Raw genomic sequence first — 67,184 nt, 5'->3', positions numbered from 1 at the left:
GAAGGCCTACTCGTAAAATGGGACTAATACCCAGACTGGACAGACCAAAAAGACCTATCCCGATTGCGGGCCGGATACACGAAGACCATATACGTCCACACAATCTCTGTTGTACCATCCCCCATCCGCACCACATGCGGGAGCAGGACAACAGTGGAACACATCTCCAACTGCCTCGAGCTTCGGGACCTCCAGGCAAGAAACGACGCCCCGCCCTGAGGCTTGACCAACGACTCTGTTAGGGAAGAGATCATCTTGAACTTCCTAGGAAACGCCGGTCTCTTAGACAACATCTAAGTAGGCACCCACCACGACCGTACTAGCAATGGGACCTCTGCCACAACCCTCGCGAGTGCTGGAGAGTTCACCCATGGCCCAACACGACCACCAAATGTCATCGCTATGCCAGCTGTGAAGGTCGACTTGTTCCCGTTTATGACTAATTCAGCAACTTCCGCAAGATACAACTTACCATGGCGTCTACTTTGAGGTTCGTCAAAAACTGCCAGAAGAATTACTTGTACTCGATTGTACTCTCACGCTTCAATTGATCATCCGAGAATGGCAGCGGTTGACGGAGGTGCTAATTAGGGTCAACTTTGCTACCCAAAATTGAATGCCTTCAGTCTAACAAGATTGCAAGCAAATCGGAAAGTTTCGTTCTATACATCGCTCCGACCGACTCGTCCACTCGAATTTCCCATTTGTGTCAAAATATCCCACCATATTGCCCAACAAGCTTCGTCCTGACCAATCAACGCTCATCAACGCCATTTGAAGCTGTATAAGCCGCTCAAGGCTAACTCTACCCCAGTTAAACTCATTCCGGAACCGGTTCGGATTTCTGAATGGAGTCATTATGGATTCCAAATCAAATGCAACAATCGATTCCGACTCAGAATCGGTTGTTGCATTTGATTTGGAATCCATACTCTTCCGCAATCGCGAATCGTCCAATCTCCACTATTTGCGGTGATTGGTGTGGACTACGCAAGTCCCTTGTGGGTAGAACTGGGAACCTAGCGCCCAAAACTCGTCAAAGCGTATGCGGCAGTGAATATCTGCATGACCACCGAAGCCGTACACCTCGAAGCTGTTTCGGATATGACATTTCGCAACTACGAGGTGAACCAGGTGTACCATCTTTTCCAAATTCCACAGACACACGATCAAGCACAACAGTGCATGAGCACTTTTTATACGATACGTCTTTATACGCCACCAGTCGGTTCGAGCATCTCCGGAACGGTGATTGCTCTCCATCATATACAGTCCACCCGCAAGGGAAAGGAATCCCAGCTGAGGTCATCGAAGAAACCCAGAGAATTTTCAGTCGTGGCTCTGCTCTCCATGTTCCCCCAGTCGATACACTAGTCACTTATTGCCTTGGTAGTTGTGCTTTATAACCCGACTATTTATTTTAAGTTTAAGTGCTAGAAAGAGCATTCAATAAAACCTATAACTAAGTAACTTTCAACATGCCGAGAATGTTCCAACTCGTCCACAGATAGTTCAGCTGTAAATCAAATTTCGCAAAGTTTTAATCGAACTCAGTTTCTTAATGGCTTCCGCTTTCTCCATAGAGATGCCAACACAATATGAGAATGTCAACTCCTGCAAGCAATTACAACATATTAATCTCTTTCGATACATTTCACAGGGTTCAAATTCACTTACTCGCACCCTCGTACAGTTGGTCAAAACCAACTGGATCGTTTCGTTTGTCAACCCTCTCAGATTGACCAAATACAGCCGGCGTAGTCGAACCAGCTTTCTTGTAATAATATCCATGCAACTGTCATCGAATCCAATTTTGTTAAACTCCACGTGCAACGTTTCAATCAGTGGACAAGCCCGAACCAGAAACGATATCCCCTTGAACGTAACCCCCGGACAATGCGTTAGATAGAGCTCACGCAACTCGGGAAGATCCATCGTCAGGAGCGAAGCATCCGACATGTCACGACAGCTGTACTTCAACCCCTTCAAACCGGTAAGCGTATCGAAGCGTGCCACGCTTTCGTTCAATATTTCACGCTCTTTCAGCTGAAAAAATTGTTGTTTACAATTTGAAAGAAAATTTGTCCACTGTCCAACACTCACCACATAGTTCTCCAAATCCAAATACTCCACGTGGCGTGCATGTTTCAGCAACGTTTGCACCACAACAATATCCCGCATCAGTGTATCGTCATCGACATCTTCCAGGTAGAACCGTTTCATGTTAGGAAAGGAACAGAAGATAGCCGGCGAAATGAGCGGAAAGGTGACGGAAAGTGCAAAATCAACTACACTCGTCAGGGAAACCGTTTCGTCCCAAGCCCGTACGTCGTACAGTGACATGGTTAGCTTCCGCAGCCGCTTCAGTTCGACGAATGCCTTACAATCGTGGATACTTTCGGCGATGATATCAAGCTCTTCCAAATCGTACAGCATCTTTGGAATGGCGGCGACGGCTCGCAGCGACAGCTCGGATCCGATTTTCAACGTTCGTAGGTGTGGCTGTCGATCGAACAGCTGGATAAGAGAGTCGGTAAAGTCGTCATCGTTACCGACGCTTTTGATGTTTAGTCGTTCCAGTTTAAGCTGCGGCAGGGAGTTTAGGTACTGCAGGAATGGTTTCATTTCTTCTACTTTTACGGTGAGCTGACGTAGAGTGCTGGAGTGAGGTTCGAGAAGGGGTTTCAGCTGGTGAAGGTCCAGCTCGAAACGTTCCAGCGAGATAATGCGAAGAGAAGCGATCGAGACGAGCGAAGCGTTGCGGAGAATGAAGTAGTTTGGGTGGATTAGTTTGAGGGATTTTAGGTTTTTAAGGGTGGACAGATATTGCTGTGGGTTTTGCGGTTGGGAAGCATATGGTTGATCCGATTCTGTAGTCAGGGAAAGGGCTTCCAATTTTTGAAGGTATGGAAAAGCCTTGAGAATAGGCTCTGTTAGGTGAATTATTTGTAAACTTAGTGATTTTAGGTGCGGTCCGCAGTGTCTGAAAAACTCAATGAACTCGGGAGCATTCGCAAGTTCTTCGTTGGGTATTGTGAGTTTGTAATGTACTCTGGGAACAGGAATCATTGTTTGTGAAGAAAGGATGGAAGGTACCGGGTTTAGTTCATGCGTTACTGGATGTACTGGTTTGATGTGGGTTAGAACATGTTTCGGAATTATAACAGTGAGGATAATATTCTTCCAGGAGGGACACACTAGAGCCGCGCTTTCCAGGTCTTCCACCGGTAAAAAGAGAAAGATTTTCTCAAGGAGCTGGAAACAAGATAAATTTATTTAAAAATTCGGAAAATAAACTTTACTAATATATTTTACCTCGTTTGGAAAATTTTCTATTTGCGTCATGTTTTGTAGTGGTCTACTGTTAAGAAGACTCGCAAAACTGCGCTATTATTTGATCAATAACTGGAAAGAATATCTGAAACTGCAATAACATACTTTTGACTGCATATCAACAAGTGTTTTGTCAGTATAATGATAAAAAGCGAAGTTATTTTTTCCAATTGTTGATTTTATTCATGTTTGTAAAGAACAACATTGCGACCACAATTCTGGAGCATGCGCCGTTCTGTATCGATAACCATACAATTAGATTTGTTTTTTTTTTCATTAAGATAGGATACAGTGTTCGTATTCAACTCATCAGTATCTGACTTAGCCTTGATGTTTGACCAGTTCAGCGAAAAGGAGAACTTTTAAGAACAAGCACTTGAATCAGACTGGGTAATATAACATCTGACCATAGGTATCTATAAGACCATTTATCTGATATTGATAGAAATTACACTAATTTTTTTTAAAAAAGGAGCACTTTAGCATATGAAAATTACTTTGGATTCACGTAAGCTCGAAAACGATAAAATTGAAGCGCGTACACAATAACGATAGTCGCCAGTAAAATGCAAAACATCTACCTCGCCACTTGTTACTCCCGCTGCTAGAAATTATGTGCAGCAAAATGGTCCTCAAAGTCGGTAACCAGCGCCGACGATAAACCTTCCATCCCGTCATTCAGTATACCACCAAGCATCTCCGGTGTATTCTCGCCGACCGGCTGCGCCGATTCCTCTTCGCCGGCCGGTATCTCATCGACCATCGGCACCTCGTCGATGTCCTTCTGATGCACCGTCCTCATGTGGGTCCGGAATCGGGTCTTCTGCTTAAACTTCCGCACACAGTAGGTACAGTGATAGACCGCAGGTTCACCCGCTCGGTCGCAGCGAACGTACTTCTGGTGGGTGTTCAAAGTTGCTAACGTTGTGAAACCTTTGCCACACTTGGGGCAGTGATGATTCTTTTCGCTTTTGTGTGCTAGGATATGTGTCTTTAGGGAGCTCTTCTGGGTAAAACGTCCACCGCATTCGTCGCAAACGAATGGTTTCTCTGACAGATGGCAGTTTTTGTGGTTATTTAAATTCGATTGCGTTGCGTAAGTTCTCGGGCATATGTCACACCGGAACGGTCTGTTTTCGGTATGCTTTGAGAGCACGTGAGTTTTCAACGTCTGTGATTGAGCGAAGTTCTTTTCGCATAGGTTGCACTCGTACGGACGTTCGTTGTTGTGAATTCGTGCATGAACGTGCAAATTGCTGATGTTGGAAAAAGCTTTCAAGCAGACCTAGTAAAATTGCTTATTTTAGATAAATTATTTTTTATAGTGACAAGCTAATTACCTGGCAGATGTAAGGTTTCTCATTGTTATGAATACGTTCGTGTAATTTCTTTGATGAGTGCTGGTTAAAAGATTTTTCACAGTAACTACACTTGTAGGGTTTTTCCATAGTATGCGTCCGGAAATGTACTTTGAAGTTTCCGGAACTTGTGTATTCAGCTCCGCATATCTGTAAAAAAAATGGCTGAGTCCTACTATTGTTACGGAATAAACTTCCAACTAACCTCACAAGTAAAAGGACGAATCTTGGAATGCAATCTCTTGTGGGTATTCAAACTCGAGGCCTGAGTGAAACTTTTAAAACAAATATCACAGGCAAATGGCTTTTCCCCTGTATGAGTCCTCATGTGAACCCGAAGATATACTGCTTTCGTGAATTCCCTCTTGCAAATTTCGCAAATATGCGGTTGACCCTTTTCACGTTTCTTTCTCTTTTTCGTCTTTTTTGAGTTTTCATTCCCTGTGTCCGAATTCATCGTGGTTTCTTGCTCCATTACCACCTCCGATTTTGCAACTGCCCCAGTATCTACTGATAGTGAATCTTCAGCATTCTCATCAATTTCCAACGAACCGTTCGACTCCATTTGTTCCATCCTTTCCGATTCAGCTTCATCAATTCGAAGGCTCGTTCGCGTCTCGGTTGAACTTACACTGCTACTCGTTGTGCTATAGCTGGAACTACTATCATACGATCCGTCACTACAGCAATCACTAGAATCACTGCTACCACCATCAGCTCCGTCATCATCATCATCATCATCGTCTTCATCATCTTCCCCATCACTACTTTTATCTGCTGAACTATCATCCTCGGAACTACCCCGTCCTTCCTTCCCGGTGGTTCTATAGACAGCGGCGGCTCCGGTGATATTTAGCTGAAAACTGTTAGCTGTCACCATCTCGGTGGAGGAATCCTCCTGTCTCAGCTGAGCTGCGGTAGCCATTGTCAGCTGTGGTTCCGGTCGCTGCCTTTGAACCACTTCGTTCATCATCGATCCGGCAATCACGAGCTGGGTGGATGAAGTTACCGTTGTCGTCGTCGTGATGGGAAACATTTGATTCTGCGAAATCGGAAAGCCTCCGTTGGCTTTTCGCTTTCGCCGCATGACTTTGTTGTACTTATCGATACACTTCTGGCAGATTGGTTCTACCCGACCGTTGACGGGGATGATCTTTAGCTTGAACACCGACTCCAAGAGCCATACGTTGCTTCCATCGCACTCGATGTAATCCATGCTTTTGTGAAGCAATTGGCACAGTTTGCAAAAGTGAACCATTTTTTGGTTGTTTTCTTTCACCGGTTATTGGATTTTTGGTATCTTGCTGGTTCTACGTTATTGTAGATGAATTTAGCGAGGTATGCAATGAGGAATACACTGCGAGAATGCACATTTACACGATGCGGTTTGTTTACTTTAGTATGGTCGATGCCATACCTGCTAGTTTACCAATGATTACAATTGATTCACACTAAAATTACACAATCTGACTAGTGCTTCTGCGATTTTGATTCATTATTTTAATAGTTTTTGTTTCATTTATGTGATTCAAGTGAAATTAAAAAAGCTATGCAAATCAAGCGTATGTAAACAAGACGCCCGATGCTGTCAGTTTATTCGGAGCAAACTGACAGCATAGTGTTGAGATACCCCTCTAAGAAATCGATGTTCAATGCAGGGCCTTCGTTGGGCCAACGTTGGGTGACGTCCAACAAATCGTTCAACAGGCGTTTATTGTTGAACCAGTGTTGGACGATTTTGAAACATTTTTGCCTTTCTCATATAGAAAGGTTATGCAATCACTCTGAAAAACGTCAACCTAATCCCGGCCCGGAGGGCCGAGTGTCATATCCCATTCGACTCAGTTCGTCGAGATCGGAAAAAGTCTGTATGTGTGTGTGTATGTGTGTATGTATGTGTGTATGTGTGTGTGTATGTATGTGCGTATGTGTCAAATAATGTCACTCATTTTTCTCAGAGATGGCTGGACCGATTTGCCCAAACTTAGTCTCAAATGAAAGGTGCAACCTTCCCATCGGCTGCTATTGAATTTTGGATCGATCGGAATTCTGGTTCCGGAATTACGGGTTTCAGAGTGCGGCCACACAGAAATTTCTCATAAAAACTATAGGAAAAATTAAAAATAGAATTTTTATTTTTGATGCTAAATGTATTCAAGGTGCATAAAACGTCGAGATTTGATGCAAAAACGAAAAAAATTTGACGAAGATTCACTTTTTTGGATTTTGCACATTTTTGCCTTTCTCATATAGAAAGGTTATGCAATCACTCTGAAAAACGTCAACCTCATCCCGGCCAAATTTTTTTTTCGACTCGCATAAGGTTTCTGGATTTTAACAGGGGCGTAGTTGATGGTTTACGGAGAGGGGTTACACCCCCCCCTCTACTGTTCACTCCCCTCCTTTAAAAATCTCCTTAAATCACCCCTCAGACCACCACCCCATCCAGCCCTCATACCCCTCCCTTTCAACCCCATCATCTTTAAACCACCACTATATTACAAAGCATACCAATTTAAGCTGGGGAGTCGTTCGTTCATGGGACTTTTGGCCCTCCTCACATACCCACTGTAGCGGTCATGTCATATTCAGCAATATTTTTCAAATTTAGTAGAACCAGTCTGATTTGTTTGCGCCAAGAGTTAGACAACCTACCGTTGATCGACTCTTGGCGCAAACAAATCAGACTGGTTCTACTAAATTTGAAAAATATTGCTGAATATGACATGACCGCTACACCACCCCCGCATGACAAAATGAGTTAGCAAGCAGATAACATTGATCTAATGCTGATTAGGCTAATGGAGTATGATATTTTTTTGTTTCAGGTGTTTCACCGTCGACACGTAGCTCATCAAGTTCGTGGCTGGCATGCCATTGTGTATAAGTGCAAAGTGTACTAAGAATGTAATGGACATTTCCACAATTATGTTGAACATAAAAAGCCTCCGTGCCATAGTTTAGAGAAATGAGAAAGGCACAATTGCACCGCTAGGTGGATTAAAACAGGTTTTTAGGCTTCTCACTGGAATCTGACATTTCAAATACTCACACTGAGATATCGCCTTTTCATACTACCACCCTCCGCTTATAAGCATTTGTTTAACTTTAGGGCAGGATCCGCCAGCTGGCTTCTTTTTCCAAGTAAAATAAATTCTTATTTTGTTAACCCTGTAGAAAATAACATAGTACTGTTCAATATGTTAATACTGCACCTTACTTGTTTAGACTAACTTATTCTAAATTAACCAATTTTGTAGGAATTAACTTGAATACTCCAATTATATCAGATTAAGCTTGATAGAAGAGTCGAAACTATTTTTGATGTGTTTTTAAAAGCTCTGGAAACTTTTTTTTTCGTTAAAAAGCTTATTAATTTATCTAGTTCTTTTGTATCATTCTGATTGTATTTTTTGGTGCAATTAAAGACGATTTTTTGAAGAAACGAAAGTTTCTATTCAAATGCTCGCAATTTTGCTTATAATTTGATGATGGGTCAAGGAGTAGATCATTTGATATACCTTCAGACCCTTTCCGAATTTTTCATTTCCGATGAACATACAAGCACCAATCCATGGTACCGTATTTCATTTATGTTTTGCATCCGAAAATCCGAACGGAACCCGAGCAAACGAAAAGCCCATAATACCCCCATGCTCATCGGGTTTGACATGGGTGTTTGAAATGGGTTCATCCTATGAAAACACCATCACCATGGTCCGGTAGATCCCATATAAAATACCTTATGTTGGTGTATTTATGGGTTATTGAGACCATTTTATGGTGTCTTGATGGTTTTGAATTTTGGCACGGACCATGTTTAAGGTCTTTTCAAGGGTCTATGTGGTGTTTGAACCCATGAATATTTGCTCGGGAAGTCCATTTTGCCTTCCCGCTTTCGAGAACAAAAAATTGAAATACCAAATTGGCTGAAAGCAAATTAAGGACACATTGAATTAAATATTAAAGGCTGTTGCACTTAGAACACAGACAGACATAACACTCGAAAATAATGCTTCGCCCACTTTAACGATCATTTTAAATATATTCGTGGTTGGGACTGCGGCCAAAAAATTGTTCCCAAGCCTGAGGGGTAACCCACCAGCAAATGAGTGTTTGGGACCGTGAATAAAAGGTGGAGCTAGTGCGTAGTACCGTGACAATAAAGGGCATTTCGTCCGCAAAGATTCATCCAGCCAGTTGCCCAAAATTTCGCATTATCGAAAAGTATTGAGCAATCATCAAATTGAAGTTAATGAAAACTGGAAAACGACTCAGGATGCTGCACAAATAGTTCAATGCTGGAACGACATGCCGTTGGGGTTGACAGGCCAGTGTCGGGTTTTCGAAGTAAGTGCGCAGGATTAATTTCCTTTTTCTCGTCATCCATCTTGCACATTTTTTTAAGATGGCACGTATCGAGGCGAAACTGTCGCCACTGAGTGACGTGTATGTTCCGCACAAATCGCTGTCACAACTTTCTAAATCCTAGCACTAGATGCATTGCTACAGAACTAATAATGTGTCCGAATTCTAAGTGCAGCAGACTGTATTCATTTTTGAGTAAAAGAGCATCTGATTGCTGTGAGTCGCGAAGGATATGCTTGTAACTAACTTTATTGATTAAAAGCGCTGGATGAAATGGCCAGGGAGGACCACCGAAATTTTTATTTTACTTCAAGGATTTGTATTTAGTGCTAAAGAATCCTCGGCGGTCCTTCTCAGACAATTTAAACATACCTCGACAAACATATGATTATGGCTTATAAGCTACCCGCTAAAATATACTTTGAGCGAAAATTCCTGACAAACGGTTACTCGCCAATCGCAGATGTTGGCAGTAAACAAAAGATAAAAATTTTCTCTTTCAATAAGTGCTGTGAACTGTCTTCGGCCAACAGCGGTTTGTATGGAATTTTCCGTTCAAAAAGGATTTGGACAGTTGGCTTTTACGCCGTAATCATATGTTTGTCGGTGTATATCCATTCATCCGCTCAATTGAGGATTGCAGATTTCTCCAACTTCTTGAAACCTTCGCTGATTGTAGAGTAGCAAGAATCGCTAGTGTCTAAATCCAAAGAAGTGCTGGGCGAGCGAATACTCTTGAGACATTTTTGCAGAACTTTGGGGAGATTATCGCCAGACACGTTCGCGCGAGAAGTAACGGAGGAAGAGGCTCTCTTCGATTGTCCTAGGTTTTCACTCGCCTGATATGGTCATCCTAATTAAGGTAGTATTAATGGTATTAAGCGCTTTGAAGGTTTCCCTAATAGAAGAGACGTCCCTGTCGAAAATTTAAAGATAACAAGCGACCAGCGTTGCCAGATTCCTCCCAGTCACCCAAGAGACCGTTCTGCTAGATTTTCTGTCAGTCTTGGTTTGGCAGCCCTGTCAGATTTCTGTGCGCATCCTGTCGGGTTAGCTGAGCTAGGGCGTACTTGGTTTCGCTCGCGTTTTCTGGTAAATTTTGACAGGAGCCGAGCAAAACCCTGGCATAACACGGAAACAAAAACCGTGCAAAGATCCTGGCAATTCCTACATGGTAGAAGTTTAGCACGAATCGAGCAAAACATCTGACAATGTTGTAGCAGGAAGCGTACAGAAATTCTGGTCGTACATTCCTGGCTGGATTCTGGTTAAAGGCGAGCAGCATCGGTTAGTTTAACCGCTTCTGTCAGAAACGGTTATTGCATTTGAGCGAATTCTCTGCCAGAATTCTCGCACAAATCGCGTAAAAATTCTGCCAGAATTAATTTCGTTTTGCTCAACTTCTGCGAAATTTTTCCATTTTTTTGACCGGCCTTTTGCATGCTTTTCACAATTGCTGGAAATAATTGTACCTAGGTCTTTGAAACCAAGAATTCACAAATCTAGCTGGATTTTAAATTTAAATTATATTTTTATTTATGTTTATGCAATATACGCAGCAATATCATCATTCAAGGCTTGTATTTAATGTTCATGAAATGTTGATGTGTATAAAAATTGTCCAGAATAGATCTAGCAGCGCTGTTAGTTAACTTTTTCGAAAATTTTATGAACGTTCTTGATTGGCAAAATGGCCAATCATCAGGAACTGGTTCAATATTGAGGTTAGGACCAGCGATGCCATATCTGAAGATATGTCTTCATTTTGAAGACATTTGAAAGGTTGTGAAGACGGGTTTTTCGTTTTGAAGACAAATTTGTTTCGGTTGTCCAACCAATTTCTGGCAGGATTCTGGCTTAAAATCTAAAACCGATTCAGAATCCTGGTCGGTGAAGACAAATGAAGACTTTTTTTTCATGAAATGTGAAGACAATTGAAAAATATACCTGGTATCCCTGGTTAGGACTGAATAAAATTCAGGCTGCTGGTTACCAGTTATCCGAAACCCAATTTTCAGTGGTTTTCATTCAAGAGTGAAGAAATTTGGCGGTATATCTAGAGAAAATTTAGAATAGGACGTAAGTAACAATGAGAGATTCTCGTTGGGTCTTACGCAAGGTGCTTAGAGTTCTAAGGTGATTCGTCTTTGGAGTAACTAGGTGAGCAGCAGACTGCGGGGAAGAAAAATGACAGCGAACAACTTTGTTTACCCACTGAAATCCAAGCAAACATATGGAGTGAACTAGTAACTCGTATCACCTGAGAATAAAAACTCTTCTGTTCATTACTCGGTCGTTTCTATATGCCTCTCGTTTCCGCTGCTGTAAATTTTATGCATTGGATATATTCGGTTTATCCACTCATTAAATGCTTACTAGAAGTATATGCATAAAAATCACAGCAGAATAAAAGAAACGGGAATTGAAAGTATGCTAACTATGCATATTTTTGTTTCCCAGTGTACTCCACTATTTGCATAAGATTTAAGTGACAACCGTCGGCTTTCGATATGTAGGGGAACTCTGGGTAAGACGGACAGGTTGGGTAAGACGAACACATGGTTATTTTAGGCATATAACATATAAAGTTAAATTGAATTATATGAGTACTCTCTCTTCATGGATATCGTTGAATTATGAAGCACTCAGTTGGCCTTGAATATTGTTAAAAGCGAAAAATTTAAGTAAACATTGATAATCAGTAGTGCATCTTCGTGCGGATGTAATTTTTACGTCTCTGAATTTAAGATTTATCGAGGAAAAAATCAATTTTTTAGCGGATTTTTTCTTTTATTTCGATAATGTAACTCTTAAATGACATCTTCGTGGAAAATAACAGGTAAGTTCTTATACGAGTAAATAAGTGCAAGCGTTTAAAAAATATGTGTTCTGGTGGGGCAAGACGGCCAGTCTTGATTAATTCTATTGATTCATCCTTATATGAATGTCTCGCGTGTAGAAACGAAATTCTAGCAGTCAAACGTGGAGAACCATTCAGTTAGCTGAAGTCTCACATGTAATAGACCGCAAGATGTAAGTTAATGTGACCGAGGCTGAATACGGAATTCCTAGGACCTGGAAAAGGTAGAAGACTTTGTGCAGATCTCATATTCTGGCTATGTGTAATCGAGGAACTGATGTTACCAATTGCGTATTTAATATGTAACTTTCCAGTTTTGTATAAATGATTTGTCTGATCATTGGAAGTGATTGTATAGCTCTCTTTATGACAACGGAAAAAAACGATATTAAAAAAATACATCATTTGCTTCAACTTTAAATTGAACCCCAAAACGTTATTATTTCACCTCGAATCAACATATATATTAAGAAGAACCACAAACTATCCAAAACATCCGTTAGAAGCAGTAAATTTTAATATTTTGTATTGTGATCATCCTTTCGGCGACATGTCCGTCTTACCCCCACCATATGTCCGTTTCACCCGCAGTCTGGAAAAAGTTCAGATATTTCTTTGTTTTCTATTTCTTTCAAAAAAGATACTTGTTGATTTTTGTAACATAATCCCTCTGGGCACTCGAAAGCCAACATATGGAGCTACAACATAGAGTATTTCATGTTGACAAAAACATGCTTTTACTATCTCGACAAACATATGATTACGGCCTAAAAACCAACTGTCAAAATCCACTTTGAATGGAAATTCCGGTCAAACCGTTACGCGCCTATCGCAGATGTTGGTAGTAAATGAAAGAGAAAAGTTTTCTCTTTCATAAACTGTTGTGAACTGTGTTGGACTAGTAATGGTTTGTCTGGAATTTCCATTCAAAGTGGATTTTGACAGCTGGCTTTTAGGCCGTAATCATATGTTTGTCGAGCTATGTTTTATTTGAGTATAACCTTAACATGTCCGTCTTACCCCCAGTTCCCCTACTGGAAAATTAGTGCAAAGTGTTATAGTTACGTTGTAATAATCGGAAGAGAAAGTAAACAATCAGAGGCTCTCAACGTTACTTGCGTCCTATTCTAAATTTTCTCCAGAAATATTTCAAGCAATTTTCGTTGCTAAATGAACTCAATTTTTTTACGGTGCACTTCTCATGCTTCCAGTACTTCAGTCGATGCTGTCAGTTTTTCGAAAACATCGGAGAGAATAGCCGTGCGAGAGAGGGTCTCTCTGATAAACATCTGACAATTTTTTATGCACTTGTGTTATATACACAATGCATATGTCACAAAACACCATAATGTCAGCAAAACATTAGGGAGTTTCATTGAATGCGTCGGTTCAGCGAGTTTTGCTGGTGTTAAATAAAAAAAATTCCAACGGAGTGGAGGGTTTCACCCTCGCAATGAGTTTTTTCTTTGTGTTGAATCAAATAGAAGATAGATAATAATTATTGTTACATCTCGAACATCTCATCATGCCCTGTACCGTTCCTACCTGTTTAACCACGGATGGAACGTTTAAGCTTTTTCCGCGGTACGACCTGCTTTCGGAACGGTGGCTCAAGGCAATCCTGGTCGGCACTGGACTGCCGGTAGCAGTTTGTGATAAGCGGGAACTGTCCCAGTACGAGATCTGCGAGCAACATTTTACGACCGTACAGGACACGCAACCGGAGGAGTGTTGGTACCAGGAACCGACTCTGTTCTATCATTGGTATGTAGATTGAAATTAATTTTACGAGTGAGTGATTGTTCCTTTTAATCGATTATAGCAACGGTGATTTACTGGAAGTTGGTAGCTGCCGGTTGTGCTTAAACTTTCATCCCAGTACCAATATGATTGCCATACGCAATATGCTGGAGGGAAAGATTGTCCCTCCCATTGTGTTTCAAATATTGAACATTCACTTTAAGGACGATGATCTCCTGCAGATGATATGCGGCGAATGTATCGCTCGTGCCGAAATATTACATTCAATCTGGGCGGCGTTTCTTGCAGCTGAGAAAGATTTTACGAAGTTGGTAGCGACAGCACAAACCTCGGCACTGGAGATTCACAGTAAAATTGTTTTAGAACATCCGTCCGTAGATGCGTTCATTGAGGAAACAGAACTATGTAGTATCGTAGAAGCTGAGAACGAACAGCCGTTGCAATTAACACCACCTCCAGATGAACCATTGCTTAGGTCACCTTTCACAACAACCAGATGCAGAAACTCGTACAAGCAAAAGACGAAATCGGTTGCATTGAAAGCCGTCGTTGGTAGAAAGTGCTACATCTGCGTAACCGTTTTCGAAGACGCAAACGAGCTACTCCAACATTTGTCGGAAGTACATGCCACAAACGTGGGATACCGTTGCGAAGAATGTTTTTTGAAGTTCCGTCAGGTTATCGCATATAACCGTCATTTGGGTCGACATGAAACAAAAGAACGACCGAACAAGTGTAGCGTCTGTCAGCTTGGATTTTCTTCCCCAAATCAGGTGAAGGTCCATGAAAACAAAGCTCATGGAATTAAAAATAATGCCAAAATTCGTTTACCAGTGACGGCATTGAAAAGCTGTAATATTTGCGGAAAAACATTCAGGTGTAACTCTAAACTGAACTTTCACATACGAAGGGTACACAACAGCCAGGGGGTTCCTACCTGTAACATATGCGACAAGACCTTCACAGCTAAGTCAAGTTTGGAACGACACATGCTTTTACACACGCAAGAAAAACCTTTCGTTTGCGACTTGTGTGACACCAGCTTTAGTCGTTCGCTTGATCTTAAGAATCATGTAAGAATGGTGCACGAAGGTTTAAATCCTCACGTTTGTGGCGAATGTAGTGAACAATTCAAAAACTATCACGCTCTTTGCAAGCATCGTAAGATTGTTCATTTAAACAGACCTCCGCCAGCGGTACCGTTTAAGCCGTATCACTTGATCTGTAAGCTCTGTAAGCGACCTCACAGAAAATCTAGTGAACTGATCGAACATATTCAACTGGACCACTCTAATGAAACGTATCCATACGTACAGTGTCCGGATTGTCCAAAAACGTTTTTGTCTACTCAACATCTGAGTTGCCATAAAGAGATTCATACGGACAAGTACACCTGTATTTACTGTGGCGTGCGCAATGCGACAATTTACCGGCTGCAAACTCACGTCGAAAATCATCACAATGAAGAGCGTAGGTATGACTGTCCAATCTGCAACAGTAAATCGTACAAATCGGCATCCGCCCTGCGAACGCACGTGCTCACCCATAGCCGCGGGAAGCAATATCGGTGCGATATATGTCGGAAAGATTTTATGCGAAAGGATCAGTTGAATATACATCGCCGGTGAGAAAGAGTCTATAGTAGTTGGTTTGTTAATGAAAAGGAATTGTTTTTTTTTGGTTACAGAATCCATACAGGGGAGAAACCTTTTAAGTGTGAAATCTGTCAGAAAAGATTCAGCGATGGTGCATCGTACTGCAAGCACAAGAAGCGCTGCTTGCGATTGTCTTTGAACAGTGATGAGTCTGTTTGAGGGGCGCTGAAAGCAGCTCATGATCACGAAGGATTCACAAAGGCTGTACTATTGATACGTTTAAGTTATATTGCCTATAAGCTATACCAAATTGTAGTATGTACAGTCTAAAAGAATTTACATCACCACAGGATATTTCAATCAATATAATGCAAAATACAGCTAATAATCTCTTATTGAATAGTTTATTTGCGAGCCACACAAACCCATTTATATGGGACCTCATCGTATTCTATTCTGATAGCTTTCACATCCCATCCTTGGCATCCAGGATGGCTTTGCTTTGCCACCCTTAATTCTCCTCGTTCGCACTATCGTCCATATGCTCGCTCTTAGCTTTAAACGCTTTGCACCGCTTTTTGTGGTTGCAAAATGTCCCATCGTCGCCGAAACGCTTCAGACAGCCAACGCACTCGAATGGTTTTTCCCCGGTGTGTATACTGAAAAAAAAAAAAACAATCGGAATATTGAACATCGACAGGCTATCATATCAAATCAAACTTACCGTCTGTGAATGTTCAGCTGACACTTTCGCCGAAAAACTTTCGGACAGAACTCACACTGTAGATTCTTCTCCTTGTTATGTATAGCGACGTGTACTGCTAGACGACGCGAGGTAGTGTATGTATTTCCACAGGTCGGACAATCGAATGTACGACCATCCGGATGCTTCGCTTCCATGTGGAACTGTAACCGTTGACTGTTGGTATGACGGGCACCGCACACCGCACAGGCAAATTTGTCCGTATGGATAGATTTGTGCTGCGATAGCCGATTCGTGTTGTAAAAGGTTTTAGGACAAACAGCGCACTTGATCATAGGGTACTCTTCATTTTCGTGAGTCTGCTCAATGTGTTTGATTAATTCGCTGCACGTTGCTACCTGCTTTTGGCAGAGTTTGCAAATTTCTATCAGTTCAATGTGTGGTTTCGGAACGTAATTCTTCGTGAGTTTTAAGTGAACGCGCTGCCGGTGAAAATATAACGCTTGGTAGCTTTTGAATTCTTCATTACATTCCGTGCAAACGTGAGGATTTCTACGTTCGTGGACGATACTCTTATGATGTCGCATATCAAGTAAACGTCGAAAACTTACACCGCACTGATCGCAAGTGTAGGGGTTTTCGCTAGTGTGCAGAAGCATGTGTCGCTCAAGGCTGAATTTGGCGGTAAAAGTTCGCTCGCAAATACTACACTTGGGAATTCCGACTTTCAGATGAACCTTCTGAATGTGATCGTTTAGTCTGCCTCGGTGTGAAAACTTCTTGCCGCAAACTTCACAAACTATTTCAATCTCTGAATTTTTGGCTATCTTTACATTGTGCTTTCCTCCATGGACCCTATTTTCATGCTTCTTACAGTGGTTTGCGGAGGCAAATCTCAGCGGACAATCATTGCATTTGTGCGGTCGTTCCGTTTCGCTGTGTCGGCTCAAGTGACGATTGTACATTACCAAGACGGGAATATCCAGCGAGCATTCCTCGCATCGATATGTCGTTTTGGTAGTATGCTTTTCCGTTAAGTGCAGTAGCAACTCGTTGGCATCCGCGAAAACTGTGACACAAATGTAACATGTTTTCTTCACTTGATCCTTAATTTTGATCGGTGAAATAGCATTTTCCTTAGGGAGGTCAGTTTTAACACGTCTCGAGCCCCGACGTGGTATGTTTTCAGTGTCTCCTAGCGACAACTCGGACTCGTTCGGTTTCCATTCATCAATACTATCCTCTTCGTCATACATCTCCGTGTAGTCCAATGTCATTTCTTCTTTTACATCCACTTCGACCTTCACAAGTTGATGTTCTTTGGCCTGTCCAATTCGAACTAACTGTTCATACGCAAGTTCCGTTTCTGCGCTTTTCCGTTTAATTGTATTTATTATTTCAATTCGGGTGAAACATTCCTGGCAAATCAGTTTCAGCATCCCGTTACTTTGGAGGATAATATTTAGTGACTCATAAACATGGGCAGCGATTGGTTTGCCTTCTAAATAGGCTTCTGGTGATATCATTTCGCTGCTGTCGTAGAATGCCATACATAGGCGACAGCTGCTCACTTCGACATGGTGTCCAAAACTAAAACATAATAATTAAATTTTAGATAATATGCAATCTAAATATGTAAGAAAATCATTCCACCAATTCATGAATCTGCTTGGCTCTCGATAACTGCTACCACATTCGAATAGCGCAGGCGGGAAGTGCGAATCGCAAATCTCGAGCCCTGCCGGATCTATTTCAATTTGCATCCCTAGTCCGGTTCCGAGCTGAATAGCTTCGAACCATCGTTCTGCTAGCGTGTCATGGCTGGGGAACTGTATCATAGTTCCCTCGTGTTGGTTACAGGTTGGTATGATACAGGGCATTTTTACTCCGCACAAATACGCTGCTGGATTCAAACGTTTCGCTTCGAGATGTCCCGTGGCAGTTCTACAATGGTAACCTGTACGTACACCTCACGAAACCTGATGCGGTGATACACACAGTGGATGAGTTTTGAGAACCCGCGGAAGATGTTGATCAGTTTCGTGTTGAAGGCGAGCTTTCGCTTTGCGCAATGTTCCGGAATGGAGGGACGGGCACGATTGTTGTTGTTGGATTTCGAAGGTTTTTTCTTTGAACTGGTATGAGGTATACAAATGCAACTAACGGGGTTTCGTGAGCTAATAAATTTCAATTACTGTTTCAATATAATATTAATTCTCTCAATGAAAAACACAACGATAAGCAATGTTTACACAAAATTTGTCCATTTTGACGGTTTGCTCTAAAACAACTAGTACGTTTACTGCCACAATCTAGTACCGCAAACTAAGGAGCTCGAATGCTTGGTCGAATGTAGTCGCGATCGAATGCGATATGTAGTCACGTAGTGCTCTACAGACACTTTATATAACAGACTAGCAGAGAGAAAAACAGTAAAACTAGCAACTATGAATGTAAACTGGCATCACGGAAGCTCCCATAAGCTTTGCATGGGTTTCCTCTTACACTTCCCCTCTCAAAACCATCATGCTCGTCTGGCTGCACTTTTTGACAGTCCGTTTGGCTGAAATTTTTGACACTTCGCTAGTCTGTGTATAAAGTGTCTGTTGTGCTCCAACCGCTTCAGCTTAATCCCTAATAAAAGAATTGTACACGAACTTTAATTTCTAATATTGCTCACCATTCCATTTTTTTAGATGACCCACCTTCTTAAGGTTAGTTTACGGTTCGGGAAACGTGTCACGGGATTTTGCCACCCTGTGTTTTTAAATGGAACCTGGAATTTTAAATTTCTTTGTGGGAAATGAGTACATAAAAATAACAGGTTCCATGAAGTGTAAAGGCTACTGTACATTTAAAGATCGCCGGATTTTGCTCCCGATGTATTTCAAATGGGGGATGGATTTCCATTTTCCGAGACAGAAAAAAGTCGTTTCCGTGATTAAAATTCGACACAAAATCCCGGTCCTCATTCCATGATCAAATTTCCGAGCTGTACAGCTACCTGAAACCAAACAACGGAAAACGTCACGGATTTTAAAAATTCTACAACATAAAAAATCCGGCCGAATGAATTGTTTCCGACAGGAAAAGTGTTTTTTTTTCCTTGTCCTGATACTAGGTGTAAACCAACAGAATACCGTATGCAATAAAATTACAATTTTATAAAGTTTAAAATTCGGTGCTATTTTGATGCTGTTGGTATATTTTTAAAGCACCATAATTTTTGGTTGCACAGCTTGAAGAGATATCCAACTTAAAATTTTCCGTGATCAAAATTTGGTACAAATAGTTTTCCACCACGAGAGATTACTTTAATCTTACTTCACTTCCGTGTATGCCCATCTTTCTCTCTCAAAAATCCAAATACCTTTGTTTCACAGGCCTGTTTGAATTATTGGTTCGCTTTGTGTATTCTGGTAAAGCGTTGAACTAGTTATCCTCATAGTCAGAGATGTGCGGAGGAAAAAACAGACAAATTAGAAACCTTTCATTCCGTTGTTATAAGCTAGCATGCTACCCAGAGATGCCAGATTTGCAGACAAGTCTGCAAATTCGCAGACTTTTAATTTAAGCTGCAGATTTTTTCGATGACGCAGATATTTGCAGATTTTCTAGTTTGGTTGCAGATATTTGCAGATTTTTTAGTTTTGTTGCAGATATTTGCAGATTTTTGAATATAAAGGCTTTTAGTTACACTAGCTTTCCTGACATTTTTTGTTCTTCCCAGACTTTTAAAATTATTACTGCAGACATTTGAAAAAAGTACCTGGCATCTCTGATGCTACCAAATAATGGCTGGTTTGTATCGGCTGACTCAAAAATTTGAAAGCTTCGCTGCCTCAATATGGCGTCTTCGCTTATCTCTCCCTAAAGGATGACGTTGAACAAATTGTAAATTTAAAATAAGTAGTTCTGCGTACAAGATTTCTTAGCACTCAACGATCTCCAACTGTCTGATTTCATACCGGTACACATCTCTTTCATACACAACAGTGCCAAAGATAAACTCAAGATTGCTACGTCCCGAACAAGAAATTGAAAACTTATGGTTCAGCAACCGTGCACCGGTGAACTCCATAATAGTATGCTCAAATACAAATTATTACATATAATAATACATATTTGTATTTTGTATGCTTTTGTTCTCGTTGACAGGCGTCAATCGCGCCAACAAAATTCCATGGATACACATCAAACAAACTGTGAAAAACATGATGTAAACATGTAAGTTAAGTCCGTTTTAATTAGAACTTATAATGTATAACAAAAATTCGTTTACAGCCAAGAGGACGACTAGAAATAGTGAAGGTGGGTTCTTTTTTCACATGTATTAGCTCGGTTATATTCCTCAGAAGAAATTACGCAAATCGAGTGTTTACAATATGAAAGAAGAAGATTGATTCCCTAAATTTAGCACGATCCATATTTAAGCACGTCGGTCGAGATTAAAACAATTTTCACTGCAAGAAACCTTCCGGTTAACTCAGCTACGTCTTTGTAGGTGGAAAAAATCATTAGGACGCTGGTTACAATAATCATTGTAATAATAAAAACGACGCGTATAGACTTAACCAGCTGCGTTGGTATTGTTCCGTTTTGACGTTTGACGTTTGGGAAGAAAACTAATCGTTTACACGGCGATTTGGGAGGAAAACAAACCGCTTCTGGACTTCAGGGGAGGGCGGTAATATAAATGTGTGTATTTTAAACGTCAGATATGTCAATATCGACGCCGTTTGATGTTTGAAAAACTTCTCAACCGTCAATATGACGGTGAACTGTTTTCGTCGAGGGGTCGCATTGAATTGGTGCATGGAAAATCCCGGACCACTCTACCTTGAGTTTATCTCTGACAGTGCTAGAATGGTACTGTGGTGCCGTAAAGGGGTGTAAGGAGGAGGGGGGGGGGCGATGGACCGCGACCATCGTGGTGGATTCTATATATGAACATTTCAACTATAACTATGAATTTGAAATAAAAATGTTTAAAAAGGAATTCGAAACGGGCTTCAATGGAAAACACATGATAGCTACAAAATTTCTAAATGAAAAAATTGGTTAGTTGTGTGAAGTTCCGTCAACGTTGGCTCCTTGGTACTAAAGCTTTGCGGAAGCATCCATTTTATTAAATCGGCGAGAAAAGGTTTTACGCCGAATATTGGATTATTGCAGTTTTTGGAAGCAGTGCTAATTCAAAAATCAATCATTCAATTTTGGTTGTAAACCCATATACTATTTTTAGTCTTTTTCGATGCAGCTGACATTAGCTTTACGATAGTCGATTTTTTCACTTTTTTGTATGTAAAATGAGAAATAAAAAATATTTTACGAAATTGAATTATTAGGTTAATTCTATTTAATAAAGAAAGACCGATAATGACAAAAGGACGCATGTTTACATTTTCGTAGGAAATGGATTAACAATCGTTCTGAGGTTGGACTGCACTTTGAAAGCTAAGTTCTATCAATCTATTCACGCAAAAATAAAACAACCCACAGAATAAGTTATTTTAACTTAAATTTAGGTACTTTTGAGTTGTGCGTCGCTTTCGCACTTATTAGTGTTGCCAAAAACAAAACGAGAGATTCGACTCAGTCGAGGTCTTCCGTGCAGTAAGGTACTTTTGAGTTGTTTGTGGTATACTCAAAATTAGGTAAATTCAACATAAATTTAAGTCAATTAAACTTAAGGTTGAGTTATGATTTTTGCCGTAGTTAAATGGAAACTACCTTAAACACGGTTTATCTAATTTTACCTTCCTGAAGATACCACGAGATTGAGTCGAAAGTATTCAATTTTAGGTAGTTTCTCGTTGGCGTGTATGTAATGATTTTTTTTATTCATTAAATGAATAAAACATTTTTTTTAATGTTCCAAAAGCCCTAAAAGCCAATGTGCTATTATTTCTTATCTTCCTCTATATAAGCTTAGGTGGACCCCTCTTCGCGTTGACATTTAAATTTTTAAATGCTGTCAGTAAATAATTTAGCGTCAACGGTGTGCTGAAATTCTCTGTTCAGTAATTAGATATTATTGTGTTTATTTCCAACGATAGTCAGTATATAAAATATACTTTAAAAATCTGGTTAAAGTAATTTAGTAAACACTACGTGCATTCTTTCGCTGCGATCAAAAAGTACCCATTCGGTATGCCCTGCCTTGTACCGACCTGTGACAGCAATGGGGTAACATTGAAGCCGTTCCCCAATGTCGCTATGCTTGCGGAACGCTGGCTCGAAGCAATTCATCTAGGATGTGGACTCGTGATAGAAGTTGTAAACGATCAGGATCATCTCGAAATTTGTGATGCACACTTTCCGCCTTTGGGGAACTCAAAATTGGACGGTTGCCGCTACCGTGAACCCAGCAGATTTGCGAACTGGTGAGTAGTTTTCAGCTCCGTAGCTTGCCGAACTTTAACGTTGAACATTTTACCGCAGTGATGGAAGCTACGTGGACGTAAGCAGTTGTCGCCTTTGTCTTGGATTCTATCACAAAACCGCCATGGTCATGCCAAAATCGACCTCTAGCGAGAAACGTCTTGTATCCAATATTTACGAATTATTCAATATAGATCTCCAACACGATGATCTGCTGACATTAATTTGCCAAGAATGTTTGGTCCGAATTGAGATACTAAGTACGATCAAACAAAAAATCACGGAAACGGATCGCGCATATCAACAACTGGTGCGGATTGGACAGGAACATATCTTAGCACACACTGTTAAGATCGAACCAGATCCCTTTCCAGATGAAATTATTAAGGAAGAAGCGCTTTCGGAAGATTTGTTCGATCCGGAACCGTATGTGGAAGATAACAGCAGTGACGAGTGGAAACCGGATGAGTCCGAAATATCCTCAAAGGTACAAAAAAGCCAACCGAAGCGAGGTGTTAAACGCACTAAACGTGAACAAAAGAAAGAACCACGAGTTAAGCACGAAAAAAAGAAGGAAAGTGTTGTGGAGAATGTTAAGCGAAAGTGCTATATATGTAAAACATTTCTCGCCGATGCCAATGAATTGGTATCTCATCTCATAGAAAACCATACCAGTGAAAAGGTTTATCGATGCGAGGAATGTTCACTGGATATCCCCGTTTTGACAATGTACAATCGTCACTTGAGCAGACACGATGAAACGGAAAGGCCAATCAAATGCAGCGATTGTCCTTTGCGATTTGTGTCACCTCTGCAGTGTAAGAATCATGAAAATATAATTCATGGAGCAAAGCACAACATAAAGTTAGGCAAACATAGGGAAAGGGAAATAATCTGTGAAATGTGTGGTGAAAAATTTCCACAAAAAGGTAGACTTAAAGATCACATTCAGAAGGTGCATCTGAAAATCGGAATTCCCAAGTGCGACAAATGCGATAAAACTTTCACGACCACACATAGCCTCGAGCGACATATGCTGCTGCATACCAACGTGAAACCTTACTCTTGCGATCAGTGTGATATGACCTTTCGGCGTTTACTCGATATGCGGCGCCATAAGAGTGTGGTTCACGATGGCATTAATCCGTACGTCTGTGCTGATTGTGGTAAAGAATTCAGAGGCTATCAAGCCCTGTATTGGCACCGTCAGAAAACTCATCTAGGGAAAGCAGATGCCCGTAGCGCTGCCAAACGAACAAGTTATCTATATGACATTTGTAAACTTTGCGATGCACGCTTCGGCAAAATGACCGAATTGGTTGAACACATTAAACAAGATCATAGTGACATAGATTATCCTCTTATAAAATGTGCGGAGTGTCCCCAAACCTTCTTCACCCCTCAGCATCTATCGAAGCATAAATCCATCCACACTGACAAGTATGCCTGTGCACTATGCGGCACTCGCCACTGCAACACGTACCAACTGCAGTGTCACATAGATTCCAAACATCCCGATGGACGTACGTTCGAATGCCCGACCTGCGGAAAGCAATACAAAACAACACGTGCTCTAACGATACATATTGCGCTTCATACCAAACCGAGACGGTTTCAGTGCGAGTATTGCCAAAAGGCATTCGCCCGGAATTGCGAGCTGATCATTCACACACGGTACGAAATGATTACTCTCGATTCGAGTGTGAACTTGAAGTTTTCGTTTTTTTTCTTTCAGTATTCACACCGGAGAGAAACCGTTCGAATGCGTTGGTTGTCTCAAGCGTTTCAGCGATGACGGGACATTTCATAAGCATAAAAAGAAATGTCAAGTGCTCAAAACAGTAAGCGAACAGACGGCCAGTACGGACGAAGAGGATTGAGTTTGATACGGAAATTGTAGAATATTGTTCTTTGTTTATAAACTATGAATTTTCTGCATGAATAAAAAATTATTTTTCTTTGAATAAACCGCATACACTTGGTCGATCGATAGGTGTGCGAATTGGTCTTGTGCCGATAACTGTCGACCGACATGGTCGATTCTTCATTGTCGATTGGTCTGACTGATTATGCCCGGTCAAACCATTCGGAATTTGATTCGGAATCCTGAATGGAGTCAGTATGGATTCCAAATCAAATGCAACAACCGATTCTGAGTCGGAATCGGTTGTTGCATTTGATCTGGAATCCATAATGACTCCATTCAGAAATCCGAACCGGAATGAGTTTAACTGGTTTAACTGGGTGATGGCTGGATCACAGTAAACATGCTTTGTTTGGTGACGCTCAGTTCATTTATGGCAGAAATTTTTTTTTGAGAGATCGCAGTAAGCTACGGAAGAAAACGAACGAAAAAAATATCAGTTGGCAGTTTGTCGTCTCGGCGTTCAAAATATGTTCGCGTATTTTTGTCGATTTGTCCATCCAGTTGAGTTACTTTTCCCTGGTTTAACAGCCACGAAAAAATTTAATCCGTCATAATCTTCCATAAAATTAAAAATTGCACGAATAATTAATAACTGTGATTTTTAGGCAATACGAAAGGAAAAGTGTACCAATTGTCGTTTACTATTTCAGAATAGCTAAAACAACATTCCAAAATGCTGGAATGTAACACGTATTATCCAGTTCCATAGCGTTCGGTTGGCCCGCACCAAGGGCGCCAAACCTTATGAGGAAGGATAATCATGAAACAATTTAGAAAATAATTGGAATAAATCAAATTCAGTGTGCCACTACCAGATACATACTAAATTCAAGCATGATTTTTGAAAACAGCGAAACTCGCACTTGACCCAAACAGAGAAAACGGCGATGACATTTTCGAAGTTTTGTTTTAAATGCTATTTAAAAACCATACCGATTTTTACACCAAATATTCATCCAAAATGCTCACCAAAGACGCCTTTCCATTGAATGGAACGAACATTCGCGATCAAGACATTTAAAAGAGCGGATTGAAGAAAAAATAAAGTTACGATGTTATTAGTACCACGCTCACAGTTTCGTCGTTTTACTTTCGTTGGTTTGGTATCTTTGTTGCACTTACGTTATTTCAGTTTCGTCAATTGTGGTGACTAATCTTATCATTTTTTAATCAATTCTATGACTGAACTGTTCCGCCGAGGCAGTATGCCAATGAGGACAACCAACATTTGTAGTTTGTCACTTCTGAGCAGTGTGTTGAAGACAAATAAAGGTTACGTTATTCTGAGCATCACTCTTACACTTTCGACATTTTTCAATTAGTCGATTTTAGTGTCTCATTTTTGCTCGCATTGTCACAAGTATTTAGATTTGATCTACTGTAGGATAGATTTAGATAATCAAAAATAAAAATGTGCTGAAAGTGCATTAGTGGTGCTTAGAATAACATTACTTGCATTCTTTTTCTCTAAAATATTTGCTAGAATTAAGGAACTGCGTGCTCTTGTTCCCCTTATAGAAACATTACCTATATTGAGCATTTTAGTAGAAAAAATGTAGTATATTTTAATGATTTAGTTACAAAAACCGATTAAATTAAAATAACGTATGTGTTACAGCAGTACCAAACCTAACGTAACTAACATAACGAAACTGTATTTATGCACTGTTGACGTGTCAGTTGTTTGTTCGTCATTATTTCGATTGCGCATTTTTCAGCTGCATTACCGAATAATGAAACGAATGTTTGTCAGCATGTACATTAAGATGCGTAGAATGCGGGGGAGTGATAATCTCAGTTTGTTTACATTTGTTAGTTACGGTGTTTTCAAAAATCATGCTTGAATTATTGTTCGTAAGTAGAACTGAGAACGGAGGCCAATGTCAACAACAAAGGGACACAAAACAGATTTCACGACAGGCTCAAGAGGGCTCGCTACGGCGCTTTCTCAAGCTGTTATATTTGGTGCCCCAAAAGACTAACTTTAGCCTTTTCAAGAAATCTCATCTGCCCAGTTTTTAGGTGCAGTAACAAGGCGAGATGTTAGAGTCCCACTCTTCCAAAGCTAAGAGATCACAATATTTTACAATGAACGATGTAGCTCTTCAGTTTTTCTGCAAAAGAGAGCATTGCTATTTTGTATGATCGACTGTTTTTAATCAGCATTCAAAAGCTATTTAAAATAAGGCAGTAATGTCCTGCCTTATATTTTTCCAAAGCGACTTTAAAAAGCATTTAAAACTAGTCGCGCCGTCGATCTCTACTTTGTATGCGGAAATGTAGACACGGTAGTGCTTTATAAAATAGTTGTCATTATCATTTGCTTTGTTTAGATAGGCAATAACAATTCTAAGCATATTTGAACGAACTTTCGCGATATCAGTCGCGACTGAAATTTTTCTGTGTCAGCTCTTTAGAGTAGGTCTTTTTCAGGTTAGTCCACAGCACGGTCTGAGAGCACGACGCAAATCTGATTCCTCGGTCAGTCTTCTGTAAATCAAAGTGTCAGTTTTTTTCAAGTTTCCAATAACGGAAATATTTTTTTTTTGTGAACGAACAGATATTCAAAAAAATTTATTCGAATATTTCTGGGTTGAATTTTCCAATAAATCGTCTGCTCAGTTAACCGATATGCATGTACAGCCTTCTAGAAAAAGCCGTCGCCAATGCTACTCCCGCACGATTAAATCAATCATTTTTTTAATAAATCAGCCAGGATTATTTTTTGGACAATGTTCAGAAATTTGTGGAACGTTTTTGTACCAATTGTTGTTCAAAGAATTCCAGCAGATTATCACAGTCTCGATTGAAAACCGCTGGACAACGTGGAAACAATCGTTGGAACTATTTCAAAATGTCAACGGCATAGCAATTGCTTCCAGCAAGAGATCGTTTTTGCTACACTATGATGATCCGGAAGTGTAGAGTATCTTTTTTAATATCGATGCAGTCCCACCAGTGGCGAGGCGATACATTTTCTAGATCCGTTGTCAAGCGTACCGTATAAGAGAGTTTTATTTCGGAGAATGGCCCAGCAAGGAAACGTAAATGCCGAGAAGCTTAGTCACCCTCCGTTACGTTAATAAGTATTAAAGGCGAGATTAAAGGTAAATTTGGTGCAATATGAGGTATTTAAAGAGAACATGCAGGTACGCAGCCACTAAAATCATGACATGAAGGCAAATGCACACTCCGCGCAAAAGTCAATGGTTGGCAACAATGACTGGAAAACGTCAACAAAAGAGAGGGAAAAAAGCGAAAAAGAACAGCGTCGACCGCGTGTTCGGTTGAAGGTATCTTTTTTTTTCCTGGCGGTGTAAGAGTGTGGACATGTCCGCAACACGATTTTTGTGAAAAGAAAAAGGTGGCCGGAGTGAAACTGCGTGGTGATGTCGACCAGCTGGTTGAAATCAGGTCCCGGTGTGGAGTTGCGTGACGTGAACTCGAAATTTTCCTGACTGTGCGAGAAGGCGGACGTATCCGTAACACGATCCGTGAATATTAAGATATTGGCAGTGAAACCGCATGGTAGTGACGACAAAAAGTAGTTAAGCTTGCCAACAGGTACAATCCGGTCGCGGCGTGAAAGTGCGCTACGTGAACTTTACGATTCCGGGCTGTGCGAAAGCGCAAACACTTAAATAACCTAAAACGCAAAGTGACGAAAAGGGAGAAGAAAATGTTAGCAAAATCGGAGTAGAGAGAAGGGAAGCAGTCAGATTGGCGGCGACTGCGACAATTAAGGTACCGTCACCGTCAGAGAATGTCAGAAAGTATGTGATTGATGGCCAGTCAGCGGGAAGCAATTGTATGCAACAACAAAAAAACCCGCCACCCAGAGTTGATTAACGCGAGGCCCTGGGTAAAATGACTTAATTGTGCCGAGCAAAGGGAAGACCCTCAATCGATTCTCGAGATCGTATGATGACCGCAAGCATGACGTCGTCATTAAGATGAATGCACCTCTTTTTACCTTCCATTTAGAACCATATATGATTTAGGGTAATAGATTTGGGAAGAGCCAAATTTTTTTCCGCAAATTTATGGAACACTAGCTCTCGAAAAAGGGGATTCTACCGACTAACAACAAGGTAAGCGCCGTACAAAGCTTCTGGGGACCCCACGGAAATGCACAGCTTTCTGAGATTGGTAAAGAAAATAAGCAATAGACGTCAAGTTATGCTAACAATATCGAACCCAAAACATGTGATGTTCTATAACCCCACACATATAACGACTTTGGTCACAGATGCAAGCGATAATGGTTTAGGATTCTGCCACAAACGGTGAGATCAACGACGCGCGCCGTAGGCTAAGCTAGCAACATTATTTAAAAAAATAACTCTAGATAAAGAAGTACTAGCAATCGTGTGGGCTACAGAACGCTTCGAGATGAACCTGCAAGGATTGAATAATATCATTCCAACCGATCCTAAGCCAGCACAATTTATTTTAGGTGAATCATCTACTTCAGACCAGCACCAAGTGCGATCGGTTCCAATGATGCGAAAACTATCGACAGAGCTCCTGAAGAGGTACTCTGTTCTACTGTGGAGGTGAACAAGCCAAAGGCTACAACCATGAGCGAGGTCATCCAGGGCTGTAAGGAAGATGAAGAAATCGGAAAGGTCAAAAAGGCGCTGCACAACGACTGTTTGGACACCATCAAGGCAAGGGGCACACGCCATCCAAAGGAGTAGTGTTTCACCAAAGAAAAAAGAAAATAGTGATCCCGGAAAACCTTCGCCAAACTGTGCTTCAACTCGCTTATGTTGGGCACCCTGAGACAGAGAAAATGAAACGGTTAATCAGTACAGCAACTTGGTGTTTCAGTGTGGATGCAGCAGTCGAGAGAAATTCTGCACCTATTCCATGGATTGTTAGATAGTGGGACAAAGGAGCACGCCAAAGACGTTGCACATAAGTGAATTGCTGTTAGTCCGCTTCCAAACTGTAAATACGGTTTTGATCTGATAGACCTCAGCAGACCATAGCAGATTCGCAGTGGCCAAGAAAATGATTCACACAACATCCGCAGATGTCCTTTGAATCTTGAGGCAAATTTTCACATGGATAGGTTTACAAATTGTACTGCAAGGTGACAATTTCTCTAGCCAGAAGCTCAACTAGCAATTTAGTATAGGAAAATCTATACTAAATAATCAGAAAGGGTTATGAGGCTGTGTCTAGAGAAGTTTCTGTCTATGAAAAACAAAATAAAAAATGTGCCCCGGTTTTGTCAGTCTAAAATACACCAAGGAGCTGATAAAAATTGTCTAGCTAAAAGCTATGCCCTTTGCCAAACTTTAATTAATTACTTGCCGCTTGGATAGTGCTGAGTATTTGCCTGCACTCATAAGCAAACAAATGTCAAGTTTCCCATCCCGACCGTCAGAGGCGACTGCAATAGAAATTACACCTTGCGAAAGCCGACTCAGCAACAATTGTATCGTTCTATCACTACCACCCCTACAGGATCTTTCTCTATAACGCAATAACAAAGCCCCACCGATAAATCTCCCGTACCGGCGCATCTGTATTCCTACCACACATAGTTGAACCCACAATCAATTACCTTTCTCAATTTTCATCCACGCGTTCGATCTTCGCAATGAACGGTTGACAGCGCTTCTTATGCTTGCAGAATGTCCCGTCGTCGCCGAAACGTTGCAGACAGCCAACGCATTGAAAAGGTTTCTCTCCCGTATGGGTGCTGAAAGCAGTTCCGACCGTTAACTACACTCAATAAGAAAACCTATCAGAAAAAAAAACTATACTACCGTCGGTGAATGATCAGCTGACATTTTCGCCCGAACACTTTCGGACAGAACTCGCACTGGAACAGTTTCTCCTTGGTGTGTAGAGCAACATGTGTCGCAAGATGACGCTCGGTTTTGAACGTTTTCCCGCAGGTCGGACAATCGAATGTACGACCATCCGAATGTTTGGACTCCATATGAAACTGTAGCCGCTGATTATCGCAATGACGAGCACCGCACAGCTTGCAAGCATACTTATCGGTGTGAACCGATTTGTGCTGCGATAATCGACTCGAAGTGAGAAAAGTCTTAGGACACTCTGCACACTTAATGAGCGGGTAATCCAGGCCAGCGTGCTCCCGCTGAATGTGTTCGACCAATTCGCTAACTTTAGCTAAACGTATTTGGCAAAGTTTGCAAACCTCGAACTGACATGCTTGCTTTTTCGTAGCGGGACCTTTCGCACGATGCAGATGTTCGCTCTGCCGGTGCCAATACAAAGCTTGATAGCCTTTGAACTCCTTGTTACACTCGGTACAAACGTGAGGATTTTTCCCTTCGTGAACCATGCTCTTATGATGACGCATATTCAGCAAACGACGGAAACTCATACCACACTGATCGCAGGTGTACGGTTTTTCGTTAGTATGCAGCAACATGTGTCGTTCAAGGCTGTTCTTGGCCGTAAAAACTTTATCGCAAATGCTACACTTGGGAATTCCAACTTTCAAATGTACTTTCTGAATATGATCCTTGAGCCTACCTTTATGCGTGAACTCCTTACCGCATACCTCACAGATCCGCACCTTTTCAGAATGTTTAGCCTCTTTAATATCGTGATTCGCTCCGTGGATTTTATTTTCGTGACTCTTACACTGTAACAGCGACGCAAATCGCAGTGGACAAACATTGCATTTGTGGGGCCGCTCCGTTTCATCATGCCGGCTCAAATGACGATTATATTTGGCTAACCCTGGAATATCCAGGGAACATTCGATGCATCGATATCCATCTTTGGAGGTGTGTTTTTCCGTCAGATGCAGAACTAAATCGTTAGCATCAGCACATACGGTGACACAGATGTAGCATTTTCTTTCCGCGTGGTCTACTAAATTGATTGGTGGCTTGGGCTTCTTAACCTCTTTTCTAGACTGTTTCAGGTTTCGTTTCCGTCGACCTTTGCGTGTTTTTGGCGGTGTTTCAGACTCTTCCGTTTTACAGCCATCGTCGCTACTATCCTCTTCAACTAAAGTCTCCGGTTCGAGAAAATCATCGAAGCGTACATCTTCCATTATAATATCCATCGGAAAGTGCTCTTGTTCAATTTTGATGTCTAAATTCTGCAACTGTTCTTGCCCCATCTTAACCAATTGCTGGTATGCAATTGACGTTTCCGCGAATTTTAGCTTGATCGTACTAAGGATGTCAATTTGAACGAGACACTCCTGACAAATTAGCGTCAGCACGTCCTTTTTCCGAAGACTAATGTTAAAGTTTTCCTGAACGAGGGATGCAATCAGTTTCTCCCCAATAGTGGATTTTGGATCAATCATGTCAGTACTGTGGTGGAACGCCAAACATAACCGGCAACTGCTCACTTCCACGTAGCTTCCTTCACTATAATGAAATATTTGAGACGAAGATACTATTAGTAATTCATTTCTTACCAATTCGTGAATCTACTCGGTTCTCGATAGCTGCATTCATCTGAAGATGAATTTTCAGAATACATGAAGTGCAAATCACAAATCTCGAGATTATCCAAATTTTTCGCAGTTTGTATCCCGACACCGCAACCCAGCTGAATCGCCTCAAGCCAACGTTCCGTTAGTGCATTGTTGTTAGGGAATCGTTTTAAGGTTCCCTGGCAGCTGCTGTCACAGGTTGGTACAATGCAGGGCATGGTTCCGCATCCGCCGTTGCAACTAATTCACGTAGAATCCGACAACTTTCACTTAGATACTATACGGATCTTCGACTGATCATAATTTCGACTGCATCAAAACATCAAAATAATCAGAGATGCCAGGTACTTTTTTCAAATGTCTGCAATAATAATTTTAAAAGTCTGGGAAGAACAAAAAATGTCAGGAAAGCTAGTGTAACCAAAAGCCTTTATATTCAAAAATCTGCAAATATCTGCAGCCAAACTAAAAAATCTGCAAATATCTGCAACCAAACGGAAAAATCTGCAAATATCTGCGTTATCGAAAAAATCTGCAGCTTAAATTAAAAGTCTGCGAATTTGCAGACTTGTCTGCAAATCTGGCATCTCTGAAAATAATGTTCTTTCAACGCTCAATGCAGAGATGCCAGGTACTTTTTTCAAATGTCTGCAACAATAATTTTAAATGTCTGGGAAGAACAAAAAATGTCAGGAAAGCTAGTGTAACCAAAAGCCTTTATATTCAAAAATCTGCAAATATCTGCAACAAAACTAAAAAATCTGCAAATATCTGCAACCAAACTAGAAAATCTGCAAATATCTGCATCATCGAAAAAATCTGCAGCTTATATTAAAAGTCTGCGAATTTGCAGACTTGTCTGCAAACCTGGCATCTCTGGCTCAATGCTGGCTTTTTTGACAGTTGACAGCATCAGCAACTAATGTCGTTTTCGCTTGAAGCAGAAACTCAGTTTCGGACCTAACTGCTGTCAAACCGTTTGTTTGAAGCAAGTTTCCAACCTAGGTTATGCTCCACTGAACTGAAAACCGGGTTGGGTTCCAACCTGAAATATATTTCGGGTTCGCTCACACCACCGCTGTTTGGCGAGAACCCAACTCAGTTTCATTAAAAACGTTCGTTTGAAGCAACTAACCTGGGTTAGTTTCTAGGTTCTCAATCGAAAACGACATAAGGGGTCCAATCGAGGGATTGCCCTTCCTATGATCATTCTCAGGGATAGACCGAATTATGGTCTTGTAAAATTTTGGTCTTGTCAAACTGCAAATGACGTGAAAACCCAAGATGGTACCAGATAAGGTAAAGGTATACGTAAAGCGAGAGTTTTGGTTTTACGATTGGCAAGATCGACATTGCGTAAATACTGATTCACTTCCCAAAAAAGAGGTCAATAAAAACGAAATTAATTAAAACAATGTTTTGAATATAGAAACTAGTGCTTTCAGCCTCTCAAAGCGTTTGCCACCAAAAATATTATTGTACACACATGCATACACCTTATGCAGATTATCTTGAATCTGTTTTGCGTTTGTCAAATCTGCCACTCTTCTTATTCTTATCTGGACACGCTCTTTTTCCCTTTGGGGCAGACCCTCGGGTCCAATAATAAGCGTGGAGGGAATAATCGTAAGCGCTAAAATATTAAACGGTTGTTTACAAGACACGCACCTTCGGGTTTGTAAATTATTAACTTGAAGAACATTTCTCGACAAACATATGATTACGGCCTAAAAGCCAACTGTCAAAATCCACTTTGAATGGAAATTCCGGACAAACCGTTACAAATTTTGCTAATATTATGATGGTAAAGGTATTTACATCAGAATTAACAAGCGCAAAGTTAACACAGGTTGAATTGGGTCATTAAATGATAAAAAAAATCTTTTTTTATTACATACATCGATAAAGCTGATTTTCGTGATCAGAACAATGTTTTTTTCCAACTCAGGAAACGTGAAAATAAAATTTAAACTTAAAATAAAGAAATATGTTGACAGTCTTGATTTGACACTATCAGAAGCATTTGACATAACGAATTTCCGACAAATGATGCGCTGTCAGAAAAATTGAATACATGTTTTCCCGCAGGGTTATTTTTATTTGACATTAACGCCATCCAATGCATATAGTTTTTTTCATTTTGCATGTTGTCTTGATAGGCCAGATGTAAACAACCGCAGTTTTTCTATGTATGGTTGTCTATGTTTACGTAAGATTTATTTTAAAAAAACAAAAAAAATCGTTTTTACGCATTACAACAATTTTTTTTAAATTACAATAGCATTTATCCTACAAACAATCATAAAACAATAAATATTATAGTTTTCACTGTTTCAACATTGTTCGACGCAGAGTTCTCACAGTAGATTTGCAATAAAATTTCATGTAACAATCAATTTTACTGTTCAGCAAAAAACTGATACAGTAAATTCACATTGAATTTTACTGTTTTCGAGAAAAAAATGTATGCAAAAAAATCGATTTTTTCAATGTTAAGATACATAACCACCCCCCTTTTTTACTGTAAAAGTCAATTTTACATTGGAATTTACTGTCGATACGTTAATGTTTATTGTTTTTGTATTGTAGCATAAGACTAGAATTTACTGTAAATTATTGTAAAATTACTGTACTGTCACAGTGAGAATTATGGTTTTGTTACTGTACATTTCTATTCGGGTAGCCTGCACGACTCATAGGCACGGTATAGACCAGCAATACGCCATCTCGCTTTTGTTCCGCCATCGTTGCTTGGAATTGCGAGAAAAATCCTTCCAAAACACACAGACAAACGCTCCCCTTTCGTGGCTAATATCAAATGCAAAAGATATAACAGCTATTCTACCAGCAGCAGTGGTGATAACCCATCTCGTTCTGTCAACAGAGTAGGTATGACAATGAAGGAATTCGATCAGAAATCCTTTTATATCAAGCGATGAAATGTGTAGGACGCTTATGAGTGTCGAGATGAGGTCTGTGTCAGGAAAAGTCTTGTGCAAATTTGTGAAAACTGTATGTTTTCTCTATTTCATGCAGATTTACGGATTAGTGTGCTAAAAAAATACGGATAAATCTGATAACATTTTGTAACTGGAAATTTCCTGAATCGGCTCCGTTCGAATAATGAAAATAGATGAACAATTAACAAAACGTAAGCGAAAAAATTTTCAAAATTAAATTTAAGTTACATTGTAAAGAGCTAATTCGTGGAAACTAGTAAAATTATGGCACGGGAAATCATTCAACGAGGTTTGAAACTGTTTTCGTGTTTTAACAAACGATTGTTAATCAGTTCCACCTCCCCGTTCCAGAAACTTTTTCAACTATTTCCAAACTATTCATATAATACTCACCACATTCCGAATAAAACTGATATAGTCCATCATTATAATTCAACTATTACTAGCTTCAGTGAACCTTTTCAATATCTTCCGTGCATCCTATATTGAAGAATTGTATACTACATTTTACTTCTGTGTCGGAGGTTAATACTGCTCTGGTTGCCTTTGTTATTCGTATATCTGTTTACTCTTCGACATAATAAGATATGCTATACTGACGTCAAATTATAACAATAGCGAAAATTATTGCAAATTTTATCGCTCTTTTTCTCTATTTCACATAGTAAAGCAGCCACCTCCTTAAGGATGTAGCGAAGATCGTGGAGTAAGGCCATGTCATAGTGTCCTCGGTGTCGGTAGGAGTTCTGCGATACCACAAAGTTGCCGATGCCCATATTAGACTCAATCACTCCGTACTAAGTTGAATCTCTAATTGAAATGTCAGGTGAGATTTTTGGTGTTCCAGGAAGCGCTAAAACTCTGCTTAATCTCAATTTCCAAGGAATCTTTTCCGTCTATAATTTTTAGGAGCAGTAAAAATGTTCCCACCTAAGGTTCGGCAGAGTAAGCCTCTTTCTAACTCATCAGATCATAACCAATTATTTATAATGATGAGTTACGTAGCTTTTTTTTAGTATTTTAGTAGTAGTATAGGAAAAGAGTGCTCAGAGCGTACACATTCAATTCAGTTTGGTAACCTTAATTTAACTAGTCAGTAAAATTCAACTGATAGCTCAGCAAAGTGGCTTTAATTTACTGATTTTCAGCGATGTATTTTTCGAGTTTCAGCAAAAAAAAAAACGTCACGTTTACTGAGATCTCGGTAAAAACTTGGTTAGCTGAGTGATAAAATTATGTATGTATATCAGAGCTTAAACAAATTGACATCGCTGCATGAACTTGAAAGAAAACGAAATTCAATTCATACCCGCTACGGTGAATGAAATTTTGCGTTCGTTTCCATCGTCATTCGTTCTCCCGACGCAGCGCTTTCAGGTACGGACATATTCGGTATCAGAACCAGTGTTGGGAAATTATCAAAAAATCAAAAATCGGTAACGCATAAAATTACTACTGATTCTCTTACTCGATATTTATTATCAGCAAAATCACGGATGAGTTTAGCAATACAATGAAAATGTGAAATCCATTACGCCTTCTTCGATCTCATCATCGTGATAAGTTTTTCTTTCACACGTACTCATAAAATCATCTAAAGAGAAAATCAATCTCACCAATTATCAATGATGTGTGATATTGATGATTTTATTATGCGCATAAACTGCTATATCAGTTTCGTCTGCCATTTTGCAGTAGCTGCGATTGAACAACTAGAGCTGAATATAACGGGAGATGCGTGAAGTTAATTAGGGCCCAACACATTTGTTTAGGGGGAAAATGTTCACGTATGCAGCGAACCAAAATATTAATTTAACGTTATAGTACATATAGTACTTGTCCTTATACTATTAAACATGTTTGAGAATTTTAGTTGACCTGTTGGGTTTACATCGTGATCACCAAAGCCGCCAAAACACTAGAAACCCGGAAACTTCACACGGTTTCTCTGCTGTTAGGGAGTTTGTGTGAGTGTAAAACCGACTACACCAGTGTAATGCATTGTCAAAAACGAAAATGCCATTAGCTGTGTGTTCTACTAATAGAGCCTACAAAATATGATGAGAGTGTTTAGCCAGAGACAGATCATCAAACGCTGAGAAAAATTGTTCACGATTTTTTAATAAAATTTCTTCTGCTCAAATGTGTAGCAATCACGTGATGATTTTATTTTGGTTACCGTTGCGTGAACAGTAATGGGTGACAACGGGCACATAAAATTGAAAACGAGAATACTAGATCAACACCACTCTCGGTATATCAAGTTATAAGGTTTGTGATGTCAGGTGGTAATAATGAAAACGATTATCATCGATGATTTTTTTCGACGGTGATCATTGATTTTTAATTTTTTGATTATGATTATGACAACACTGATCAGAACCAAAGTGAATTTTATTTCTATGCTAGCTCTGAGAGGGATTATTGATCAAAAGTGCACCAGATATAGATTACGCAGTTCACTTATGCTCTAAAATGTAGAAGATGCTAACTTCTGCCTTCAAACTGTCGACATAATAACAAATGAATGCTTTGGTTGGTGAATGAATTTATATTTCCTTTGAACTCAAGCATTCGATTCTGCATGAAATTTCAGTCAGTTGGAAAGTGAATGAATGAGGGAGGCGTTGAATCTGAATGTCGGTTTCTGTAAATACAAGCTGAAATAGGTAACTGATTTTGAAATTGCGTAGCACTGGTGTATATTAAGGGAACACTTCAGATTCTTCACCGTTTGTATGCGTGACATAGTAACAGATCACGTGGACTCTCTCCACAATAAGCGCACTTTTCAGCTTTCCCGTAAAAATGAATTTAACATGAAAACGCTCATGACAGTCCCTAATAAAAAAAATATGCGCGAACTTTAACCCATATAATCCAACGATTCCACATATCGTTTGGATTATACCCTGAACAGGTCGTTATCCGAACAGAAAGTAATATCGAAATTGATCGTAGAAACGTTGAATTTACAACAGTTTTATTTGTTAACAACAACTTTTGTTGTAACATCAATATACTTACGATGCAGTCCTTCGTGCCTCCAAAATCTCCAACGGAAAAATAATGTAAATCGATGTTTTTGATTTCAGAATGAATGGGAAAAGATCAATTTTTTCATTGTTACATCCCTGAACAACCCCTACTTTTTCCATGTAAAAATTGGGTTTACAATGAAATTGGTTGTAAAAACAACAAATGTGATTATATTTCCATTGTAAATTTTCCAGAATAACATTGTTTTTCGTTGTAATGTAGCAATAAAAAATGCTGTAATACTGTTGTGCATTTCTATTCGGGTAGTCTCTTGGATCATAAGATGTTTATTAGGGGTGGTTTCACTTATGATTTTATCATATGGATTATTATTAGTGTAGTGTATACTCTTGTTGAGTTGGTTTCGCGCATGCATGAGCCCCTTTCCGTGTTGATATCACGAAATGCTGTCAGTACATCAGTGTTTGTTTTGTTTTGCCAGCATAATTCAAAAGGGAAAAATTCGGGAAAAACTGGTCAAAATTACTGATTTATTTACAATATAAACACCGATTGAACCGAAACCACAATTGGACATGCCCTGCATTGTACCAACCTGCGACACCCATGAGGGGACATTGAAGCGGTTCCCCAGAATTGCTATGCTCTCGAGACGCTGGCTCGAAGCAGTTCAGCTAGGTTGTGGCATCGTGATAGAAACGACAGACGACTTGAAGCATCTCGAGATTTGCGATGCGCACTTCTCACATTCGGAAAACCCAACGCTGGACGATTGTAGCTACCGAGAACCTAGCAGATTTCTTAATTGGTGAGTAATTGTTACGTTTCCGGTAGTCTAATCTTAATGTTGAACATTATTTACCGTATAGTGATGGAAACTCCGTCTACGTAAGTGGTTGCCGTCTTTGTCTAACGTTCTTTAACAATAATAACATGGTCACGCCGCAATCTTTCCTCGGGGAAACAAATCTTGCATCCCATATTTATGTGTTATTCAATATAAGCCTCCAGAATGACGATCTGCTTACACTAATTTGCCAGGAGTGCTTCGTCCGAATTGAGATACTATGTACGATTAAACAAAAAATCGCAAACACGGAACAAGCATTCCAACAATTGGTCCGGATTGGACAGAAACAAGTTCTAGAGTATGATGTGAAACCTGAATTAGATACTTTTCCAGAGAATATTAGTAAGGAGGAAGTTGATTTGGAGGATTTTCTCGATTCGGAGTCATGTCTCGACGATAACAGCAATACTGTTCGGAATTCGGGTTCATCTGAGCTTATGCCTAAAATACATGAATCCCAACAGAGTAAGAGTGTAAAGCGTGTTAAAAGCGACAAAATTAATGAACCATCAATTGGTTTGGTGGAGTATCTTAAGAGAAAGTGCTACATCTGTGTCACAGTTTTCGCAGATTCCAATCAGTTGTTATCGCACCTAGTGGAGAAACATACTGCTAAAACGGTTTATCGTTGCGAGGAATGTTCAATAGATATTCCCATCTTGACAATATACAATCGTCACTTGAGTCGGCACGATGAAACGGAAAGGCCTTATAAATGCAATAGTTGTCCGCTGCGATTTGCGTCGCTCTCACAGTGTAAAAAACACGAAAATACGCTGCACGAGGCAACACACAACATAAAGATGATTAAGTATGCGGATAGGGAAATAATTTGTGAAATTTGTGGCAAAAAGTTTCCGCGGGAAGGAAGACTCCAACTTCATATCCAGACGGTGCATCTGAAAGTCGGAATCCCCAAGTGTGACAAATGCGATAGATCTTTTTATAGCAAAACTAGTCTCGAGCGACACATGTTGGTGCACACCAACGAGAAACCTTACTCTTGCGATCAGTGCGATATGAAATTTCGGCGTTTGCTTAATATGCGGAATCATAAGAGTCTGGTTCACGAAGGTATAAATCCGTACGTTTGTACTGAATGTAATGAAGAATTTAAAGGTTACATAGCCCTGTATTGGCACCGTCAGAAAGTTCATCTAAGAAAATGTTCTGGCTACCCTTCCGAACACCAAAGTAGTCCCTTTGCAATTTGTAAACTCTGTGACACACATTTCACAAAGGTTCGTGAACTAGTCGAGCACATTAAGCAGGAACACGGCAACGAAGAGTATCCTTTTATCAAATGCGCAAAGTGCCCCCTAACCTTCGTCAACGTTAATCGTCTATCGCAGCACAAATCCATTCATACGGACAAATATGCCTGCACGGTATGCGGTACCCGGCATACCAACGGTCAACAGCTACAGCATCACATGGATTCCACACATCCGGACGGACGGAAGTTCGAATGTCCGACCTGCGGGAAATCGTACGATTCCACGCGTGCTCTAAAGATACACGTCGCGCTTCATACGCGACAGAAGCGGTTCCACTGTGAGTTTTGTCAAAAGGCTTTCGGTCGGAATTGTCAGCTGGTCGTTCACCGACGGTGCGGTATGTTTGGTTTTGATTAGAATTGAATTTAAAGATTTCGTTTTCTTTTAGTATCCACACCGGAGAGAAACCGTTTCAGTGCGCTGGTTGTCTCAAGTGTTTTGGCGATGCCGGGACATTGTGGAAGCACAAAAAAATATGTCGAGATTTGAATGCAAAAAGTGAGCAGATCGACGGTTCCAGTGGGGAGGATTAGAGCATTTCATATATTTAAAAGTGTTTTCTTTTGCAAAAGTGCTTCATTTGGAAAAAGTTTTTAAAACCCAACAATTTTTTTTCTGATCTTTTAACTCAAACAAAAGTTCTTCCAATTGAATAGCCGTCATGCTGACATATACGGCTACACATGTCTTTCTGTGTCGAAACAGCAAACAAAAAAAACGCTGTTGAAGATAAAAATTTTACTTATTTGAAAGAACTGGAAACTATTGCTAAATTCACTGTTGCTACGCGAAATTAGATAATATTTCCATTATAAATTGTTGAAAATGAATGTGTACATAGAAATACAGCTGAAGAGTTACTACAGCTGTATCTGTAATAAATACGTCTTGCTGCCGCACCATCTAATCAGATTGTTCTAATAGTTACGCTTCACGGCTGTACTTGACATGTGTTCGTAGATTTCCTGAGAATAAAAACAATCTCTCCAGATCATAGGGAAGCACTTGATTTTTATTAATGAGAGTGTATTTCCACTTTTGCCGCAGACATGTTTCAACAAAACACCGTCTGCCTCCTGTTTCGTAATCACATAGAAAATGAGGAAAATGCACTTTGTTACAAATCGCCTAAATGATACACAAATCTAGTACTTTAACTCTTCTCCAGTTACTTAATGTGGCCGCCATCGCGCAGCTTGCTCAGCAAGGTGTCCACGTCGGGCAGAATGGAACCGGCCTGACGAACCGGTGGATCCTCAACTGAGACAACCTCGATACGTGGTGCTGTATCCACGCCAAGATCCTTCGGGGTTAGCTTCTTAATTGGTTTCTTCTTTGCCTTCATGATATTCGGTAGCGTAGCATAGCGGGGAGTGTTAAGACGCAAATCAGCACTAATCACAGCCGGAACTTTGGTCTTGATCGTTTCCAGACCGCCGTCGACCTCCCGCACCACCGTCAAACCGTCGGCCGTTTTCTCCACCTTGGAAGCAAATGTGGCCTGCGGCCAATCGAGCAAAGCAGCGGTCATCTGAGCGGTCTGATTACAATCATCATCAATGGCCTGCTTTCCAAGGATTACCAAGTCCGCTTTTTCGTCCTGAGCCAGCTTGGCCAGAATTTTCGACACATGGATCGGTTGAAGCAGATCGTAATCCTTTCCGGACACCTCGATATGAATACCGCGATCTGCTCCCATGGCAAGTGCTGTTCGCAGAACCTCCTGAGATTGGGTAGGACCAACCGAGACTGCCACCACTTCCGAGGCGATTTTCTTTTCCTTCATCTTGACCGCTTCCTCGACGGCAATTTCGTCGAAGGGGTTCATAGAGTGCTTGACACCCTCAGTCACCACTCCGGTCTTGTCCGGTTTGACTCGGATCTGGAAATATAGTTGAACATAGATGTAGACTCATTTTTGCTTCCGAACCCTCTTGTGTAATGCAAGGTTAGCCTGTTCATGTATGACCTAACACATTGGTTTTCAATGGCTACGCTTATCAGCACAGGGAAATCACTTATCTGTACGGCTGAGATAGGCGATAGAGATCTACGTTTTCTCCAGGAAGCTGAAATCTTACCTTTACGGCATAGTCAATTACTCTCTTAACACCAACCAGAACACGAGACATGATTGTGGAGCCTTAATGGTCAATCAACTAGGAAATTGATTAGGTCTACAATACCAACAACCGGATTTCTAGATCGTATGGTCAAACCAGTACTATCTGTTGAATAATAAATTGTGACCAAGTAAAATATAGGTGTTATGCCGACTGTGGAGTAAATGAGAAGCGCAGAAACAGTTATAGATTAGTACTAATGGGGAAAAAGGATGGGAGGTGCAAAGGTTGATTGGCAGTGAACATTAGGTACAGGGATGCCAACTTGAAGGATATTTTATATTCGAAGCACGCGAGTATTTAATTTCAAGTCAGTGAAATTCCAGCTATTAACGTTTGACGAATCCAATTTTGCTACGTATTTACTGCGTATCTACACTCAAAAACATATAAGCGTTATGCCTATTGATTTCACACATAGATTTTTGCAATTAGCGGAGGCGAACAAACACTATTTGCTGGCACATAAACCTAATGTGTGTATTTTCAAGACATATTAATCTTACATTCACAATTCATAACTATAAGGCACATAAAACCCGATTCAATAACAATACGCACATATAACTTATGTGCGCGCATACGTAGTTTATACATTTGACACATAGAAGATATGTGTGCGCGTGATAACATTAGCATTTCTTCTTCATGTAGATTTTAAGTGGTTTGAAGCAAATAGAATTCTAGAGCGTTTTTTTATTACATCATATCTAACAGAAACGTCAAACGCGTTTACTCATTGCAGGATCGTATTCAGCTTTTTGTTGGTGGCTGCGTTCCTAAATGCGCCCCCCACTTTGACAAGTCGTCCGTCCAAGTCAATTTTGACAAATCGTCAGTCTTGTCAATTTTGACAAGCCGTCCTTCAGTCAGAATTTTCAAGCGGTAGGCGTTAATTTCTGTTTACAGCTCAAACGTTAAACGTCAAATTGAAACGTTGTAAGTTGTTCCGTCGAAAATAAATACCGCTTTCTGTACGGATCTACAGTCAACTGGATTTATTCGATTGCAGCCAAATTCAACAGCAGCACTAAATTAGAAATGAAGATATAGAACATACACTTTTCAAAATTTGGAATACGCAATCCACCTACAAAAATCGATCGACTAACCACGCGCAATTTTTTCTTATTTTTTGTTTATTTATTTCTTACAATTGAGTTGTCCTATTGAAATACTGAGGAAAACCAAACATCAGCGACAATCGATTTCTTCGGTTAATGGTCCAGCTGGCGTTTGTCAACTTTCTATGCGGATATTTTTTACTCTCGAAATTCAAGTGAGAACCGAGGTTCAAGGTTCAATCTGCAGAGAATATGCTTATAAATCTATTGATCAGCTTTTAGATACGCGAAGCAAATTGATATCAACGAAAAAGTCGATTACAAAAAAGTTTCAAATTTGACGTTTAACGGTAGAGAGAACAAAAATGAGCAGGAAGATGAGAGCTGCGAAACTTGAGGCTGAAGGGATGGCTTGTCAAAATTGACACTACTTATTATTTGTCGCAATTGACACTGGACGAACGACTTGTCAAAGTGGGGTGAGCATTTAGGAACGCAGCCATCGACAAAGAACTGAATAAGCATATTACATGTTTTTCGCGAAGATAATAGGGAGATAATTGATACCTATTCTATTCTATTCTAACCCTTACACAGCCAGTATTGAAAAGCATCCTGGAAAGCACTGCAGTTATTCTTTAGTGTTTTTCTTGTCAACATTAATATTTGAAGCATATCATAATATGACGCAAATATTAAAACGGCCAGGCCTACTGTGCAGAGTTGGGTTTAAAGATGTTTCAATATTATACGGCAATTGAATTATTCATTTAATGAACAAATTCAACCAACGAATCGTTTTGAAACTTGAATGAGGAAGAAACGAGGACAACCGTACCGACCGTTTCTGTTTATAGGGGGTTAGGATAAAACGTTGGGAGTGACTTTGCTAAGAAGGTTAATGTCACTCCATTGGTCCTTTGGTATGGGACAGAGGTACTTACACCTTGCCCTGGCTCATTAAGCCTAGGTTAAAGCGCCTTTACTCGCTGTAATAGGGAGATAATTGATAACTATTATTTTATTACATTTTGCCGATCACTTTTGCTATTATGCTCGTTTACATATCTCGCGTTTTTTTTTTTGAAACGGGCCAATAAGCACACTGTCAAAATTCACTTTGAGAGGAAATTCTGGGCAAATCATTAATCGCCGATTAAAAATCACAACAGCAGACGAAAGAGAAAACTTTTCTTTTTCATTAATTGTTAACATCCGTTCTCGGCGAGCTACGGTTTGTCCGGAATTTTCTCTCAAAGTGAATTTTGACAGCATGCTTATTGGCCGTTTACAAAAAACTCGCGAGATATGTGGTCTTGGCAACACCGTTTGTAGATGGCACATTTTACTGTGACGTTTAGAGAGATGGGCTTGTAGTTGTGATATATTTCATGTGCTGTATTGCAACCGAGAGTGTAGATATGAGGTTTGGCATTGGAAAAACATGCTAACTACAGTCGACTTGGAGAAACATCACAACGCAAAACATCACATCTACAAAATATTAGCAAAGCTTTGGTATACTACATGTGACATTTTGACTTAAGAGTAAATTAACACATAAAGAGTTATCATTTTTATCTATTATTTGTGGACGATAAAGAGTCATGTTTAGTTTTGTTTGGCATAATAAACTCAGTTTGTTTACATTTGTTAGATAATACGTTTGGAATAAACGGTGTAGATTGACGTTTGGATTTTTTTTTGCGTAGGGTATTTTGAAGCTATTAGGTAGGATGGCGCATTATTTAATTAAAACGGTCTACAATCGATGGATTGTGTATAAATTTCTTGGTTGCTGTTCCTTTATAAGAATCAGTAAAATAAACAAATTTGAATCAATGCGTTGAACGAAGATGGCAGACACTACTCAAACCAACGGCTTCAACATTCAATGAGTGGATAGACCGAATATGTCCAATGCACAAAATTTACATCAAATTAAACGAGAGGCAGATAGAAAAGTATTCTATTCATGACAAAATAAAGTTCTACGTGTAGGGTGAAAATACGAAACAGGGCGAAAATTGGTAATGAGCCAATTAAAATTGTTATTGTTAAATTGAAGATTTAAAGTCACTAATTCAAGAGAACCGCTCCATTTATAATGTCTAAAACCAAGTGTTCTTCATGATTTTGAAAAGTTTTGTTCGATCGAAAACTACCTACAGTAAATCTGGCAACACTATGCTGCACGACACTCAAAAACTCCCAGTAAAGTATTGCCGTGTCATTCTTTCAAATGGAGAAGCTTGAATGATTAAAGCGAGACACACAATCATTAAATTCCTTTTATTCCGCATACCATCATTCTCGTCATCGGATGGTACGCAAACAACCGTTGTTCCATGACAACTGCCCCATCAACATGCATCACTTTCTGACAGGCCATCTACTGCTGGTGTCATCAGCTGCGCTCTGCGCATAACAATCTTCAGTTCCTGTTTGTTTTATGCATCTGATCTGATTGCAAACAATATTTCTAGGAATCGATGATAAAAATTCTTGGTTTGGAATCGTAAAACCAGCAAACAGATTCCAAGTGATGGCCAGTGCAATCGGTGCCGCACCGTTGGTGATGCGGATAGTGGCTAGCTCGATTCAAATTGCGGCGCGAGCAGGTCGGATAATCCGCGATGTAATGGCCAAGGGGGATCTAGGCATTGTCGAGAAAGGTAAGGACGATCTTCAAACCGAGGCGGATCGATCTGCCCAACGATGTATAGTGGCATCGCTGACTAAGTTGTTTCCCAATGTAACCATTATCGGGGAGGAAGGCGCTAGTGATTTAAAGGTAGGTCGTGGTTAAATTTAGACTCGTTTCATGTTCTTATTTCATAAAACTTTTAGGTTCCAGACGATTGGATTATTCCAGACGTCAACACAGAATTTCTGGAACGTAACTCTTGCCCGGAAGCATTGAAGCAGGTGAAGGAAACTGATCTAGTTATTTGGGTGGATCCACTGGACGGAACGGGCGAGTATACGCAGGGTTTTCTGGAACGAGTTACGGTGCTCATTGGCATAGCGATCAATGATCGAGCCGTGGGAGGTGTAATTCATCAGCCCTATTTTAAGGCCGATACGGGTGAGCTGGGTCGGACAATTTGGGGAGTACAAGGAATTGGTACCGGTGGATTTACACCCAAACGCCCTCCAACCGATCGGTTCATAGTGACCACAACTAGATCCCATTCCAATGCAGTAGTTCAAGCTGCTTTAGACGCTTTATCGCCGGACGATATTCTCAAGGTGGGTGGAGCTGGGTATAAAGTGCTACAGCTCCTGGAAGGAAATGCTCATGCATATGTTTTCGCGAGTGCTGGTTGCAAAAAGTGGGATACCTGCGCTCCGGAAGCAGTACTCGAGGCTCAAGGTGGAACGTTGACAGACATTCTGGGAAGGCATTATCGCTATGGGAAGGATGTACCATTTCCGAATGCTTGTGGCGTACTAGGATCTGCCAGTGGCATTTCTCACAAAGACATACTAGCCAAGCTGCCGGACAGTGTGAAACAAGCGATGAACAAAACAGAATAGATGACTTGCTCTAATAAAGGTTCTAGTACAATTAACCGTTCTAAAACACCTACATTTATTGACACCATTAAAAAGATACCAGTTCCGGAATCCCATAACAAATTGGCAATTATTTACAGTTTAGATTTAGGTTTCTGAAGCAGCGCCCTAAGGTCTTTCCTTAGAATTTTACCACTCAAATTTTTCGGAATTTCCTCTATGAATCGAACACCTCCATGCAGTCTCTTAGCCGGTGAGGTTCTATCCGCAACGTATTTTTTTAATTCTTCTTCACTGACTGAAACATCATCCTGTTTAACGACAAAAGCGAGTGGAAGCTCACCAGCTTCTTCGTCTGGCAGACCAATCACAGCTGCATCTTTCACCTTCGGATTAGTCAACAAGATTGCTTCTATTTCGGCGGGTGGTACCTGGAAAGCTTTGTACTTAATCAGTTCCTTCAAACGATCTACAACATAGAACTCCAGATCCTCGTCATAGTATCCAACATCGCCGGTGTGCAGCCAGCCGTCCTTGTCAATCGTGTCTTGAGTTGCTTTATCGTTCCCGATATAGCCCTTCATGATTTGTGATCCTTTAAAGCAAAGCTCTCCGTGCTGGTTAGGTCCCAAAGCTTTTCCCGTCTCCGTATCAATTACCTTGGCTAGTGTGCCTACTTGAACTTTTCCCACGCTACCAGATTTGTGATTTTCTCCACTTTGAACCAATGTAGCAAGCGTAGTTTCGCTCATACCATAACCCTGCCGAACGTATTGAATGTTCAGTCGTTGTTTCACCAGATCTTCGGTTTCCTTGCTCAAAGGAGCCGCTCCACATAGCAGTGTATTGACACTAGACAGATCGTAGCTGTCCACAAGTGGGTGTTTGGCCAAAAATAGAACCAACGGTGGAACTACGAAGACCATCGTGCAACGGTAATTTTCTATGCAGCTTAGAAAGAGACCTTCCTCGAACTTTGGTAGAGAAACCAGCTTCTGCTTGTTGCAAATCACGTTGATTAAAGTCAAGCAACCGTACGCATGAAACCAGGGTAAAACACCTAACAAAACCATTCCGCTAGGAGGGGGTTCCACCAGCTTGGACGACTCTCTGGACGGAATAAAGCGGAACAATTAATGAATGTGAACGTATTGTAATAAAAAAAAAGATGACACATACTTTAACAGTGCAATACTAGACATCAAATTAGCGTGGGTTAATTGTACTCCTTTGGGTAGCCCGGTCGTTCCCGAGGAACACATGATAAGTGCTACATGTTCATCAATGTTCACCGGTGGAATGTAGAAGCTCAGTGGGTTGACGAATGAAACAGGAGCTTGAAAGTCGTCGTACAGTTCTACGTCGGATCCGAACGGATTTTCGTCGCCAAATAGAATAACTCTTTGTACTATGTGCCGGTTTTTTCTGACGGCGGCAACAACCCGGTCAGCGGAGAAGGAAGACACGAAAATTATTTTCGGCTTAGACAAATTGAACGCGTGCTCCAGTTCACCTGTGTTGATAAGAAAAAATGTTATCAGCTGTACTTTGCATAGCATAGAATTGCGAACTCGACGGTAGGATGGGGTCGACTCTTATCGTACGCGTATCGCTAATTTGATAGGCAATAGAAGCGGTTTTCTGTTTGATTAGATTTGATTCGAGTACACCATGAGTTGACAGAAGTAGCTGTACAACACTTACGTTCAGTGTAGGTGAGATTGATAGGCGCCACCGTTGCTCCCAGAAAGATAGAAGCAAACAGAACAGGTGGAAACTCGAGCCGGTTCTCACTGACAATCCCAATGACATCTCCGACCTTTACCCCTGCCAATACTCGCAAACATTCGCCTAATCGAACGGCCTGCTCCAGTAGTTCCAGGTAGCGAAGTTCGGTTCCATAAATTCCATCGATCTACGACGTGAGGAATACGATTAACCTTTAACATGTAAAGGTTTAAATCAAATGCACTTACAATTGCTACGTCATTCCCGTTGATCCGCATTCGATTCCTTAGAAATGCTCCCAAAGAACCACATCCTTCGGTGATGTTCTGCGGTTCCGGCCCCCCGCTGATTATGAAGCGATTACTGTTGTCCCCGAAATCCATCACTGGCGAAATAGCAAAACAAAAACACGGGAGCTCAACTGTTCGTAAATCCTTTCAAGTGCTTGAATAAGCAACGACTGAAAATGAGGGATTATTTCAGCGCACTTCGGCTTTGGCTGAGAGCAATTATATTTTGTTATCACTGCAGCACTTATCAAAAATGTTTATGAATCAGCTGTTACGGTTGCCAAAATTGGAGTAAATACAGTTTTTTCCGGGTGTAAAAGTATGAGGTTGTGCTACTGTGTCTAATATTAAACACAGTGGTGGTCTGTTTAATGTACTCTGTTTTGTTGTGCATCATGACCAGGAGAAAATAACTGGCCCGAGCATATCTGGTATCATACCAATGGCAATTTTCATGTTCGGCTGAAAATGACAACGTAGCTAATTTTTTGATGACTAAAGTCCCAGATAATTGTTTTTTTATAAATCAAAATTTCGAGGGTATATTAAACTGGTCAAACGAAATTTTGTGACTATACCTTCAACCTATACTGCCCATAAAAGCATAAGAGTCCCATATTGAAAAACAGCAAGCCGAGAAAAACGCTGTTCAAGATTTACATTTTCATTGAGCCTTTTGGATAGGACAACCATGTTTTGGTATTTTTTTTTTCGATATTTTCTAAACAAATCTTATTTGTGGATCGTGATTTAGTGGTGATACAGAATACAATCCAACAGATAACTCATTTTCGACAAATATCCATATGGGACTGTTATGCTTTTATGGGAAGTATATTAGTTCACTTAAAAAGTTAATTGAAGGTTTGTTTTATTGTAACACCGTGTTATCTTCCAATAAATCAACAAAACGGTTCTACAGTGATTTTGTACTTTTCAAGTGACCTAGTATAGGTTGTAGATGCTACAAAATGCAAACCAAAATAATGTATGAAAAATATTGTATAGCCTCAAATCTTAATTTATAGCAGAAAAAAATTATTTTTTTTTTGTTTTTTTGTGAGTTTTCGGTACTAAAAATTCATTAAACTGTAATTTTTCAACCGGTTTATAATTTTTTAGAGTGTTCCGAAAAGAAGAAAAATACCTTTCCAGCGGTATGCCATATTATGTTCTTTTGTTAAAAATGCTATGCGGTTTTGGGACAACAATATGAAAAAACCATTATTTTGCGATTTGTTCACGGAAATTATAAAAAATGGTTCAGATTCTTCTAAAGAGGTGTCTTTGTTTAGAGAAAACATTTAATTTCGCATTTAACGACCTACTTATGATCAAAATCGGTTGAAAATGTTAGTTATAAATTTTTCCAAATTAGAAACTTGCTCAAAAGAATTTTTACAGGGGCCTCTAATTTTTTTATTAAAACAAAGATGCTTCTCAATAAAAATGTTGAGCAATTGTCATATTTTTCTTGAAAAAAATGCAAAATAACGGTTACAAAAAAACATTGCATAGCATATAGATGGAAAGGCCATTTCCTCTTCTTTCCAGAGAAACCCAAAAAAATGAAAATAGGTTGAAAAAAGAACGGGTAGAATTTTTTTTAGTATCGAAAGTAGTTATAGTTATTTTTCTCTATAAATCAAGATTTTAAGGGTGCATATATCAAAGTGATCAAACGCTTGATCAGATCTACAACCCTTAACATATCACTTGAAAACCTTAATAAACATCGTATGATTTAAGAGCCTAACGTCGTGTTTAGGGTATCATCCAAACAATATGTGGAATCGTTGCAGTGCGCAGAGTAAAAGTTCAGAGTTTTTTTTTGATTGGGGAAATACATTCATTTTTTTTTATTTTGTAGTACCGTACAATCGGGATAACACTGTAAACATAATGTTGTGTAAAAATATATGAAACAGCAAAGCACACGCTGGTTTACGCACGTCTGGTTCATTCCTCCCAACCACCTACAAACTATCCCAATCAGAGAAACTCCGGTAACTCAGCAATTTCATTCATCAGCCGTTTCCCGGTTTCTCTTTCTATCGACACCACACACACACGAGCAGGTTGTATTTACCCAATCATATGCATACGATAAGAAACGTCAAATCACAGTGGGTTCGCTCTGACCAAGATTTCGTTTCATCATCTTGCGTTCTTGGTTTGCAAACTTCCCGTCAATCCGATTTTCTCACGTTAGTTACAGTTATCGTTAAATTAGATTCTTGCCAATGCTACGGGTTCTATTGCACAACATCGATCCGGCGGTCAGCCGCAGCACAACTATCCGGCGTACACTATCATCCGCTCTGTACATCACGGGTGATAAGGCGAAAGAACAGTATGCACCGCTAGTTCCCTACTTGGACTTTCAGTCGAAACTGGCCGACCTCGGTAAGCTCGAGAGCAATCTTCGGCTTCGGCGATACCGGCTAGATTTCGAGGTCCTCAAGCAGCAGTGGGAACTGTACCGATCGATTGAACTTCGCAAAAGGAGCATCGAGGCTCGTCGGGTGGAACTGCGGGATCTAATAGCGAAAGCTGTCAGTGAGGATGAAGTCAAACAATTGAAGATGCAGGCCACTTTGGCCAAGGAGGATTTGAAAAGTTTGAAGGAGAGCAGCTACGCGGTAGCGGATGTCTTTGTAGCTAAAAACTTTCTGAGGATTCCGAACGAATTGCACGAGAGAACGCCGGCGGATAATGGTGTAGTACTGTTTCAAAACACTACGGTCAAATCGAAAGAATTGGCAAGTATAGGAGAGGAGTGCTTGGAGGAACATGATTCCACCCGTTTGTATATGACTGAGGACGCCGCTTTGATGGACCTGTTCCTACCGATGTCCTGTGTCAATGTGTTCCAAGACGCCGGTTTTATTCTATTTTCGAATCCAGATTTTGTACGAAGTGTTCTGGTGGAAGCAGCTCAAGTGGATCTCAACTCAATCTATTTGGTCAACGAAGAAGTTGATCTTGAGCATACTCTAAATCGATTGCATTTGTGCGGAGGTGGATCATTGTTAGGGTTTCTTGGCTATTTCACAAAGCTGTTGGTGTTTCCGAATGCACTTCCGCTCCGGTTGGTTACTGTTGGTAATCAGTACTTTAACGAGAAGATTCAAACCAGAGCAGTTCATATACTGGCAACAGCTCATCATGAAACAGAAGCCATTCGAATCTTCGACGAAGCGATAGAATTGTACAAAGAATTTTTTGATAGGCTAGAAATAAGATACAGGTTAATGCTGGTCTCTGCTCATGGTTTAAACCCGGCAGAAGCAATGCGCGTAGACGTGGAAGTTTTTAGTCCTAAGGCAAAAGATTTCACCAAAGTTGGAGACCTGTGCTACTATTCAGATTTTATCAGCAAACGGATAGCGTTTAACTATCACGAAGACAAAATTCAGAGGTTTCCACATATTGTTTCGGGAACTGTACTAGGGTGCGTCAGTATGATAAAACTGCTTTTGCAACTGGGTATCAGTTTCAAAGATTTGAATGTTAAATAAAAGTAAGTTATAGAATAAAAAATATATTTAATGTCTAATTTGTTTCCAACAAAAAAACCTAGATAACATTCTTATAAAGCTCTCATTGATTATCATTATAAATACACTTTTGAAGTACAGTTAGGCTCACTATTTGGCTGATGATGATATGCAAATATTCATCATCTATTCAATGGAACGACGAATCGGCAGCTCCAGTATTTGTGGCGATGTTCCTGGAAGTCCCTCAGATTTCCAAATCTGAATCACATTGCTTGTGGTCAGTATGACCAAGTGCTGGTTTCTCGAGTAGATAATGCTGCAAAAAATAATAGTGAATAAGGTCGCTTTCAATTATTCAGTAACTAGTTACCTCTTCAACCCGAAAGCATCATACGGATTCGTCGTAATCTCTCGAACCATCGCCAGGTTCCAGCTACTGTACAGCCGTACTACGCCATTTTCCAACCCGACGGCAATGCAATTAACCCCGCAACCTTCCTTCACTGCGGTATAGCAAAGCGCCGTCACGGGACATTCGAGGAAGACATGCTCCACATACTTTGCGTTGATCGTGTGCAACCGCAGCTGGTCGCGGCTGGACGACATCGATACGTTAACGTAGTCCAGATTGTAGTTTTCCGTTACCTCAAAGCTTTCGTCGTCGACCAGCGTGGACGATTCGGTGGAACGATTTAAACCCAATTTGGACTCGAGACGCGAATGAACCGTCACTATGTCCCCTAAGGTTGAACTGATTGCAACCAGATTGATCTTCGAATTAATCACATTCACTGGCCTAGGAATTTCTCGCACATAACTCAGATTATTGTAGTCCCAAATAGCTGCGCTGCCATCCATGCTAACGCTAACTACAATTTTGAACTCTGTAGAGATCGCGATTCCGGTTATCTCTGCTCGATGTTTGATCAAGATTACTGGGAAGTTCCACTTGATCGGCATTGTGTCGGATGTGTCATCGCTGTCATCATCACCTTCTAGCTTACGCCTTAAAGTTGCACTTTTTCGATCGAGCCAACGTCGGAAAGAGCTCGACCGCGATGGTGTCACCGCAGGTCGAATGTTATGATTGAAGAATGACACCTTCCGGACTTGCTGCTGCTGAAAGACGGCTATCCTTCCCGACTGATGTCCGAACCAGATGTCAGTACAGTTAGGATCACTTCCACATGCGGTGATTGGGTCCATGTTGGAGTTATAAACCAGTTCGTTCGATTTCGTGTCGCTTTGCTGTATAGATCGATACCGAATGACATCATCAATTTGACCCCAATTCACCACATATTGACTCTTTGATTGCTGCCCCTGGAAGATGTTAGACCGGTAGGATAATCCCACTACTTTGTTACCATTCAGCTGAGCCAGTGAGGTAATATGAGTTGCCATAGACCTCATGTCAACTATCTTAGGATTCGGAAGTGCTGGTGACCCACTGTATAACCCCCATTTGAGACCATTTACGCTATCCAACACACTGGAACAGTTTATTACCGCAGGGCCCACGATCGCTTGAGGATGGGGTCCATCGAACAGTTGCCTTGGCATTTGGCCATATGTTTTGACCATCGTTTCCAGAGCCAGCTTTTCCACTGGATCTTCAATATCTGAAGAGGTGAAATTGGCGTACGTTGCCGGATGAAATACGTTGATTGCCTCAACCGCTGCCGAACCATTCTGTTTGTAGCCAAAAATCAAATCTATCCAGTGAGAGATTCGTTTCCGAACATGATCGGATTCCAAGGCTTGACGATGAATGAGAACGAATAACCTGGAGGATTGGTTGGTCCAGCGGGGCAACTCCACATGGTTAACAGGTTCCCCAGATTGACGAACTCCAAAGTCGAATCCTTCCAAATTTTCCAAAAACTCCGGTAAGCAAAAGAACTCCGGTATCAGTTCTTTTACATCTGTTGGTGAATCTTTACTGGCCAGGTTCCAAGTAGTGGATAGTGAATGAAAGGTTCGATCAGGGATGTCAAAACTATCGTCCTGATAGTGCAGGAAAAGTGACGTGAATGGAAGCATCCTTACCAGAAAGTGTAACACCGTTCCGGAGTTCGAGTAATGTGAGCTGTAGTGGTACGGTTGGATCTTACGTTTGCTAATGCAATCACCTTCCGTCTGCTTGAGATAGTTATAGTTGTTGATGTAATGCTTCTCCAGTTCCTTGTATTGCACCGCTATCGGTTTCTCGAGGATGCGATAACTTTGCTCCAGAAGAAGATCCAGTTTCTCATTCTCATAATCCGATAGTATCCATGGAAATACAGGATACTGCATGAGATCGTGGTAACTTCGACCGGATATTTGATTCAAGTGCATCAAGTACTCCCAATTACTGAGGAAACCATCCCTCCAGAGCTGTGTTTGCGTATCCAACTCCTGTCGACCTTCTCGTTGGACAAGATCTTGGAAAAATCCGGCGAAGATCTCGCGCTCCAATTGACGATCAAACACCAGAAACAGTGATTTTCCACTTGTGAGGAATATTTCCACCGCTGTTTCCTGATGCTGATAGCGCTTGGTCCAAATCTTCGTGATACTGTACAAATCGTAAATGTCAAGATCGCCCGTATTTTGACTCAACATCAATTCTGTACTGGTTAAAATACATTCACTATCTAGCTCCTGCTTGGGTGAGATCTGCTTCACGAACGAGGTATACAAAACCTGATTTTCCATTGAAAACTCCTGACTCCGATTCTTCGGAATCAGGTAAGCCAGCAACGGATCAGGTATCTGTCCAGCAGCGCATTGTAAGTCTTTCTGCAAAAATCGCTTATCCACGGTTAAATGACATCGTTTTAATCGCTTCTGGGACATATCGGGACCATGTGTATCATCCACCTCCCACGAGTTTGGATACAGCTTCGGATTATACCATGGAGCATCCTCGTGGGTCATTTGATCGATGATCTGTCGCCACTGGTTGAAAAATTTAAAATCACTATCCTTCTTCAGCTGAATGATCAATTCCTTCCGTAGTCGGTTTTGCTTCTCGACGATATTTCGCGTGATCTCCATCGCAGCAACCGTGCACGAGTGAATCAACTTTTCCTGTTTGTTGATTGATTTCATGATCGTTTGCTCCTGATCGTTCAGGCTGACTGTTCGTAGATAGTCGAATTCTTCCAAAGTCTGAGTAAGCGTCCACGTGCTACTGTGCGTACCTTCGATCGCCTCGCAGAAGTTGTTTACGTATGCAAGATCATCCAGCGACATATCCTTCGGATTGAGCAACAGAATACTCTGGCTAAAGACTTTCAGCATCCGAACATCACAAATCAGTGACAGATAATTCCCCCCGTCGATGTACTGACCAAGCTGTTTGATGGTGTACGTTTTCAAACTTACGGGACGTTTTGGCAGTAGACACCAGAGAATGATGTTGCCTCCCCGGGGATTGCCGTTCAGTGTTCGATTCATGAGACTCTTAATCAGTAGCACTTCGGCATCGGATACCGCGTGATTTCCGTCGCACTTGGTGATAAATTGGACGGCTTTGTCGTGAATTTGGTTGAAACGAGTCTTCATTTCGGCTTTCGGAATCGTGCTGCCTGGAAGGTCTACGGTGAAGGCTGTAGGAGATAATGAGACATGATTATTGTTAGATATAACTGTGACCAGTGGAAGAGGGAAACTTACAATTGTTCTTGTGGCCGATTATTGATTCCGTTGGACGGTAGATGAAGAACTGGAGCAGGTTTCGATACAGCAGAGCGTGTAGATCACGGACACCGCGCGTTACTTTGGGATTTTTGTGTCGCTCGGCCAGTGTCAAACTGTTAAGCAGGTCCCAGAAGGGCTGTAATAGAATAGCGTTCGTTATGTTATTGTGGCTTTTTGAGGATTGAGGAATGCTGAATGATAAAAATGGCAAACAGCAAGATGTTTTTCGGTGGTGCAAAAAAGAGATTAAGGATCGATCCATTAAATTAAGTAATGAAACTCTTTTAGCTCTCAAGCTAAAACAACTAATCTGCATCAGCAGTATCGCTGATAATCACTTGAAACATTCCGAAAAATTCATTATGGTAGCGTGGTCCGAAATCGACCACCTAAACGGCTAAACGAACGGAACGCAACAACGCAAAATCAGATAGAGTAAGATGTTAGGCGTAGACAAAACAAGCTCGTTTTTGTATTCGAGCCACTCGCGTTAATGTTTACAAAATCTTTGTAAAAATCGGATCCAAAGGCTATATCAGTATAAAAGCCCAGAATGAAAACTATACTGTTGTAGGAAGTGGATGTAAACTAAACGTTGGATTGTAAACAGGTAAGAATAACTATCAGTACCAAAAGGGAATGTGATGGAATAATTTTCACGTTTCTAATGAAATCCTGACATGTTAACACGGTATGCGAAACGGTAGCAAATGCGTTTGATCACACGTAGATGGTGATGATGGCGCTCAGAATCTTGTAAAGAATTCGTATACAATGATAGACGTTGATCTGTACTGTGATGGGTTGGACATGTTGTCCCTGGGGAGGAGAATTGTGGTACCATGGGAGAATTGTGGTTCGCGTAACGCTCTGTTGAAATATACTGCCATCGTGGGATGCACAGCGGTCAGGTGCTATCAAATTCCTATGGAACTTCGTAGCCTCCTGTACATCATTGGTTTCGACACTAATAGCTGACACCTCGTCAATTTTTTCGCTTGCCCATTTCTTCTCATGCCTTAGTCAAGGTTGCCCTTCGCGATGTTGCACGGGGCCTCTTAAATACCGACCCAAATACTAATGGCATCACCGATATCCGGTAGACCTTCGCTGAAGTCGGACATTTGGTTGCTGATTTGGTTACATTATGCTCGCTCGTTATCACTGAACAACTGATGTTATAGTCGTCCCTTCGCAGAGTCAGTGTAACCCCTTAGCCTTTTTGCTGTACTAGTGTGTCGAGTTTCTTCGTCAGCTGGTGAGCTCCCAGCATGCGAAGTTCAGTAGGTACAACGATCGCAGCCACATGACGACATAATTTCGCCGATTTTTTGCTGTTTCTTTACGTGGTCAGCCTTCCAATAGCAGCAAGTGTGTTCGAGATCCGACTATACAATCTCCGCTGCGATTGAGGTACTCGCCTTTCCCGGTGATGTTGGGGTAAATGACGCGCTCAAGCTTACTGAACTTTGCCTCGACACATCGCTTGCTCTATTCTTCCTACTACTTAGCTCTCGCTGTATTTCGTGCGGAATCAGATAAGATTTGGATGTACAAACCCGTTGCCAAAAAAAATAAACACCAATTGAAACTGCATTAAAACGTCTTTTGTCGGTGATTCGATCGTATCATATTCGCTCGAAAAATCAATCCTTCGCAATGCAGATTAATTAGGATGTTCAAATGCCACCATCAACAAATTCAGTACAGCACAGTTGCTGAGAAACATGGGTCCATCTCTCCTACTTGTGTTTGCCCTACAAATCAAACATTAATGCAGCGTCAGATTCACGCCTTCGCTAACAAGCAAAGTATGTTCCTAGATTAAATGTAGGCAAAATTATCTACGATCGCAAAAAAAGTACTTACATTAATAAAATTAGTCGACACCAGTGCCCTATGCATGAAATTTGTCACAAACTCCAGATAGCTGCTAAAGTTGCTAGCATGCTCCACCTGCTCGTCTCGCTCATTCATCTTGATAGCCGTCTTAACCACCGTTCCGACGAGACCATTCTCTATCATGTACTGGACAGCTCTCGGTTGTCTCATGCACAGGTAGTCCATCAAATGCAACACTAGCTGAAATAATCTCGCTTCTGCATGGGCCTGGAGCAAGATCGCCAGCAGTACATTCAGTCCACTCTCCTGCACGACGTTGATGCGATAGTCGAGAACCACCGATTCCAGCGATAGCGTAACATTGCTCTTGGTGATCCACCGGAAGCAACAGTTCAAAAGTTCGACGTTTACGCTATGCGAACCGATTTGATTACCGAGGTGGTGCCAAAAGATTTTGAACTGCTCATCTGTGTAGTTCAGGACAGATGGATTCCCAAGTGCACGGTCGCTGATCACAGCAATTAAATTGATAATCATTGCTCGAATTCGGATGTTGGAGTTATTCGCCAGGATCAGCAATGTCTCGATAATTTGATTTTCCGCGTTGAAGAATTGCTTTGCTTCCTGATCAGGAAGAATCAACAAAAAGTCGCACATGGCACGTAGGAAGCTTTCCTGGATAAAATCGTTGCCGGTGCCGAAGTAGTTCTGTTCGAAGAATTCTGTTGGAAAAAAATGGCAAAATAAAACACTGGAAACATGAATTCTCTTTTGAGAAGCTTATACTCACTAAATTTAGTTGGAAGCGTCTGGCTCGATCGTTGGAGATCCTTTCGAATGCACCTTTTCGGAGAAGTGAATGTCTCCTTCGGAGTGGAACAAACTCGCGTCCCGGAGCTCTGCAAGCGTCTAACCTTATGTTTATCGTTCTTCCAACTTCTCCTTCGAGTAGCGGTATCAGCCAAGGCCTCGTTCAATTTTTCATAGTTGGATTCGTAATGGGTGATCATTCGCTGAGGAGTCTTTGGCGATGATGACAAAATTGCATCCGATTCCGTACTTTTATTGCTAAGTTTACTCATCTCGATGAAGCTGGTTGTTGACTCGAAGCTAATGTTGTTTGTGTTTGACAGAGTTAGAGGAATCGCCTTCCGCAGCTGAGAGTATTTGATGCGGCGCTCGCGTAAATTCAATCGTTGGGCAAGTCTGTTGTCAAGGTTCTTTGTGCTACGACTTGAGAAGTGCGGATTGATGTTGAAGTAGAATTTTTGTCGATCGTGCGTTACGTAGCTGTCGGTTGGCTTGTGCATTAGGAGCAGTAATTCAATGATCTCTTTAAGCAAACTAATCTTAGGAGGAGTGTTCGAGAGAGTTGAAATCAGCGCGACTAGCGAATCAGCGGATGAACGCGATATTTTAACAGTTTTCGGAGGAATGACAAAATTTATCCGACAGAAATCGATCAAGGTTGGAACCAGACCAGCTGCGGCCAGTCGTTTACAGTTGTAGTTCATGCCGGGGTGTTTGTCACGAGTTGCGGTTATCAAAACGTCGAACACCAAGTTCAGAACTTCTTCCGATCTTTCAATCCATATTTGGAAATTTTCGAAAAAGAAAATTACAATCTCCGGATAACGGATTCGTGCAACGGAGTTTACCAGGACACAATACGTATCGGTCCGACGAGTCAGAATCGGTTGATCAAAGGCAACTTCCAGGAAGGCAGCAAGGACACAAATTTCCTTCCGACATTTCTTGTTTTTGAGCACAATTCCTACTAGCTCGAGTAGATCACGTTGAACGAATTCGTTGTAGAAATCGTGATTGTCGTGAGCGATACGTAACAGTAGGCTTAATCCATTGGCATGGATTCTGGCTGAGTCGGACAATTCAACGATCCTTGCGAAGGCAAACAGTATTGCGCTGATGCCACCGGAGAGCAGTATTGATTTTTGCAGGGAAGAGTTCTCCTTAGGAGTCAAATGAGGCGAAAAGCTTAATATTCCAAGAGATACTTTTCCATGGCCAGATTTAGTCGTGATAAACACGTCTGGTTTATAAGCGGCAAAACAGCCCACGTATGATCGGTGCAGTAGCTGTGATGTGCTTCCAAATTGAAGATCATCTACTGTTAGTTTTGGCAGATTCAAACATCCGTAGTTGGGAATTAGTGCACCTTCTTCGATTAAGCCCGTCAGGTGCATCCAATTTGGTCCGAGGGCATAGAAATTGGCCATGACAGAAAGGTCTGTAACGCACGTTTTGAACAACTGTACGTTTGATAGCGAAAAACTAAGCGGATTATCATCGTCAACGCCAACCCGGTGTCCAATGGCGAGTATCGGTAGTGCGGTGTCGATATGGATTTTGCACGGATCTACGATTGCTAAAGTTTGCTGTTGAGTTCCGTCCAAGGTAACGACGACAGATATGGAGTTGTCTATCTGGCGAACAGACAGTGCTATTAAACTCCAACGATTTTCCGACACTTGAAGATCTTTTATTGTAAACTGTTTGGAGTGTAAATCGTAGAAATAATCGTTTGAAAGGCTCGTAGTTGCGATACTTTTCCCAGTTTGTAGATATTTGTAGCAATACACACACTGAGCTCCGGCCACATCGATTCGAAAGGCCGGTGTCATTGGCTCGGTTGACCGTTGAAATATCTTCTGGCTCCATAGGTGTGAAAGCTCTTTGGCACAATTTTCACAGCACGTTAATCCAATGGCTTTCGAAAAGTACTGTTTCGTATTTGCACTGGAGATGATGCGATCCGGTTTGTTGAAACGTACGGTAAACTGTTTCTGGCGATTGAGAAATATGGACACAATTTGTTTTTCGCTACCCACGGATATCAAATGAGTCACCGTGAGTCGATTACTGTCCTGCTGTACCGGGCTCAACCGAAACCAGCCAGTTGCTGTGAACCCGTCCGCATTCCATGGCGAAAAGTTGACATAATTGAGGGGGACTATCTTTGCCGAACAGGTGAACGGCGATCGTATGTTGAAGTAGCGATGCAGTTCGCGAAGGTAGTTGATTTTTTTGGACAGCAGTATATCACAGGTCGATATTCGAGTACCATTATCACTGGGATCGGGAAATTGTAGCTCTGTGTAGCATTCTAGCTTGAAATTTGTATCTACAAGATTCATTAACTTCGTTAAAATCAGATGAACTGGAGGATCATCCAGACTTAGCAACTGTAAAAATTTGGAGAACACTTCCGGACTATCCAAATCTGTAATCAACTCCAAAATTGATGTCTGTAGTTCCTTCAGTTCAATATCGCTCTTCTCCAATACCGGACTGAATCCCTCGATCAAGTACAGTGAACCACCCAAAAAATCCTTGATTCCATTAAGTTTCAAAACCAACTGGGCAAGCACAGTGCTCCAATTCTGCGGATTTGCAGCACATTTCTTGGATAACTCAATCAAAATATCAACGACAATAGTGCAGACATTCTGGTTGACCCTCGTCTGTCCCACGTCACGGGATCGCAAGCTGCCTTTCCTAGCAACCAACGGCATGAAATGATCATTCTCCACATCACCTTCGTAGCCATCGTCGTAGGCCGTGGTATAGCTGTCATCTGTCGAACTGACGTCATCCTCGGCACTGAATGACTTCCGCCAGCCAAACGACGGCACCGGAAAGTAATGCTGCTGCTGGTGCTGTTGTTGGTCATCCAGTGCAATTTCAAAATTGCCACTCTCACTGCCGCGCACTTCGGCAATTTTCAGCAACGACTGGAGCACATTAATGACATTTTTCGTCGCCTCCGGTGAGTCCCAGCTTTCGAAAGCTCCACTTAGAATTAGCTTTTTCAGTTCAATCAGAGCGGATTGCATTGCGATTTCTGGAAATAATAAAAAAAGGTTTTTTGTTAGCTACGGTAAATTAGTGCTGCAGTTTCGATCCGTTACGAACTTTGACTAATGGAAATGGGGAAGAAAACATTTGTGGGATATACATACGCCGCTGCTTATAGTAGTTGCCATGTGTATATAATAGGAGCGAAAGCTGCAGTACGCGACGACCGTGAGATTTTGTACGGCTTCGCGCTTCATAAACAAGGTGTTCGGTGTCTCGTATATGGGAATGAAAATGGGGTGAGCCATAGAGAAAAAAAACAAAGTTTTTCATAACAGATTTGACTCCTTGTGAGTTTCAATTTTTAAAGAATAGCAACCTTCAGGGGTATGGGACGCGCGAGTTGCGTTGACGCCAGTTTTGTGGAATATTCGGAAACGTTCCAATTGATGTCGTGTTGTTTGGTTTATGGTTAAGAATCTCTCGAGGGGTGATCATATTTGGGGAAAACCCGTTCTACACATACCCTCAAACCTCAACCGTTCCAGAGCTTTTAATTTTTTGAATTTTCTTACAATACCCCTAACTCAAAAAGTATATTTTGCATTTTAAATCTTTTAGTTTCATTGAAAAGATGAGAAAATTTCCTACTAAACAAAGCTTTAATATCTTTCAGTTAATGGAATTAAGTACCCTGTTAGCGCTGAAGTTGCACTTCGAGACGATCTATGAATTGCTCTTCAACATCATGTTCCTATCTCTTCTAATTTCTTTTTAATTTTATTATTAAACTTTTTCTGAAGTCGACTTGTAAGTGCTTAAAAGAAGTCTAAAAAATATGCTATATATCCATATCCACATAGCTTCTTTTCTGAGAAAAGTGGGGTCGAAATCGTTGTTTCTGCATATGAAATGATGTGATTAAAATAATTTTGCGTCGAAACAAAAAGAGATAATGGCATGGAGTCAAAGAAGAGTAGAGCTGTAGAGCTTGCCAAGATGCATTCTTTAGATGATATTTGTTATTTACTTTTGTAGAAAATTTAACGAAATTCACTTAACTGAAAGGTATTAGTACATTTTTCTATGTAAATTTTTCTTGACTTTTAAATAAATTAAAAAATATAAAATATAGTGAAACCCAAAGATATAAAAATTCCTCATTTCAAACTATTTTCAGAATCACTAAACAATTTAATTTTGCTTTGAAATGAAGAAAAATAACTTTTTGAATTTGCACCACAAACAAAGAAAAACATTTTTGCTCACTGTAACCACCCTATCATGTTGCGAAGTGAATTATCCTCGCACGAGCACATAGTTATTTACACCTTGTAATACAACTAGCAGCACACGAAGAAACCCCGCATCAAAAGAAACAGAAAAATATCAAATTACTAGCCCTACCGCCCATACCCGCAAAAACCCAACAGAACTCACCCAACCGGTTGCTTTTCTCCACAAGCAGCTGAAACACGCTGAGAATCAGTTCCGCCAGCGTGGCCAATCGTTTGCGAACGAAACCACTGCCGGTGAGTAGTTGACGTACTTGATCCGGCAAATCTTCGGCCCGAAGCAGGGATTTCACTCCACCAGGAAGGTACTCGTCCATCAGTTCGGCCAGCAGATGTTTGATGTTTAATATTTCCATCAGGGACCAACTTTTCTCTAACTTGCCATTGGTTGGATAGGTTGAAGGAATCTTTGACAAACCATTCAGGGCGGTGAGTTCATGCAGGAAGGAATAGTCTTCATCTTCCACCGGATTACTGGAGGTGATCGACGCGCTGCAACTGTAGAAAAACTCCTCACTGGCTAGCCGATCATCGATCAGTTCATCGTTGAAGTGGAAGATGTTGAGGATGCTCCGACGCTCTGGATCAACGAGTTCATTCAAATCCGGTAGCTTTGCGGCCGATGGTGCACTGTATGGTTTTGGCTGCCCGGGATAAAGTAACAGACTGAACAGATTATGCACTACCAGTAAGAAGTTTTCGGGAGCATCAAATTTCCTGATGAAGGATTCGTAGAAACGATCATTCGCCAGTAGAAAATGTTTGGCTAGCTTCCAGTGTTCAACGCAAAGTTGCAACACGTTGGGGGTTGGATCCTCTTTCAAACTAACTTGAACATTTCTACCGATCGTGTCTTTCAGATCTACACGTACGTTACTTGTTTTCAGGATTCTAAATAATTGCCCTACATAATCGGACAAATCTTTCAGATTCTCCAAGAGAATCGTCACAAGCTGTTCCTCCAGCCCTTCCAATTGGTGAGAGTTTGCAATACCAGTTTTCAAAATCAATCCCACTTGGTACACGAATTCCGCTCGTTTCGACAGTTCGCTCAGCAGTATTCGATTTTCCTCGTTGAAAAAATCTCCAAACAAATTGACATCCCGCAAACACCGTCCGACGATAATCAAACAACCATTAACAATCTCCTTACTCGTATCGTCCAGTTTTCCACCGGTAGCGTAGTCAGTCTTCTCCCTGCGTAGGTGCGGCAGCACCAATTCGAACAGTACAAATCTGCCCAATCGGTAAGGTACAATTTTGACCATCTCCTGGAGGTACTTGAGTAAGATTGGCAATCGAGGGCGATTGTCCGGTCGTCGGTAAGCATAGAAGAGTTCCCGCTGAACACTAGCAAATCGTTCGTAGAAGTGATCGTTGAACCTTTCACCCTCGCAGCTGTCGCAGGTGGTACGGGCAAAGATGGAACTCGTGATGTTTCGGTTGACAAAATTTAAACTGATGCGTGGGATTAAATCGTTTCCTGTGAGCTTCAGCAGAACTTCCAGTGTTCGTATGGTGGCATTGCAGCAGCAAATTTGATTCGCTGCGAAAAACTGAAGCAACGTGCGTTGGTCGGAGTATGTGACGATGGGGAAGACGTTGAGGAGGATGTTTTCAAGGGCACACACGTAGGCTGTTCGTGGATCTTGCCTTGAATGGTGTAATCGATGCCGGGGTTTGACAGTTTTTTTCGTGCTCGTTCGATTCGGTGTAAGGCTAGTGATGAAGTTTTGTAGCATCTTTAGTAGAATGTCTACCAGTTTAGGCTGGAAATTGCTACTTGATTCATGCAGTTGACTGTATACATGCTTGATAATATCCAAGTTACTCTCCAGAAGACGAAAAATAACCAGAAAGAACTGTTCGCTGACGAGATTTTCGGTAAAGTTTAAAAATGTCTGATTGACAGTTGATACGATCGTGTAAGTGAGGTTGTAGATGAAATCACAGCTGATTGGGTTCGAGTTGGTGGCTTCCAGCTCGTTTCGGAGCAGTTCCATTACTTCGGTCGCGATCTGCTGCAAGCTAATGTGATCGCTTTCAAGTGTGTCAAGGAAGAATAGATTATTTAGGCCAAGCATCAGTATGCCAAGAAGTTTGTGCCGCAAAATCAACCTATTTCTGGGACTTTCTTCCAGCATTTCTTGTTGGCGTAATCGATCGATGGCCATCTGGAGACAACTGATCGTGACGGATTTTTCGTCTATGGTGAGAACATTTTCGTGTAGCACTAAGCTCTCTAGGAGGTTTAGTATCGTTAACGTGAGCTGGTCCTGAGCCAGCGTTACCTGAAGATGAGCGTTGAAGGATTCGCTGTGGTAGTCAGCGATGTTTACCGTTGACAACTTGGAACTTTCTTGTAGTGTGGGTGATGATGCTTGAATACAATGCGTGGGTGAATGATTAGGTGTCCGGATGGGGCTCGTACACTGAATAATTTGTGAAGAGCTAAGGTTGAGCGAATTTCTCTTTGTACTGCTACGCCAGTCGCCATTGCAGGCACGCATTTTAAATACTATTAAAAGTTGTTCACTATAGTCTTCGCGATAGTCTAAGTCAGCTTGGTGTGATGTGTACCACTTCCTTGTTGGAAGAATCCCGATAAGAACATTAGCAAACTCGCGAGCGTTGACGATGTCCTGGTAAAAATAGACCATTTATCTATGTTTGTAAACATCATCTTTGGATTACTTACTTTGGCACCAATCAGCTCTAATGTCCGCAAGATTCTTCCTCCGATACCTCCCAGTAAAAAATCTCTCAAATCCTGACAACGATCTTCGCCAGATTCTACCACTGAATCACTTTCTAACTGCGGATAAAGCAAACGATAGAAAGTGAGTTTATTCTACAATGGGTAAACTAGCTTCCACCGCGATAAGATAGCGAATGTGGGCCGTGCGCTTGGTTACCGTGCATAAAGGTGTTACTTACTGTGTTATCGTTCTGGTCATGCAGTGGTGATAGATTTGCATTTCCTACCACTTGTGTAGTGTCGTCTGCAGTCGTAACAGTGGTACCCGAATACAATTCAGTTCCACTCCGTGCCGTCGCGTACGTGGATGCTGACGAAAGCGACGACTCTATGGATGGCGCACGACTTCGAGATTTCTCCGTGAGGTAGGTGGTAGTTTCTCCCATGCTTTTCGACGAATCGCAGATCTCGTAAATAAACAGTAGTAATTGTCGCGATAAGGCGGATGGAATTGTTTCCGATGTACTGTAGGTGTTACAATGATAAGAAACGTTACCTTTACCCATGTATAGAGACAATCCGGCGTCTCTACAATGCTGCCTACATACTCGCTCTTATCAGTTTTTACGTGTAAGTAGAATGATGAAACCGATTAATAGAAGATTACATCGTGAAACAGGTCAACCGCAGTAGTAGTTCCATATGTTATAATCAGTAGTCTACTTAGAAGTAGTATGATAATCAGTAACACCATTAAGAGATTCTGACAAATTGTTCGTAATATTTGGTATTACTTTTTGTTGGATCAGAAACTTGAATTACTAATATTATAGTTTGTATTGAAAATTACAGCTACTCAGGTACCGAAGGAAAATGAAACCTACGCGTCAGTAATGACCAAACACTTCCGGAGCATAGTACCGTCAACCGTGATAAGAACGCGTACCTCATTCAGCGATAAGCCAACGGATTGACTCGCTTGACTTAAACCGCTGATGGCAAAATACTCACATTGATCGCTGAAAATGCGCTCGCTGCTCTTCGCTGAGCTTATCGAACTCATACAGAAACAGCTCCAACCATGCAGTCTAAACGAACAGATACAAGAGAACGGATGTTTTGCAGTTGTGTTTACAAAAACAAAGACGCAATTTACCTTCCTCCCGCTAACGGCGTCCGACCTTTTTTCATCATCTTCGCCACTGGCCGCGTAGTTTGACCACAGCTCTTTGATCCGCTCATGGTCGTAGGTCGTAACTTCACACCACGGCAAAGTTGTTATGCATAAACTCACCGACGAAGATTCCATTGTCCTTCCGGTGTTTACTACCAGAACGGATCGGATATCTATGGCCTAACAGCCTTTAATACGACGGAAATGTTGTCCTCGACATTAGCTTTGACCGCAGCGGAGTTTATGCTAAGATTCTCATCGGTTAGTATACTCGTAATGTTTCACTTGTGATTCCTACTGACTAGTGCTCATCCTTTGAGCTATTTGCAGACACTGACGGTGGTACGGCTCGATGCCGCTTTACTAGAGATTCTCGTTCTAACAGCTGCTGAAAATCGTAGCATGTATTAGTATACTTATTCAAACGAAACCATTTGCAGTTGAGTACTAGAAATTTCACTCAGCGAAAAGGTCAAGAGTTCATACCTCTTTCAAGGATTACTGTTCATTTTTTATATTCGATACAACTTTCTTATATTCACACTCATAATTAAATCACAGTATTTCTTCCAGATATTATATATAATTACACTTCCAAAGCGATGATTTTGTGGCAAATAGATAC

General features: G+C 41.0%; 12 protein-coding genes across 16 annotated transcripts; 5 read left to right on the top strand and 7 right to left on the bottom strand.

Annotated features, from left to right (window-relative positions):
- Positions 1–1,389: 1,389 nt before the first annotated feature.
- Positions 1,390–3,495, bottom strand: LOC131676682 (uncharacterized). The gene is made up of 4 exons (XM_058955931.1): positions 3,316–3,495; positions 2,104–3,255; positions 1,678–2,046; positions 1,390–1,614 (listed from the first exon to the last, which is right to left on the bottom strand). Exons 1-4 carry the CDS (start codon positions 3,343–3,345, stop codon positions 1,513–1,515), a joined length of 1,653 nt encoding a protein of 550 aa, XP_058811914.1. The 5' UTR covers positions 3,346–3,495; the 3' UTR covers positions 1,390–1,512.
- Positions 3,496–3,548: 53 nt separating this feature from the next.
- On the bottom strand, positions 3,549–6,243 carry LOC131676680 (zinc finger protein ZFP2-like). Its single transcript, XM_058955920.1, has 3 exons — positions 4,897–6,243; positions 4,674–4,841; positions 3,549–4,618 (listed from the first exon to the last, which is right to left on the bottom strand). The coding sequence occupies exons 1-3, from the start codon at positions 5,947–5,949 to the stop codon at positions 3,938–3,940; spliced, it is 1,902 nt and encodes a 633-aa protein (XP_058811903.1). The 5' UTR covers positions 5,950–6,243; the 3' UTR covers positions 3,549–3,937.
- Positions 6,244–13,243: 7,000 nt separating this feature from the next.
- LOC131676679 (zinc finger protein 234-like) lies at positions 13,244–15,697 on the top strand. Of its 2 annotated transcripts, none has more exons than XM_058955918.1 (3): positions 13,244–13,683; positions 13,742–15,304; positions 15,368–15,697. In XM_058955918.1, exons 1-3 carry the CDS (start codon positions 13,445–13,447, stop codon positions 15,492–15,494), a joined length of 1,929 nt encoding a protein of 642 aa, XP_058811901.1. In that variant the 5' UTR covers positions 13,244–13,444; the 3' UTR covers positions 15,495–15,697. The 2 variants fall into 2 exon arrangements, with proteins under 2 accessions (XP_058811901.1, XP_058811902.1); XM_058955919.1 differs by having other exon boundaries at positions 13,586–13,683; positions 13,762–15,304.
- LOC131676677 (zinc finger protein 883-like) lies at positions 15,661–18,263 on the bottom strand. The gene is made up of 3 exons (XM_058955917.1): positions 17,632–18,263; positions 16,000–17,568; positions 15,661–15,934 (listed from the first exon to the last, which is right to left on the bottom strand). The coding sequence occupies exons 1-3, from the start codon at positions 17,856–17,858 to the stop codon at positions 15,787–15,789; spliced, it is 1,944 nt and encodes a 647-aa protein (XP_058811900.1). The 5' UTR covers positions 17,859–18,263; the 3' UTR covers positions 15,661–15,786.
- A 232-nt stretch (positions 18,264–18,495) lies between these two features.
- LOC131676676 (zinc finger protein 675-like) lies at positions 18,496–32,054 on the bottom strand. 4 transcript variants are annotated; one of them, XR_009303218.1, is made up of 6 exons: positions 31,716–32,054; positions 30,070–31,665; positions 29,865–30,002; positions 18,831–18,982; positions 18,684–18,754; positions 18,496–18,612 (listed from the first exon to the last, which is right to left on the bottom strand). XR_009303218.1 is itself a non-coding variant. In XM_058955916.1 (4 exons), the coding sequence occupies exons 1-3, from the start codon at positions 31,949–31,951 to the stop codon at positions 29,870–29,872; spliced, it is 1,965 nt and encodes a 654-aa protein (XP_058811899.1). In that variant the 5' UTR covers positions 31,952–32,054; the 3' UTR covers positions 18,539–18,982; positions 29,865–29,869. The 4 variants fall into 4 exon arrangements, 2 of the variants coding, with proteins under 2 accessions (XP_058811899.1, XP_058811898.1); XR_009303217.1 differs by having other exon boundaries at positions 18,684–18,982; XM_058955916.1 differs by having other exon boundaries at positions 18,539–18,982.
- Positions 21,938–24,461, top strand: LOC131676675 (zinc finger protein ZFP2-like). Its single transcript, XM_058955914.1, has 3 exons — positions 21,938–22,364; positions 22,423–24,036; positions 24,098–24,461. The coding sequence occupies exons 1-3, from the start codon at positions 22,132–22,134 to the stop codon at positions 24,240–24,242; spliced, it is 1,992 nt and encodes a 663-aa protein (XP_058811897.1). The 5' UTR covers positions 21,938–22,131; the 3' UTR covers positions 24,243–24,461.
- A 6,128-nt stretch (positions 32,055–38,182) lies between the features above and the next one.
- Positions 38,183–40,812, top strand: LOC131676666 (zinc finger protein ZFP2-like). Its single transcript, XM_058955900.1, has 3 exons — positions 38,183–38,501; positions 38,563–40,152; positions 40,209–40,812. The coding sequence occupies exons 1-3, from the start codon at positions 38,269–38,271 to the stop codon at positions 40,351–40,353; spliced, it is 1,968 nt and encodes a 655-aa protein (XP_058811883.1). The 5' UTR covers positions 38,183–38,268; the 3' UTR covers positions 40,354–40,812.
- LOC131676667 (electron transfer flavoprotein subunit beta) lies at positions 40,812–42,110 on the bottom strand. The gene is made up of 2 exons (XM_058955901.1): positions 41,902–42,110; positions 40,812–41,702 (listed from the first exon to the last, which is right to left on the bottom strand). Exons 1-2 carry the CDS (start codon positions 41,950–41,952, stop codon positions 40,989–40,991), a joined length of 765 nt encoding a protein of 254 aa, XP_058811884.1. The 5' UTR covers positions 41,953–42,110; the 3' UTR covers positions 40,812–40,988.
- Positions 42,111–45,392: 3,282 nt separating this feature from the next.
- On the top strand, positions 45,393–46,593 carry LOC131676665 (3'(2'),5'-bisphosphate nucleotidase 1). Its single transcript, XM_058955899.1, has 2 exons — positions 45,393–45,801; positions 45,858–46,593. The coding sequence occupies exons 1-2, from the start codon at positions 45,553–45,555 to the stop codon at positions 46,545–46,547; spliced, it is 939 nt and encodes a 312-aa protein (XP_058811882.1). The 5' UTR covers positions 45,393–45,552; the 3' UTR covers positions 46,548–46,593.
- Positions 46,564–48,897, bottom strand: LOC131676664 (uncharacterized). The gene is made up of 4 exons (XM_058955897.1): positions 48,503–48,897; positions 48,231–48,441; positions 47,706–48,039; positions 46,564–47,636 (listed from the first exon to the last, which is right to left on the bottom strand). The coding sequence occupies exons 1-4, from the start codon at positions 48,635–48,637 to the stop codon at positions 46,661–46,663; spliced, it is 1,656 nt and encodes a 551-aa protein (XP_058811880.1). The 5' UTR covers positions 48,638–48,897; the 3' UTR covers positions 46,564–46,660.
- Positions 48,898–50,669: 1,772 nt separating this feature from the next.
- Positions 50,670–52,097, top strand: LOC131676663 (serine--tRNA synthetase-like protein Slimp). The gene has a single exon (XM_058955896.1). The coding sequence runs from the start codon at positions 50,788–50,790 to the stop codon at positions 52,063–52,065; it is 1,278 nt and encodes a 425-aa protein (XP_058811879.1). The 5' UTR covers positions 50,670–50,787; the 3' UTR covers positions 52,066–52,097.
- On the bottom strand, positions 52,073–66,694 carry LOC131676662 (lysosomal-trafficking regulator). The gene is made up of 10 exons (XM_058955895.1): positions 66,542–66,694; positions 66,397–66,473; positions 65,625–65,910; positions 65,386–65,502; positions 62,833–65,329; positions 58,367–61,438; positions 57,604–58,298; positions 55,711–55,870; positions 52,418–55,643; positions 52,073–52,363 (listed from the first exon to the last, which is right to left on the bottom strand). Exons 1-10 carry the CDS (start codon positions 66,692–66,694, stop codon positions 52,231–52,233), a joined length of 10,416 nt encoding a protein of 3,471 aa, XP_058811878.1. The 3' UTR covers positions 52,073–52,230.
- Between the last annotated feature and the right edge of the window lie 490 nt (positions 66,695–67,184).

Source organism: Topomyia yanbarensis, chromosome 1, assembly GCF_030247195.1.
Source record: "Topomyia yanbarensis strain Yona2022 chromosome 1, ASM3024719v1, whole genome shotgun sequence".
NCBI classification, from domain to species: domain Eukaryota; kingdom Metazoa; phylum Arthropoda; class Insecta; order Diptera; family Culicidae; genus Topomyia; species Topomyia yanbarensis.
Note: the sequence above shows the minus strand (reverse complement) of the source record. Positions and strands in the feature narration are given on the sequence as shown.

What these genes read in the sequence shown, in the direction of transcription:
- LOC131676663 (XM_058955896.1), top strand. Translation starts at nt 50,788, where the DNA reads ATGCTACGGGTTCTATTGCACAACATCGATCCGGCGGTCAGCCGCAGC.
- LOC131676682 (XM_058955931.1), bottom strand. Translation starts at nt 3,345, where the DNA reads ATGACGCAAATAGAAAATTTTCCAAACGAG. An exon ending in TGGATTTGGAGAACTATGTG is followed by an intron (nt 2,047 to 2,103) that starts GTGAGTGTTGGA and finishes CAATTTTTTCAG; the next exon opens with CTGAAAGAGCGTGAAATATT. An exon ending in CCAACTGTACGAGGGTGCGA is followed by an intron (nt 1,615 to 1,677) that starts GTAAGTGAATTT and finishes AATTGCTTGCAG; the next exon opens with GAGTTGACATTCTCATATTG.
- LOC131676676 (XM_058955916.1), bottom strand. Translation starts at nt 31,951, where the DNA reads ATGCCCTGCATTGTACCAACCTGTGACAGCAGCTGCCAGGGAACCTTA. An exon ending in CCGAGTAGATTCACGAATTG is followed by an intron (nt 31,666 to 31,715) that starts GTAAGAAATGAA and finishes ATTTCATTATAG; the next exon opens with TGAAGGAAGCTACGTGGAAG. An exon ending in CAGCTGATCATTCACCGACG is followed by an intron (nt 30,003 to 30,069) that starts GTAGTATAGTTT and finishes AACTGCTTTCAG; the next exon opens with CACCCATACGGGAGAGAAAC.
- LOC131676680 (XM_058955920.1), bottom strand. Translation starts at nt 5,949, where the DNA reads ATGGTTCACTTTTGCAAACTGTGCCAATTGCTTCACAAAAGCATGGAT. An exon ending in TTCGTCCTTTTACTTGTGAG is followed by an intron (nt 4,842 to 4,896) that starts GTTAGTTGGAAG and finishes TTTTTTTTACAG; the next exon opens with ATATGCGGAGCTGAATACAC. An exon ending in AGAAACCTTACATCTGCCAG is followed by an intron (nt 4,619 to 4,673) that starts GTAATTAGCTTG and finishes CAATTTTACTAG; the next exon opens with GTCTGCTTGAAAGCTTTTTC.
- LOC131676675 (XM_058955914.1), top strand. Translation starts at nt 22,132, where the DNA reads ATGCCCTGCCTTGTACCGACCTGTGACAGCAATGGGGTAACATTGAAG. An exon ending in CCCAGCAGATTTGCGAACTG is followed by an intron (nt 22,365 to 22,422) that starts GTGAGTAGTTTT and finishes ATTTTACCGCAG; the next exon opens with TGATGGAAGCTACGTGGACG. An exon ending in GAGCTGATCATTCACACACG is followed by an intron (nt 24,037 to 24,097) that starts GTACGAAATGAT and finishes TTTTTCTTTCAG; the next exon opens with TATTCACACCGGAGAGAAAC.
- LOC131676662 (XM_058955895.1), bottom strand. Translation starts at nt 66,694, where the DNA reads ATGGAATCTTCGTCGGTGAGTTTATGCATAACAACTTTGCCGTGGTGT. An exon ending in ACGCCGTTAGCGGGAGGAAG is followed by an intron (nt 66,474 to 66,541) that starts GTAAATTGCGTC and finishes CTGTTCGTTTAG; the next exon opens with ACTGCATGGTTGGAGCTGTT. An exon ending in TAGAGCTGATTGGTGCCAAA is followed by an intron (nt 65,330 to 65,385) that starts GTAAGTAATCCA and finishes TATTTTTACCAG; the next exon opens with GACATCGTCAACGCTCGCGA.
- LOC131676666 (XM_058955900.1), top strand. Translation starts at nt 38,269, where the DNA reads ATGCCCTGCATTGTACCAACCTGCGACACCCATGAGGGGACATTGAAG. An exon ending in CCTAGCAGATTTCTTAATTG is followed by an intron (nt 38,502 to 38,562) that starts GTGAGTAATTGT and finishes TTTACCGTATAG; the next exon opens with TGATGGAAACTCCGTCTACG. An exon ending in CAGCTGGTCGTTCACCGACG is followed by an intron (nt 40,153 to 40,208) that starts GTGCGGTATGTT and finishes GTTTTCTTTTAG; the next exon opens with TATCCACACCGGAGAGAAAC.
- LOC131676677 (XM_058955917.1), bottom strand. Translation starts at nt 17,858, where the DNA reads ATGCCCTGTATCATACCAACCTGTAACCAACACGAGGGAACTATGATA. An exon ending in CCAAGCAGATTCATGAATTG is followed by an intron (nt 17,569 to 17,631) that starts GTGGAATGATTT and finishes ATTATGTTTTAG; the next exon opens with TTTTGGACACCATGTCGAAG. An exon ending in CAGCTGAACATTCACAGACG is followed by an intron (nt 15,935 to 15,999) that starts GTAAGTTTGATT and finishes TTTTTTTTTCAG; the next exon opens with TATACACACCGGGGAAAAAC.
- LOC131676665 (XM_058955899.1), top strand. Translation starts at nt 45,553, where the DNA reads ATGGCCAGTGCAATCGGTGCCGCACCGTTGGTGATGCGGATAGTGGCT. An exon ending in AAGGCGCTAGTGATTTAAAG is followed by an intron (nt 45,802 to 45,857) that starts GTAGGTCGTGGT and finishes TAAAACTTTTAG; the next exon opens with GTTCCAGACGATTGGATTAT.
- LOC131676679 (XM_058955918.1), top strand. Translation starts at nt 13,445, where the DNA reads ATGCCCTGTACCGTTCCTACCTGTTTAACCACGGATGGAACGTTTAAG. An exon ending in CCGACTCTGTTCTATCATTG is followed by an intron (nt 13,684 to 13,741) that starts GTATGTAGATTG and finishes AATCGATTATAG; the next exon opens with CAACGGTGATTTACTGGAAG. An exon ending in CAGTTGAATATACATCGCCG is followed by an intron (nt 15,305 to 15,367) that starts GTGAGAAAGAGT and finishes TTTTGGTTACAG; the next exon opens with AATCCATACAGGGGAGAAAC.
- LOC131676667 (XM_058955901.1), bottom strand. Translation starts at nt 41,952, where the DNA reads ATGTCTCGTGTTCTGGTTGGTGTTAAGAGAGTAATTGACTATGCCGTA. An exon ending in TAATTGACTATGCCGTAAAG is followed by an intron (nt 41,703 to 41,901) that starts GTAAGATTTCAG and finishes CTATATTTCCAG; the next exon opens with ATCCGAGTCAAACCGGACAA.
- LOC131676664 (XM_058955897.1), bottom strand. Translation starts at nt 48,637, where the DNA reads ATGGATTTCGGGGACAACAGTAATCGCTTCATAATCAGCGGGGGGCCG. An exon ending in CAATCTCACCTACACTGAAC is followed by an intron (nt 48,040 to 48,230) that starts GTAAGTGTTGTA and finishes TTATCAACACAG; the next exon opens with GTGAACTGGAGCACGCGTTC. An exon ending in TCTAGTATTGCACTGTTAAA is followed by an intron (nt 47,637 to 47,705) that starts GTATGTGTCATC and finishes TATTCCGTCCAG; the next exon opens with AGAGTCGTCCAAGCTGGTGG.